The 72,089-nt window shown below is 34.8% G+C and overlaps 3 protein-coding genes across 3 annotated transcripts; 2 read left to right on the top strand and 1 right to left on the bottom strand.

The window, feature by feature from the left end:
* Nucleotides 1-5,300: 5,300 nt before the first annotated feature.
* On the top strand, nt 5,301-9,013 carry LOC111890092 (G-type lectin S-receptor-like serine/threonine-protein kinase At4g03230). The gene is made up of 7 exons (XM_023886245.3): nt 5,301-6,733; nt 6,832-6,909; nt 7,073-7,281; nt 7,372-7,582; nt 7,681-7,918; nt 8,261-8,411; nt 8,483-9,013. The coding sequence occupies exons 1-7, from the start codon at nt 5,380-5,382 to the stop codon at nt 8,780-8,782; spliced, it is 2,541 nt and encodes an 846-aa protein (XP_023742013.1). The 5' UTR covers nt 5,301-5,379; the 3' UTR covers nt 8,783-9,013.
* A 16,191-nt stretch (nt 9,014-25,204) lies between these two features.
* Nucleotides 25,205-26,861, bottom strand: LOC128132761 (uncharacterized). The gene is made up of 6 exons (XM_052769701.1): nt 26,844-26,861; nt 26,678-26,771; nt 25,819-26,500; nt 25,688-25,720; nt 25,469-25,568; nt 25,205-25,426 (listed from the first exon to the last, which is right to left on the bottom strand). The coding sequence occupies exons 1-6, from the start codon at nt 26,859-26,861 to the stop codon at nt 25,205-25,207; spliced, it is 1,149 nt and encodes a 382-aa protein (XP_052625661.1).
* Nucleotides 26,862-47,237: 20,376 nt separating this feature from the next.
* Nucleotides 47,238-48,517, top strand: LOC111890098 (zinc finger protein CONSTANS-LIKE 4). The gene is made up of 2 exons (XM_023886252.3): nt 47,238-47,822; nt 48,021-48,517. Exons 1-2 carry the CDS (start codon nt 47,337-47,339, stop codon nt 48,258-48,260), a joined length of 726 nt encoding a protein of 241 aa, XP_023742020.1. The 5' UTR covers nt 47,238-47,336; the 3' UTR covers nt 48,261-48,517.
* The last annotated feature ends 23,572 nt before the right edge of the window (nt 48,518-72,089 follow it).

Here is a 72,089-nt window from a genome sequence, read left to right as displayed (position 1 = left end):
CATAATTAGGGTTACGAGTGAGGAAAAATGTAGCCGCCACGTGAGGTTTTCTTATGTAGTGTTAGATTCTTTAGTCTATACTGAAAGTGTAATTTATTGCTCTTGTTTGAATAAATCGAGTGATCATTCGACCTAATCTTCATATTTGTGTTTGTTCTTATTTTCCGCATCTTGTTCATCAAATCACAATTAGGGTTTTAATCCCAACAGTAATCTGACCCTCTTTCTCTCCATTTCCATTGTTTCCTGTCATTTCTTCATGGGATTGATACTTGGGCATACACCAGGGCTGCTCTGATACCACTTGATGGTTTTGACAGGATCTTCACGATGCCAATCTGCAAGCAAAACAATGGAGGAACGGAGTATGAAAAATTGAGAGAGAGAGAGAGAGAGAGAGAGAGAGAGAGTTAGGCAAATGTTACGTGTATTATTGGAAGGGTAACAGATAGCTTTACAATGATTACAATGTCGGGGATTTAAACCCAAAAGAAATGCGAAATACTAGGAAACAAACTACTTGCTTGAGACTCGGTATTACATATGACGAGTTCTTTATTCCTAAATAAAATATAAACGTGCATAATAAAACGGTAACTTTCTGAATTAAACCAACAGGGGTTTTGTACTATCGACACTTGTTACATTTTTTAATAAAGTCGGCGACATCTTATTTACACCTTGCCAAAAGAATGATGCATTGATCCTTCCTGTGGTAGCATGTATGCCAGAATGGCCACCAATGATGGAACTATGGAACTCCGAAAGTAGTGCTTCACGAATCATTGGAACTTGTGGAATAAATAGCCTGTCGTGAATGAATAAAGGACAGTCACGAAAAACCAGACCTGGTATAGCATATAGTCCGGTCGATCTTTGTGAAAGTTGTTTCCCTTCATGGCTGTTTTGGTAATACTCGTGAAGTGTCTTGAGCCAAGTAGCTTGAACTAAGGAGATTTCAAAGAGGATAGGCTCGTATTGACGACTCAATGCATCTGTGACTCGGTTCTCTTTTTCAAGTTTGTAATACACCTCGAAATCATAGTCCAACAGTTTAGTCACCCACTAGTATTGATCAGGGGTTTGAATGACTTGAGTCGATAGGTGTTTGAGGTTCCTTTGATCTGTATAAATACGAAAAGGGCGGCCGAACAAGTATTGACGCCACTTTTTTACCGCTCCTGTGATCGCATACAATTCACGGATATATGTTGAACTCCCTTGCATTTTAGACGACATTTTTTTGCTAAAAAAAGCCATGGGTAGTTCATCTTAAGATAGTACCACTCTAATGCCCATTCCCGATGCATCCTTTATTTGTGACATCAAATGGTTGAGAGAAGTTTGGGAGTGTTAACGATGGTAACCGAGCCATGGTTGTTTTGAGTAAGTTAAAGGTAGAGGCGGCTTGCTGGTTCCACTCAAACTGTGGAAGTTTAAGGATGTTAGTGAGCGGTGTTGCAATATTTTCATAATGATAAACAAATCTGCGGTAATACCCATTCAAGCCAAGAAATCCTCGTAAAGAGGTGAAAGAGTGGGGCATCGGCCAACGTTGCATTGACTCAATTTTTTTTGGGTTTGCTTGAACTCCATGTGCAGAAATAATGTGACCCACATAGTTCATTGTGGTAACACGAAAAACACATTTTGATAACTTTGCATGGTATTTGTTTTGTTGGAGTGCCTTGAAAACGTATTGCAAGTGCTCATAGTGATGATCCAAAGAACGACTATATACAAGTATGTCATCAAAGAATATACAAGAACGAAACTACAAGGACGAAACGACATAGAGCATCATGAAATAAATCATTCATGGCTGCTTAGAAGGTTAATGGTGCGTTTGACAAGCCGAACGACACAGCTAAAAATTCATAATGGCCATTAGTGCTACGGAATGTCGTTTTGTGGATGTCATTTGTTGCAACCTGGATTTGATGATATCCGCATGAAGATCGATCTTGGAAAAAATGGTAGCTCCATGTAACACATCCAAAAGTTCATCGACTGTCAGAATCGGAAAGCGATCTTTGATGGTGATGGCGTTTAGAGCCCGGTAGTCTACATAAAACCGTCAAGTGACATCTTTCTTTCAAACCAAAAGAACAGGCGATGAGTATGGGTTTTGGATCGGTTGGATGATCCCATCATGAAGCATTTCTTTGATGAGTTCTGTGATGAATTGTTTTTGAAAGTGCGGATATTGATATGGCCTTACATTGACTGGGCTTGAGTTTGTGTGCATGAGGCATAAGGGCAATGAAAGCACCAGATGATAAGACCTCTTTGAGTCGGTCCTGAACTTCCATGAATTCAAAAGAAGAAAGAAAATATTTTTGGAGCAATATTCTGTATATCCCTAAAAAAAATTTACAAAACTTTCAGGAAAAAAAAAAAAAAAAAAAAACTAACCCTGTATTTCTACTTTTTAGAAATTCAATTTGGTAAACAAAGGAAACAACTAATTGTGCAGTAAAATAAAAGGAAAACATGGGCCTGTTTGTTTGACTCTGTTCCCAAGTGATTGTAGGCCAGAACAAATGGTTAATCCAATAAACGTGCAGGTGGGCGTCTTTCTCGTTTGGGCCTTTCTGTGAATTGGGCGGGGTGCAGGAAGGTGGACTGTAAAACTTATTTTTAAAATTTTAATAGAAATCGCAAATACATGTTAATTGTTTTAATTTTTAGCTTACTTAATAAATTAACATATACATATATGATGATGTTAGTGTGAGTATTGTTTTTTTTTTCAATATATAGAAAAATCGAAACTGGACTTGAAAATTTGTTTCATCTAGAATATAAAAATCAAACTGCTTGTTTTTTCAAATTTGTTTAGTTTTTATTTTAATTTTTCTAATTTTTGGTTTAGTTTCGATTTTTCTTTCACACAGTGGATGGCACAACAATAAATAGCGTCATAATGCCATACAAATGTTAAGCGAAGGGTAGGAGGTTTACGGAGGTTTTTTACCAGCGATGGTTGTCACGGAGAATATATGAGATAAACAAAATAAAATGGAGATGGCTAAAGTTAGGGTTGGCAATTCTCGACACGACACAAAATAAATGGGTTTGGGTTGAGTTTTTCAACCCGCTAACCCGCCAACCCGTTTATTAAACGGGTCATATATGGGTTTCTCAAAAAATAAACGGGCTGACCCGCCAACCCGTTTATATTCTTAATTAAAAAAAATTATTTTTAAATGTATTTATGTATCAAGTATTAATATTTAATAAGTATTATATAATATATACTATTGATTCATAGACCATTTGACTGTTTTGACATTTTGACTCGTGGTGGATGGTCTAAAGTCGTAAGTCGTGACCTATAAGGCTAAGTCTGTAACATGTTTCTATGAATGTTTTTAATTTTCATTTGGATGTTTAAAACTTAAATGTCTAAAATTCAGACCCACGAACTCAAATCTGACCGCCAACCTGTAAACCCGTATAAATAAATGGGTTGGCGGGTCATATATGGGTTTATATTCCAAACCTGTGACCTGTATATTTAAATGGGTCGTGTTTGAGTTGATATATTTTGACCAACCAACCCGTCAACCCGCGACACGCCAACTCGAACACGACAAGATTGTCAGGCCTAGCTAAGGTGGTGGCCCACTATATTACTATAATAATCATTTTTTATTATTTAGATAATAAAAACAAAAATAATACATCAAGGTAAGATATAGCTATTTTACATGGACTAGGGATCCAAACCGTAAGCTAGCTTTGGAAACACATGTATGCGGCCGATCAAACTTTTTGAAAGCTGTCCAAATTAAACTAAAACATAGGACAATTTCTGTAATTTACTCAGAGACAAATAAATGTATAGAACCAGGGTGTAAAATAAGTTGTAAAAAAAGTTCTAAAAGGAGTAAATATAATAAAGATAACTTTAAAAAATGCATAAAAACTAGGATAAAAAACTGTAATAAAAATAATTTTATGTAAATGATGTCGGAAGTATATAAATTATAAAAGAATTAGGTTTAATTATACATAACAATGCTTTTTTTGTTCCTTAAAATGTTTGTGTAAACAAGAATCTACTCTAATAAATGAAGGTTTTTTGCCACATGTCTTCTTCTCCTTCATTTGGACACATGGTATTTTCTAAAAATTTTCAATTTTTAATTTTCCACTTGTCATTTTATTGTATTTTTCATTTTATTAAATTAAAATTCCACATTTAATATATAAGGTAATATATATGTAAGCTATTTATTAGAAAATTATTTATATATATAATGTATCCAATACATTAAAGTCTTATTAAATTTAATAATTCAAAAAATTTCTCATTTTTCTTATAAATTCAAACTTTTCAAATTGTTAAAATTTTATATTTAATTTTTTAAAAATAAACTCATGTAATACATGGGCCTCACACCTAGTTATCTACTATAATAAATAAAAATCATTTATGTCACTTGTCACTTTCTCATGTATTATGTCATATGTTATTTTGTGGTTTTTATTTTATTTTATTAAATTGTATCTTATATTTCAATGTAATAAATATAATAATAAATGCATATCAAATTTATTAATGCAACTTTCTTATAATTTCTATATTTTTAAATTGAATCTAATTATTTTAATTGTTTATTTATTTAAATTATGTGTTTAAATTCAAAAGAAAAATAAACACTTCAATTTTAATAGTTAAATATTTGTCTCTTTCTTTATATATTCAAACTTTCTAAATTATTAGATCTTCATGATTGTTTTTATTTTTATTTTTGAATAACCGCATATACTACATAGATCTCACAACTAGTTATATGTATATACAACCTTACATGTACGAAAAGGAATATGTAATAAATTTGGAAACAGATTTTATAACAAAAAAAATAATTTCTAAATATGAAAATATATATATATATATATATATATATATATATATATATATATATATATATATATTAAAAGTTGAATGCGCATAAAAAATAAAGATATAAAAACATAAAAACTATAAAAACAACCATTTATAATAACACATGTAAAAAAAATAATAATAATAATAATCTAAAAAACAAATACAATTCTAAACAAAATTAATATTTTACATTCGGATTCGTCATTATGTTAAAATGATTTTGTAAAAAAAAAATTGTAAAACAATTGTGTAATGGTTAAATATCATGTGAAATGAACGTTGAAAATGTAATGATTTAATAATGCATGATGTTGAAAAATGTAAATGTTATATGATGCTAATGTGTTGACGAAGAAGACTGGGTCAACGAAACACAATGGGGAGACCGAAAATAACAGTTATATGGTTGAACTTTGGGTACTTACCTTGTTATGCTTATGTTTGTCCAAGTATGCTGTTCATAATTTGTAGTAATCAGCATGATTGTAAAAGCTTCTTTTTTCTTTTTCTTTTTGTATTTGTTTTCCATTCCTTCTCTGTCATCAGGAGCTAACAATATTTTAGCTGTGGATCAATCTCTCACTGGGAACCAGACCCTTATCTCTAATGCTGGAAATTACGAAATGGGTTTCTTTAAACCAGGTCAGTCTCCCAACTATTACATAGGAATTTGGTACAAGAACATCAGAACAACTTCTGAAACTGTAGTCTGGGTAGCAAATAGAGAGACACCCATCTCCGATGCATTCTCTTCTAAATTACAAATTGTCAATGCTAACTTAGTGCTCTTAAACGAGTCAAACACCCAAATTTGGTCTACAAATATAACCCCTACACCTACACCCACAACATCTGCATTATCAGTAGTTCTTCTTGATGATGGTAATTTAGTTTTGAGATATAATTCAAGTTCAAGTTCAACCACACCAATTTGGCAAAGTTTTGATCATCCAACCCATACTATCTTGCCTGGTGGTAAGTTGGGATACAACAAGCGTACAAACACAAACCAGATTCTTACTTCATGGAAAAGCACAGAAGATCCTGCAATGGGTCCTTTTTCTTTAGAGTTTGACCAAAATGAGAATCAATTAGTACTTAAGTGGAATAGGTCCCAACAGTATTGGGCTAGTGGATCTTGGAATGGTGAATTCTTTAGCTCCATACCTGAAATGAGATCATCAAAGAGTATCGATAACTTCAGCTACGTTGACAATGAAAACGAGAGTTATTTTACATATTCTTTATATAATCCATCAATTATTTCAAGATTCGTCATGGACGTCTCAGGACAGATTCAACAGCTGTCATACCTTGGAGTTACAGCACAGTGGAATTTGTTTTGGTCTCAACCTAGAATGCAGTGTGAGGTCTATGCTTTGTGTGGGGCTTTTGGTAGTTGCAGGCAGAACGAATTTCCATTCTGTAATTGCTTGAGTGGCTTCAAGCCAAGATCAGAGAGAGATTGGAATCAGAGTGATTTCTCTGGTGGGTGTGTGAGAAAAATAGAACTTAATTGTAGTGTTAAGGATGAAAAACCTGGCTTCATTGTAGGTTATCTCCCAGTTAAATCGGTTTCCAAATTTCTGGAAACAGGAACTCCAAAGGATGAAGCGGCATGCCAAAGATCTTGCTTGGATGACTGCAGTTGTGACGCATATGGGGTTATCGACAATAAATGTCTACTTTTGAACACTGAGAATTTGAATAATATATCAAGTTTCTTTCTTTCGGTAGATCCTAATAATCTGACATTTCCATTAAAAATCAAAGTTTCTGCCTCCGATCTTGCTAACAATACTGCAAAAATCAATACCAAATTCCTAGTAGCAGGTGATTTTTTTTTTTTTTTTTTTGACCCTTGCAGACCATAAAATATAAAACGGTCTTTAATCACTTTTGAAAAAACTTCATTTTTTTTTTTATCCCAGGAATCGTTTCAGGGTTTTGTGGTCTTGTGTTTCTTTGTAGCATTGGTATTATATTCTACAGAAGGGTGAAAAGAAAAGGTAAATGCAGAATGCTACGCTTCTTTCTCTTTAACTCTGTTTATTTCTTTTAAAATATTATAATCATTTTATCTTGACGTTCAAGTATGGTAATAATAGCTAAGGGTTTAAAACAAATGTAGCATGTTTTGTCTTGTTTACTTGATTTTAATTAATGTATCAGGAAGCAGAGATAATGGGGGGAATTTTGAACTTGAGTTTCAAAACAATGGAAGAAATGTTAGATATTTGGTAGATCCAGGGATATTGAGTGCAGAAGAAAGAAAAGGAATTGATGTGCCTTTCATTCAATTCAAAACCATTTTATCTGCCACCGACAATTTTTCACTTGCAAATAAACTTGGTCAAGGGGGATTTGGGCCTGTTTACAAGGTAACAACTCTTTATATTAGCTTGTTATCAAATTATACTTATATTGGTGAAAGATTGCTCTAATTTGAAAATGCGAATTAATTATATTAGGGAATGCTTCCTGGAGTTGGTGAAGTGGCAGTGAAAAGGTTGGCTAGCCAATCAGGACAAGGGCTTAAGGAATTTAAAAATGAAGTTGTCTTGATTGGCAAACTTCAACATCGTAATCTTGTTAAGCTCTTGGGATACAGCATGAAAGATCATGAAATGATACTACTTTATGAATACATGCCTAATAAAAGCTTGGATCGTTTCATATTTGGTTGGTTTCATGTGTATCTTCTCAATCTCTTATTATAATCTGTGAAGAACTTCAACTTTGAAATCTAAAATCCTGGGATTTGATGGGATTTTTGGCAGATAGGACGCTTTCTGTGTGTCTTGATTGGGATTTACGGTTTGATGTCATCATGGGGATTGCTCGAGGACTTTTGTATCTTCACCAAGATTCACGGTTGAGGATTATTCATAGAGATTTGAAAGCAAGCAATGTGTTATTAGATGAAGATATGAATCCCAAGATTTCAGACTTTGGCTTGGCAAAGATAGTTAAAGGCCGAGAAACCGAAGATAATACCACTAGAGTTGTTGGAACCTAGTAAGTACTAATCTAAATCCTATGTTCAAATCTAATAACAAATTTTATGTAATTCTAGGTAGTGTTTGTGGTACAATGGAATCGGAGAAGGAATTAAAATTTTCAGTTAGTTGGAATGAAAAGAAAAAAAAATGCTCGGTTTGTCTGACGGATTGGATTGGAAGAATAAAATATTGGTGTAGGAAACCCTTTTTGAATACATCTTTAATACAAGATTAAACAATTAAATTACAATATTATCTTTATAGATAACAAAATAATATTATTTTTATTATAATCTTATTTGGGTTTTGATTATTTTTATTATGTTTAATATTTTCTTGATGAGTTTTTATTACACAGCGGTTATATGTCTCCCGAATACGCATTAGATGGATTGTTTTCGGTAAAATCCGATGTTTTTAGCTTTGGAGTAGTTTTACTAGAGATTATTAGTGGGAAAAGAAACACAGGTTATTATCATAATCAACAAGCCTTTAGCCTTATATCCTATGTGAGTTTTTTTAAACCCGTATCTTCTGTTTGTCATATTTTTTTATAAAACTAATTTTGGATGCATTTCAGGCGTGGGGTTTGTGGAAAGCAAAAAGGCCACTTGAATTAGTAGATCTTGCATTAGTAGAATCATGCAACTCGATTGAAGTGTTGAGATGTATGATTGTTGGGCTATTGTGCATACAAGAAGACCCTGGAGATCGGCCAACAATGGTAAATGTGGTTTTAATGTTGGGGATGGATATTGAGAGCCTACCGGATCCTAAAGAACCAGCTTTTGTGTCAAAAAAAAGTATTAATAGGTTGCCATCATCTTCTAGTAAGTCGGAAATTAATCAGTTGACTATTACTCAAGAAGAAGGCCGGTAAGAAATGGAATCTTGTCCATTTTTTTGTTTTATAGAATAAAAAATCAAATGTAAATTGTAAAAAATTAGAACTTATAAATGATGTTAGAGTTGAGCACGGTTCGGTCCGGCTCAGTTTTAGATTAAGGGCGTGTTCCACAAAACTAGTTGGTAGCGGGTAGCATTTTGTTAAACGTTACGTGAGATAACTTTTGGATTTGAAGTGTTTTGTTTAAACTAAAAACTTCTAGTGTCAAACGATGTTTATTATTTAAAATGGAGCGTTTTATCAAACGCTAGAAGCTAGAAGTTCTCAAACGCTACAAACTAGAAGTTCTCAAATGCTTATTTCCAAACACACCCTAGCTAAAAGCAAAATAGAACCGAAGTTTGGGTTTTTTTTGTTTTGTTTTTATTTTTATGTTATGAGTTTTATTAACCATGTTAATAAAATTTAACAAATTTAACACACACACACACACACACACACACACACACACACATATATATATATATATATATATATAAATGGGGTTGATTTATTACGATAACTTAACAATTTGTGAAAACTTGAGAACTAAGCGTCCGCAGTCATATGGACTACGGATATAGATATAACTGAGGATTCATATATATGCATGCATGCATGTTTTATGAGAATATTTTTCAAAAAAATCGTCAAATCTTTTTTTGGCTCTAGATATAGCTTAGACGTTGCATTTCGTTATTATTTGTTGTTTTGATTTTGACAAATAATGAGCAGGTTAGGAGTGTTCAACTTCTCGCAAATTTTTTAGTTCTCAGAAGAACTTTCTTCAATTTCTCCCCTCTTTCTCTGTGTGTGTGTGTGTAACATTCAAATTTCTAAACCAAATTTTTCATTTTTAAGTTCATATAAAAACATTGTTCATAAAAAAACCATCTCAAGAAAATCACAAATGTCTAATACAGATCATCATTAAAATTTCAGATTGTTCCAAAATATCTAGAATCATAAACTACAGGGGGATGTGTACAATCATAAACCAAAGTCTCAGCACACACATTAACACATATCACAGTTGAATGTGTACAGTCATAGCACATAGACCCAGCTGGTCATCACACACACACACATTATATATATATATATATATATATATATATATATATATATATATATATATATATATATATATATATATATATATACATTCTACCATACATGTAAGAATAGTGAGGAGACTCACCTTGCACAGATGACTAATAGAACTCACACCCGAACTACCGGAACTAAACTCCGCCTAACAATTACATCAATTAACCCTAATTAATAATTAAGGTAAGTTCCCATACTCGACTAGTCCCAAGCCAAGTCCAATCCACGTTTAGGGCAAAGGACCATTTTGCCCCTTCCAAACCCCACAAACCATCATAAATCCACCTAAGGCACAATTGGTCAAAAAGTAAACGAAAGTCAAAGGTCGGCACTCTGACCATTACGTGCGGCGTACTCAGCTTTACGATGGGCGAAGAGTGCAAGGTAGGAAATGATCGAGTTCGCAACTAGCTACGTTGGGCGTAGCCAGAGTTACACACGGTGTACATGGCTTATCCTAAAAATCACTTTTTAATGTCTTAATCATTAAGACACTTTACCTAATCCTTGATCTGGCTCTAAAAGGTATCCTAATCCATAAATTCTCTGATTTTATGCCTTTTCATGGCTAAAGAGAGCTTAATCCCAAAACCCTAACATTTCACTTCACCAAAAACTCCATAACTCATGCATAGACAAAAGGAAAGGGCCAAGCTAGCATTTTTATGACTCTATGCACCCTAAAACGTCTGAAAGGACAACTCATATGCTATGGAGTATTCCATATTATCAAAGATCAAGGTTTTGGAACAAAATGAACATAAATCTAAGCTTAAACAATATCTAACAAAACAAGCTCTAAGGTATGAACTTTATACCTTCAAAAGATGAACAAGGAGATAAAGATTCTGGATCCAAAAGCTTGAATGCAACACCGCTTCTATAGTGATCTTCCTTCACTACCAAAAACACTCAAAAATCACTCACAAACTTGAAATCTCACTCACAAGGGCTAGGGTTTCGATTTTAGGGTTTAGAGGAATAGAGGTTGGTCATAAGAATGTCTAAAGAGGATTAAGATTCTTAAATAGGGGACACGACCTAAAAATTTAGGGTTAAAGAGTTATACGAGTACGCCCGACATACTCATGTGTACGTCCAACATACTCCTCCTCTACGACTCTAATATTAACTTACGCCCGACGTACAAACCTTGTACGCCCAGAATAAGATGCTTAATTGCAAATAAATTAAAATACTAAGGGTTAAAATGGAAATAACTAGCAACATGTGTTATAATTCTCTTCCACTAGAATCATATTTCGTCCTCGAACTCAGTCTCTGCAAACATATCAGGGTAATGCTCACGCATCTCATCCTCGGGCTCCCAATTCCGCTCCAAACATTTTCGTTGTTGCCATTGAACTTTAACCAAGTTCACTAACTTGTTCCTCAAGGCCTTCACTTTCCTATCCAGAATTATCATCGGTCTCTCCATGTAATTCAGACGACTATCGATCTAAATGTCCTCCAAAGGGACCACAGTTGTGTTACTGACCACACATTTCCTCAACTTGGAAACATGGAAGGTGTCATGAAACTGGTCCAACTCCTCAGGCAGCTCTAACCTCTAGACCACCTTGCTTACTTAGGTAATCACTATGAAAGGGCCAATAAACTCGGGGGGCCAACTTGCCCCGCTTCCTAAATTGGATAACACCATTCCAAGGTGATACCTTCAGAAGCACCAAATCTCCAACCTGAAACTCCAACTCAAAGTGGCGTCTGTCCGTGTAACTCTTCTGGCGGCTCTACGCCATCAGCAACCTCTGTTTGACCTGTTGGATAAGCTCCATCATCTTGAGCACTATCTCAATGCTCCCCATGACTTACTGCCTAACCTATCCCCAACAGATAGGATTCCGACACTTCCTCCCATATAAGAGCTCGAAAGGAGGCATGTCAATGCTAGCATGATGGTTGTTGTTGTAAGAAAACTCGGTCAAAGGAAGGTAAGAGTTCCAACTCCCACCAAAATCAATGATGCAGGCTAGCAACATATCCTCAAGCGTCTGAATAATCCTGTAACATCTCGAAAATTATAGGGTAAAAAAATCATTTTTTATATATATTCAAACGTTCATTTATCCATTATTCAAACATTTAAAAGTATTTCGGAATAAAACAATTATCAGGTACAATCCCAAAATCACTAATTGCGGAAAACACGGGTGTGTGCGTTGCGATATATCTGGGCCCTTACCTTTTTGAAATGGAAGTAGCTAAAACCATAAACCACAAACTATAAGCACGAAGCTTAGTGAGTTCCCCAAAATACCGCATACCATACAAAACATACGAACCACACAAATCATACATACAATAGGAGGTGCTATGTGCCAACCATAGTCTTGTCATTATGCCACGAGCCGTATGATGGTCTTTCTTGCCAGTTCGGGGTCTAAAACCCTGAGTGTTACAAGCAAGTGCCAGGAGCCACCTCCTGGTCTTCCATGCAAGCATCACAAAGACAGTTAGCATATAATCTACAACTACTTATCTAATTAACTTCTAAAGTTCAAACTCTGGTCTTACATACAGTTTGTCTAGAGCCACCTCTTGGTCTTTCATACAAATACCAAGGGCCACCCCCTGGTCTTCCTATTATACATAAACCAAATGGTCCGATATTGGTGCCTTCGACCCATAGTACAGTAAGGAGACTCACCTCGACAGTTGAACCCACGAATAAACCTCTGACTGTTGATCCGCTAGAATCCCCACGCTATCAAACAAATAACACCCAATTAACAATTGGGTTCCAAACCAAAGCCAATAATCCATATATGTGGTAAAAATACCATTTTACACCTCACCTAGTTTGGTCCAAGACTAAGACCTAAACTCCCAATCACAAACCAATAATCATCCAAAGCCCACTTATGGCCTAATTTTCCAAATTGGAAACCCTTACATGGGCCTTACCTTAAACCCTTAAAACTTTTCCTAATCCAAAACATATATTCTCAGCTGGTCCAACAAAGCCCCAAGCAATTAAGCACACACTGGAGCCCATACATACAAAGCCTATTTAAAACGAGTATGCGGGGTCTACAAGCACATATGCACAGCGTACTCACTTGGACGCTTATACGCTAAGCGTACCTGCTTATACGCCCAACGTACTCACCCTTAATCAGCCCAAACTCAATGTCACTTAATCCATTAAGACAAAGCTTTCAAAACACCGATCTGGCCTCCTTAAGCTGGATTATCACGTAAAGTTGCCAACTTTACGTCCATACATGACTAAATGAATGTAACGCCTGCAGATTCGGGCTAGTCAATTTAGAGACAATGAGCGTCAAAAATGACTTTTTGATGGAACTTTATTTAGAAGGAATAATCTTAACCAAGTTATAGTATATGTCACAATGGTTTTGTACATATAAAGAACGCCGAAATCCGAGTTATAACGAAAAAGTTATGACCCATCGAAGTTTTACGGCAAAACCGGCACGACAACGGAAATCATAAAAAGTGAATTTACGATAAAATACTTTATAGATTTAGCGATCTAAATGAAAGTCGTAGTATATGTTAAACCGAGAGTGTTCATATAAAGAACGTCCAAATCTGACTTCATATGAGGAAGTTATGATTTTTCTAAGATTTAGCATAGCAGTGCACAACCCGAAATTCAAATTTTAGATCGGTCGATTTTTAACCAAAAAAGTCTAAACAAGAAATGAAGATATCATTAATAGGAGTTCAACAATAAAAATACAGTCGAAAACGGAGCTCGTATGCGAAAGATATGGACGAAACTTAGTCCCTACTTTAGAGAACCGGGTTGTGTTTCAAATTTAGAGAACCCGGTTGTGTTTTAAAAACCGAGTCACAAAACCCTACAGCTAAAAGCCCCGATTGTTTTAAGAGAAACCGAGTTCTTTAAGTATACTATAAAACCCGATTTTTTGCTTGAAGTCAGCTGATATGGTACTCTCCTTTATCAAACTTGGTTTCTACATAATATAGCGCGGTTTTTTCAGAAACCGGGTCCTATTAAGCAAGTCTTATGTACTTTTTCGTAGTAGTGTCATCATTTCATTTATATTTATTTCAAAATTTTACTTTAAAAAATATTTAATGTTTACACCTTATATTTAATTTTTTTTTAATCAACTCGTATAGTAGACGGGTCTCACACATAGTACTTAATTCGGTTATTAACATATAAAATCTAATCTAATCTTATTAAATCAACAAACTATCTTGGAGTTAAAATTTAATCAATATTATTTATAATTTATCTCACAGTATATCCCACATAAAATGAATCAGTTTGAGATATTTGTTTGAATTTTAAAACTCATTAAATAAGCAAGTCAATTAATTTGAAATTTTGAATCAATATAACTGATATCTTAATTTTTTTCCAAATGAATAGTCGAAAATCTCTAAGATAATATCTTAGGATCCCACTTTTTTGGAAGATGATATTTTTTTTTACTTTTCAAAATTTTGTGTCAAATTTTACTTTATAATGTCATTTTATATTGTATATTTATTTATTTATTTGGTTTTTATAGAAGCAAACAAATAAATATAACACTCTGGGATGAGTATGCACAACAATCTGCATACTATTTAAAAAATAACAAACAAACTCCTATGGTAGTTGTTATTCAATACGGAAAAATATCTTATTATAGAGGTTTGTTCATTACTCAGATTCACAACTTATACCTTAAAAAGATTTCAAAATATTATTCTTCCTTTTACTATCCCTATTCTAATAAATGAATAGGTTGGTTCTCCTTTTGACATGTATCACACTATTAAGCTTTCTAATTAATTTCATGTCATATGACAAACTATTAATTCTTCATTTTAAATTTTAAAATTTAAATTTTTAACTTTAATTATATTAAATTAAATAACATTAGAATAAAAATAAAATAAAATGAATACATATTATAAAGTCACGTGTTTATTTAAATCTATGTTTATAATTTTATATAATTAAAAAATATCTCTTAATTAATAATTTATTTAAAATAATTGATTAATGATTTTAAGTTTTTATTATGAAAGTTTAATTAATTTTATAATCATGATTCCCACGGGTTATAAACTAGTAAATGAATATACATTTATACTAACTTCATTATGCATCGTTTTAGAACGGTTCTCCGTTACAATTGTTTCACTACGACTAGGATCTTTATCAATGATCCTATTTTAAAGCAACAAAAATAACATCTTCTTTATTGTTAAGATTTCTTGCCAAAGCCAGTACAGAAAGCACATATGCTAATTGTAGTAACGCTTTGTCCTCCATCATCTACCCTGCAAATGATGATTTCCTTCATAAATTTAATTTTCATGTTATTGTTGATCTCCAACAAGTAGATGAGGTTTATATACTTAACTTCCATTTATGAAATATACATTATGTTAAATAGTTTTTGGATTATTTTTACCCTCATATTTCATTTTACTTTTTTTATTATATAATTTAAACTTATATCAATAGTTATCATAAAAAAAATATTGATTTTTGTCGGTACAATTAAGCATGTGTGTACTTTATAGTTTTTTCATGTCACATCAATAGGGGACAAAGAGGTCTTAGCGACCATTAAAGATGAAAATGTAAGATATAATTTAAGAATATTATATAAAATGTAAACTGTAGATTTGTGAAATTTATTTCTATGAAAAATATGCTGTTTGATTAGTAGGTTATATATCTGAGGTTTTTTTTTTTTTTTGTAATTTGATTTTGACAAGTTTGATCTAAATTTGATAATTGAAGCATGTGTGAAAGATATGTGCTAACGATTTTGAATTTATATTGCCCTCCAGAAACCAACCATAGCCTCATAGACTGCTCCCTCATATCTCGGTAGCTCTTAGCATTTCCCCAAATTCAGCTACAAGAAGTCATTGATGCACTTCTTGAATCAATCCATTAAATTGAATTTCATTTGTTGAATCAATCCATTAAATTGAATTTCATTTGTTAGTTGGATGTGGTGACCAAAATGCAAGATTTGTAAAAGTTCATTATAATTTATTAGTGTTAACCTTTGACAAATTATGAAACTAATATTATTTTTTGTTCATAACACGTTTTTTTGTAATAATTTCTTTAAGCGAAAGATATGTATATGTGATTGGGCGTAGCCTGAGAAATCATATTTTAATTCTTATAAGGAAAAAATACTTTAGAAATTGACCAAATTACATGTTTGAATTTGATGTTTATGGCTATGGCAATGCACTTTAATTGTAATGTTTATCAAATTTCCTTGCAGAATGTAAGGTTGTTGGTACATATAACAACTTATTTTTGCTTTTGGTTTTATAGGGCCAATATGAAAAGAGCCATACGAGCCTCCATGGGGGTTGGTACACCGAACATAGTCAATTCATAAATCTACTACACACCATTTTTTAATCAAGGAGTCACATCATATCGTGATAAAACAAAGATCATGTGGATCATTTATGTTAAAAATTATTGTATTAGAAAACTAAATTTCTCTAATATAAATATTTAATATTTTTATTTAACAAGTTTGATTCAAAACTCTAAAAACGAATCTAACTAACATTTTTATTAAAATTTCAACTAAGACAATACCACCTATTAATGTGATATGTATTTAATTTATATTATTTGCGTTTAACGAGGGTCATAATCTAGTATTTATTAATAACAAGAACCCTTGCATAAATATATACAGTTATAAGTTATAATTTATTTGTGTTTTTTTTTTAAATTATAGTTGTGACTTATAAGCTACCTATATGCCACAAGATTTTCGAGGTGCATTAATTAGACAATAAAGAGAACGTCCTAAAAAAATTAAAGAATTGGAAGTTGATGTTTTAATAAACTCCCGGGAAAACTAGAACTCTTGAAGCATATCTTCTGACTATTATCCTTTTTCGATAACAGGTTATGTCAAAAATACTTGGTTGTTGAAAAACGGCTCCTATGACAATCATATAATGTGTTTCAAATTTAGAGAACCCGGTTGTGTTTTAAAAACCGAGTCACAAAACCCTACAGCTAAAATCCCCAATTGTTTTAAGAGAAACCGAGTTCTTTAAGTATACTACAAAACCCGATTTTTTGCTTGAAGTCGGCTGATATGGTACTCTCCTTTATCAAACTTGGTTTCTTCATAGTATAGCGCGGTTTTTTCAGAAACTGGGGCCTATTAAGCAAGTCTTAGGTACTTTTTCGTAGTAGTGTCATCATTTCATTTATATTTATTTCAAAATTTTACTTTAAAAAATATTTAATGTTTACACCTTATATTTAATTTTTTTTTAATCAACTCGTATGGTAGACGGGTCTCACACATACTAGTACTATTAGTTTTTTTTTTTTTTTGTTACATTTGTCATATAAATATATAATACTATCAATACATACTTAAATGAGTAGACAATAATATTGATTTGTTATTGTTGATAAAGTAAATCTTTTTTTTTATCTAGCATAGTTTGCATGATTTTGTTTTTAAACCTTAAAAAATAAAATTATAGATATTACACATTTACATAATTTCATCATGTAAAAAAAAAAATACGAACCAAAATAAATAGAATAATTGAATAAGAAAGCCCATGTCTGGACCAATATAACGTTAAACTTGTCGACCCATTTCAGCCCAATCATTAACATATAATATTATATACTCCGTATTATACTAGTAATATATTTTGACATTCTTTTTTATCATTCGTTTAATAAACTTTGACAATGTTAAATTACCGTTTGAAAAAAAAAAAAAAAGATGATTCATTTTACTATAAAAATTTGTGTTTATGGTTTACTTTAAATTGTCACTAGCCTTGTATTAGACTTTCAAGCAAAATTCAAACAGAAAATATATTTTTAAATTTCAAGAATCGTTTAAGTTTAGCAAAAAATATTGTAGATTCTGAACTGGATCATATTTCTTGAATTCCTACATTATTTTTGTTTTGGAACTGAAGTAACGATTTGTAGTGCATATAGACATATAGTTAATAAAAAATGTAACCATGAGTTAAATGTTTAAATAAAAGAAAGGAAAAACATCTTGTGAAGTGTCATTAAAGGTTATAAACATTTATGCCATTTGCCTAAGGGTAAATATTTTACTTTGATCTATCAAAGCATTATCAAGAAAAAAAAATATTGCATTTATCTTTTGATATCAAAATAAAAATATGCAATTGTATTTATTTAAAGCAAACACTTGACACCGAACTTTTCTTTTCGATATTGCCCGAATAATGGAAGCACCCATTGATGTGTCGGTTTTTCTTATATGGCAAATGACATGACATTAGGTGGTATCACGTCAGTATCTAAAAATATATGGTTAATTAAAAGAAAGACCCAATGTTTTGGCCATTTCGATAAGATAACAACTTCTTTCTACAATTTAAACCAGAAAAATGACAAAAGTTTTGATTTACGACGCTTTTTAGTAGGTTACATGTTACCATCCATTGAAGTCTCATGAAAGTTACCACATATTGTATCTTAATTACTCGACCATTAATCCTTAATTAGAACCGATCTTTGGTTAAAATTTTCCTATTTTATAGATATAATGTCAAAATCTTTGAATATAAAGTTTAATAATCATACACCCAACACCCATTATAAGGTTATTAAGAGTATCCGCTGCTAATCATAAATATGGTAAGTCTTCATCACTCTCATATCATCATCACACGCAACTATTAAAGGTTGGTATATCCATCACCCCAAGTCATTATGTTCATCTTATTTGTCAATAATTTAAATTGAAAATATATTTTTTTAATTATTTAAATTATAGAGAGAGATAGAGAGAAAGAACTAATTGGGCTTTGGGTTAGTCTTCTCTACCACAAATAACCACGACAACTACCGACCACTAACAGTCAGGATAGGGTGGTGTTCATAAATAGTGGTTGTTGCCAAATGGACCACGGAAGGTATCCTTGATATGCATTCCAGATGAACTAAGTGGAGTTATGTGTGAACGTTTGGCACACGTCAAATTGATACAACCATGTCAAAATAATATGAGCTTGCTTTATAAGTTATAATAATGATTATTTTAAGATAGAGTTACTCCATACTGTTATGTGCAAGTGCAACCATGTTAGAATATTGTGAGACAACCTTATAATGAGTTATTATTTTAGGATGGAGACTATGGTAGCATATCACGAGCAACCATGTCAACCACCCACAAAACCAAGACGTCATCACATGTAAAATATTAGAAAATTGGCCAAAATGAAAAGGTTCACCGATCTTTAGTTTTAAAATATAATAAATTGTTAGCTATTTTTCAAAAATATCAAAATTTTCATATAATTAACCTAACACATTGATGTGACACCACATAATAACTAACATGACACCGAAAAACTGACATGTCAAAAAAGCGTATATAACTTATAACCAACAAAAATTGGCTAAAACAAAAATGTTCACAACTATTTTAGTTTAAATTGTAAAAACTACATTACGTATTAATAGTAAAATGGCCAAAATATTTTTATCTACCATCCAAATAAAACCTTAATGGAAATATATGCGATAATGTCACCGTAGCACAATGAAATTATGGGTTTTGTCCGATTTAATCATTTATGTTTTTTTATTGTGCAATAGGTAATCTGAGTTTTACTGTACATGTCAATTAAGTCATTATTATTAATTTTTAACCATTTCTCCGTTAACCAGTTATTCTAAATTACACGAATGGCCCCTACAGTTAAAATTTTATTCGTAGTTGGTCCCTTACCAACTATGGTTTAAATTACACGATCAAAATTGTCATATTTCTAAAACTTGTGGGGACCAAAGTGTAAATTTCTTATCTTCTCCCCATTAAGTTAAATCGCCTTTTGATTGCCCCAATCAAATTCCCTTTTCTTGATCTGCGTTTGAAACCAAAACCCCCATGGGAATAACTTCGTTGGAACTAGGTTTTGTGTTAAGAGCTTCTCAATTTCTCTCCAAACGCCTTCAATATCGAAGTTCAAGACATCTCCTACCTTAGGAGGCCTACTGCTCCTTCTTTAAGACAAAATGGCCAACGGATCTATAAATCAATGTTATTAAAATTTCTTGGAATAGAATTTGAATTTGAAACCATAATGATGTTTACCAGACAAAGATCAAGGTAGTCAAGCTCAAGCTCTTGAAGTGTGTTCAACAATGCTAAACGAACCCTCTCTAGAGACAAATCATGACACATGTATGAGAATGTATGTATGTTAAAGGAAACTCTATATTGCTTTCAATCTATCATCAAATTTACTAAAAGTTCATTGTGTACCATAGCTTGGATGTGATGAAGATATCCTTCCTCTCGATTCCTTCCTCAATGGCTGCCTTAAGACCATGCCCTACCTGCAAATAGGGTTCAACATGATTTGTTATTATAATTAATAAGGAAAAAACGAATGTAACCTATAAGATTCAAATACCTCTTCGTAAACCCCATACTCCTAGCTGTATTGATGTATCGATAACCAACCTGTAATTAAATTTGGGAATGGCTAAATAAACACCCCTAAATACTAAAAAAACAACCTATACTAAAAAAACACCCTTTAATGATTAAAAAAACTTACTTTTTTATTATGATTAGTCAAATGTAATTATTAGTTGATAAATAAATAGTAATTACTTTTTAACTTTTAATTAATATATATTTTTTGTTTTTGTTTTTAATAAATATAATTTTATTAAAAAAACGTAATCTTTAAAACATACTTTTTAATTTTTAATGAATATCCATTAATTAATATATATTGTTTGTTTTTGTTTTTAATAAATATAATTTTATTAAAAAAACGTAATCTTCTAAAACATACTTTTTAACTTTTAATTAATATCTATTAATTAATATATATTTTTTTCTTTTGTTTTTAATAAATATAATTTTATTAAAAAAACATAATCTTCTAAAACATGACTAAGAAAAGAAATATATAATCTTTTAGCCCATTATAAAATCCAACCCTATCTCTTTTTTTAAAACTCAAAACCCTAAAGCCTTGTCATAATCTTTGCCAGGGCTGTGGCCTCTTTCCCAAAAAAAAACATTAATCTCAATCTCCATCTGTTTCTTTGACTGTCGCCACCGGAGCATTGTTGTCATTGAACTGTTCGGTCTCTATCTTCATTTGTTTCTTCCTATCAATATTTCTTCCTCACGATCACGAACTCTCTCTTTTCTCTTTCTATTTTTTCTACACTGTGGACGAACGTTAATGTAGATGTTGTCGGTAGGCTGCCGGCGTGTTCTAAGCGGTAGCCGGCCGTTGTTGTAGGCGGCAAAGGCAGTGGTTGGTCGTTGACTAAAACGTTATTTTTATATATAAAAAAACAATAAAAATATGTTTAAAGGTATAAATAAAATTTAAAGGTATAAGGTATTTATATATTGAAACTATATATTTGAAAGAGTAAGTATACTTTTAAATACGGATACAAATACCTTCAAATACGAGTTATATACATTTTTAAGTGAATTTATACGTTATAAAATACGTTTATATATATATATATATATATATATATATATATATATATATATATATATATATATATATATATATATATATATATATATATATATATATATATATCATATAATAATAATAATAATATATTTAAGAATAATATAATTAATAATAATAATAACTATATTATTAATAATAATAGATTTAGTATTATAGTACTTTATATATAATATTTCAGCTATTAAAATCGAAAAGTTGTTTAGCCTGTTGGAAATTTCGCAGCCATGTTCTATAGTAGGCTAGGGTTCAAATCTTGTAAATGACATATTTTTCGGATTTTTGGAATCTTTTGATTAAGGAATAACAATGCTCACAAAAGGTTTCAGTCTTTTTACACATTTCCCCAGATTTAGGGTGTGTTTTTAGTAGTAAATGGTTGACTTAAAAAATAGGGTGTTCATGGGTTGTGTATTTAGTAGCTACCTTAAATTTACAGTAAGAACAACAAAAACGACTGCATTGACTTTGGAAGGTCCAAAATGCAGTAAGATGGATCAATTTCATTTGCTTTGAAAATTTAAATTAACCTAAACTTGAGATCTGATTTCGGTCGTGTAAGAATCGAGTTAAGAGTTAATTGGAAATAACAACAAATGACGATCGATGTGACCTCGAGAATAGCGGTGGGCACGGAATCGAAAGCTTGGGAACCAAATTATCTTTATGTCCCTAATCCGACGGTGAGAATTTTGTGTCTAATACGAATGATTGTACATATTCATTTGCTCTTAATGCTGACTGTGACATAGATTCTTCAATACTAAAAACTTCTAATTAAATCTTTCACTTTCGATTTCTTGCTGTATTTATATAGGGACTGAAGAACGAGTGGATGATGAACTAGTTTATCTGGTTTCAAACGCAGATCAAGAAAAAGGATTTTGATTCAGAATTAGAAGGTAATTTAATGGGGGGAGATGTTAAGAAATTTACACTTTGGTTCCTAGAGTTTTAGAAATGTAACAGTTTTGGTCGTGTAATTTAAATCATAGCTGATAAGGGAACAACTACGAACTAAATTTTAACCATAGGGGTCATTCATGTAGTTTAGAATAATTGGTTACTAGGGGTGGATGTAGGGGGTTCAGGGTGGCACCGACAACCCCTGACTTTTCCGGCTGCAACGGAAAATTTTTCGAAACTTTTTATTTTTTCTACTATCGTGCAACCTCTGACTTTCCCGTGCAACCCCTACTGTGAAATCCTGCGTCCATCGCTATTGGTTACGGATGAATGGTTAAAAACTAACGATAATGATTTAATTGACATTTACAGTAAAACTTAGATGACTTATTATGGTGAAATCGGACAAAACTCATAATTTTATTGTGCACAGTGGCGGATGCAGAACGTTTTAGGAGTTACACTAAAAAAAAGTTTCCGAAAAAATCTAAATTAGTAGTGGCACTCGTATTTTAAGCCGGTACATCTAATAAAAAAACACAAAAAAAAAAACATTAAAAAAAAAATAGTTACACTACGTTCAGAATCGGAGCAGTGGCCCGGAACCCCCTGGGCACCACTAAGGTCCGTCACTGATTATGCAGTGACATTATATATATATATATATATATATATATATATATATATATATATATATATATATATATATATATATATATATATATATATATATATATATATATATTCTAATATTATAAACATGTTATAATTAGAAGGGATAATGTCACAGTAGCACATGGAACTTTTAACGTTTGGCTAATTTGGTCCTTAAAGTTTTTTTTTTGGTACATTATACCATTAAACTCGTAACTGACCTTTTAATTACACCATTTTAGAAGGTTTCCCGGTTACAATGCTTATGTGGCACGCTGATGTGTCCAATAAGCTTACGTGGTCCAGTTGTTGATACAGGCTTATTAATTGAAACCCTCATTCGGACCTCCTTTCAATCTTTACTTACCCTTCTCTGAAAAGTCAAAGACTTCTCCCTCCCCGACTATTTCCATCCTGAAGAAGAATGTCTTCGAGCTCATCGACGTCAAGGAATCAGCTACAAGTCACTCATGTTCAGTCGCAAGAAGGGGTAAAGGTTTGTGATTGTGACGTTCCAGCTAAAGAACGAACTTGTTGGAAGATAACAAACCCTGGGAGGCGATTCTGGAATTGTCAAAACAGTATGGTAGGTCCCGATTCTCTTGATTTTGATAAGTTAGTATTTTATGGTTTGATGTGTTGTTTCTTTTTGTAAAAACGACAATGGTGTATTTGTATTTTGTTTCATCTGTTAAAAACCCTAATTTTATTTCCTTCTTGACGATCACTGTGAATAAAACCCATTTCGCTGGTACATTAAAGGTAGTTGATTTGTGATTGTCAGTCAAACCCTAATTTTATTGTCTTTTTATAGACTAGGTTGAGGAAATGTAGCTTCTTTGAATGGAAAGATGAAGAACAGGCAGACGAGTACTACCAAAACCTACTATATTCTCTGAAGCAGAAACTGGATGCCAAAGATGAAATGTCTGAGATGAACAATTTGAGGAGAAGGATTGTTGAAGTGGAGTTTTTGTTGTCACAGGAGCAGTATAAGGTGGCAAAGAGTGAGAAAGAAGTTCATGATGCAATGAAGTCAATAGGCAGGTACAGGATGATAGTTGCCCTGTTGTTTGGTTGCTTGGTCCTATGTGTTTTGAAGTTAGAGGCTCAATGTAGTTAGTTTGGTTGGTTAGGGTAAGCTTTTGTTTTTTTGGGATCCCTTGTATTTTTTGTAAAGGCAGACTAAAAAGTCAGTTCCATAAGGGCATTTTGTATGTATTGAAGCTGGTTTTAGTTATAAGTTGGGGTTATCAACCTTAATGTGTTGATGTTGTAAAGTGGTAAGTCCCTAATGAAAGGGCATATGATAAGTAATGTAAAAAAAATATTCAAAGTCCCAATTGTAGGGCATTTTGTATAATCAGATGATGTTTATTAAACATATGCATGGTCTATATTCCCAACAAATATATTTAATTAGGAAGTGGTCCATGTGGAAGTACACTATGTGTATGGGGACCATTTTAATAATGAAAAAATGGGACCTGTGAAGCCATTAAAAAACCAAATCCGGGGCCATATAAAACATCCTCATGCATACACATTATTCCAATTTTTTCCATGCATAAATATTCAAAGCCAAATGTCATGATTTTACTTAAAATGGTAACATACTTTCATACTTCATGTCATACATAAATAAATGACCAACATACCCTTTTCTTGCATACATAAATAAATGACCAACATACCCTTTTCTATCATACATAATTAAATAACCAAATTACCCTTTTCTTACATACATAAATGAATGACCAAATTACCCTTTTCTGTCATACATACTTAAATGACCAAATTACCATTTTTCTTGCATACATAAATGAATTACCTACATACCCTTATCTGTCATCAATAAATAAATGACCAAATTACCCTTTTCTGTCATAAATACGGAATGACCAAATTACCCTTTTCTTGCATACATAAATAAATTACCTACGTACCCTTATTTGTCATCAATAAATAAATGACCAACATACCCTTTTATGTCATAAATACTTAAATGACCAGATTACCCTTTTTCTTTCATACATACTTAAATGACCAAAATACCCTTTAATGTCACACATACTTAAATATAAATTACCAACATCCTATTACATAAACTTTAAATATAAATTACCATCGTCCTATTACATAAACTTAAAATCCAATTTATCATCATCCCATTACATAAACTTTAAACACAAATTACAATAAACACTAATCAATTACAAGAGCTTTTCCCTTCGAATTTCTTGGATCATCAACACCACCAATTGTTTTGCCTAATTTCAGCTTTAGTATTCTCTCTGACTTTCTTCTCCTTATCCTCTTCAAAATATCTGAAATTGGCCTAACACAAACCTGCTGAACTTGGTTAACAGGAGCAACCTCCTGAACATTACCATTATCCACTTGGGCATTATGATTAACCTCATCAACCTCCTAAACATTTACATTATCAACTTAGATAACAGGATCAACCTCCTCAGCCTCCTCATCTTGAACAACTTGCTCAACTACAACAGCTTCCTCAACCACATCAGCTTCCTCACCCATAACACCCTCATCACCTTCATAACTTCTAGGTGGAGTGAATTGCACATATTAAATAAAATCCCCTGCACTACTAGATTCAACATCAGTAGGAGCAACTTGCATATCATTTTGAGTAGTATCCATCTCAATTGGAGTCATTTCAACCTCTTCATGTTGTTATGGTTCACTTGTACTACCCTACATGGCATGATATAATTATATTAGTAACAAATTATATGTAATTAATCTTATATTTTAAATTGTTTTACCTGTCCTGCATTTTGGTTCACACATACTTTTGTTTCTTCTGTTTCTTCACATTTAACTTTTGGGGCCTTCTCTGTGGACAAGTGGCCTTGTTGTGACCTATCTCCTTGCAAATACTACATCTGATTTTCTTTCCAGCCTTAGAAACCCTGTGTGTTCCTATATTCTCTGTAGTGGATTTCTTCCTCTTAGTAGTTGGCCTACCAGGCGTCCTTCTATTAATAGGAGGCAATGGTGGAGTATAGTTTGTCTCTGGCCACATGTCACTGCTATTCATGGGAGCAATTCTGTAATTATATGCCTTTCTAAATGTGGTTGTGCTAAACATGTTGTCTACATAGGCTTCTACATCTCTATTAAGAAAGGATATGCTAGCTACATAATGAGCACATCCATATCCATTTAATTGCCACAACCTACATGAGCATGTTTTTCTTTCTAAGTCCACCTCATATGCATCTATTGCTCCCCTTCCCTCAAACTGGTTTAATCCACTTGGTAGTACCTGATAATGCCTTTGAGCTTTTTTAAGCAAATTCACCTTATCCCTTATCTCTGGACAAATATGATTTCCCCATTGTTGTCCCTTTAATTTCATGTTGTAGACTATGTCCATCATGTATAATCTTATCTCCTCTAACATGGTTATTATGGGTTTCTTCCTAGCATCTACTATTACAGCATTAAAACTTTTTGAGAACTCATTTTCAACTGCATCACAACACCTTCCAGTTTGAAAGAAAGCTCTAGACCATGTTTTAGGATCTTTCTCCATGAGATATTGATGGGCTTCTGGGTTCAATGTCTCAATTTCTTTCATCACAACTTTAAAAGCATGCTCAGTTGTGGCTTTAGATGCTCTCCAAAACAAGGTATGATATATGGCACCAGTAAATCTCTTCTGCAAATTCTGGCAAATATGTCTAGCACACTGCATATGCTCTACATATGGCAGCAACTCTTTAACAGCCTCTATCAAACCCTGTATTAGTAAAAAGGTTAAATTCAGATAGTCTAAAATTAACATAAATGCATTACTATGTAAAATACTAACCTTATGTTGGTCTGACATTAAACTGAAACCATTGCCTAAATTCAAGTGTAGATCATCAATGAGAAGCTCTAGAAACCACTTCTAATTCTGCTTGTTCTCCACATTAACCACTGCCCAAGCAATAGGATATATCTTGTCATTTGCATCCCTCCCAATAGCACAAAGCAATTCTCCCTTAAAAACACCTTTAAGAAAACATCCATTAAGACCAATTACCCTTCTACACCCTTCAATCCAACCTTGTTTAACTCCTTGAAAACAACAATAGAACTTGCTAAAATATTTCTTTCCATCTGGCCCATCCTCCATATCTAGTTTCACAGTTGGCCCAGGATTTGTCCTTAAAATCTCATGACCATATGACCATAGCTTACCATAATGTTCAACAAGGTTTCCTTCAACAAGTTTCAGTGCATACTTCTTTGCTCTTCTACATTGCCCCATACTAACTTGGATACCAAACTTGGCCATTACCTTTAACCTAAGCTTCCTTACACTTATTTTCTGACTTTCTACAATCTCTTTGGTATAGTGACTCCCAATCCATGCATATGTCACCAATGATCCAAACTTGAAGTTCCTAGCACAATTATGATCAGCTTTTAGTGACTTGATTTGGAAACTCTCTTCATCACTCATCCAGGAAGCCCATAATCTAAATGTGCAAGCACCTTTGCTACACCTCACCAAAAGTCTTGTCCGATCATTTTTTTTTCAAAACACAATTGATATCCATTAGCTACAACATAGTTACACAACATTGATTTTACTTGCCCTGGACCCTTAAATCTCATCCCTAGAATTAGTTTTTGTTTTTTCCAGTGTAATAGCTCATTAAATATGGAATCAGCTTGTATGTTAACTTCAACTTCTCTCCCATTGTCATCATCTACAATGTTGTTTGCATCCTCATCATCAACACATAGCTTACTCAAGAAAGGATCATTTGATGTCCTATTCATATGCACTACATCCTCATTAAATTCAAAGGCAACATTTCTAAGTTCATCTATGTTATCTTCATTTTCACCATCAATACAAGACTCATGTTCATCATCATCATTATCTTCATTGATATGTGTATTTTTATATATATTTTTATGCACTTTATCTTAATATTTTGGCCTTATTTATTCTATTTTAGAACTAAAAAGTACTCATAATGCTTTGAATTATGTTTTGCAGCTATTCGTTGTCGATAAAGCATAAAAGAAAAGACTGAAGCGGAAACCGGACTTAGAAGCTAAAAGAAATCAAAAATGCTGAAGGAGAGATTACGCGCCGCGTAAATGGAAATTACACCCCGCGTAATGATCAAAGCGACTTACGCCCCGCGTAACTAAAGGGTACGCGCCGCGTACTGGTTGGCCTCGGATAAGCTCAATCGCGTAGTGATCCTTAGTACGCCCCGCGTAATCCGACTTACGCCCAGCGTACGTAAGTCGGCTACAAAGGCTATAAAAGTCGATTTTCAGCTAGCCAGGAGGGGGATTCGACTTCCAACTTAGTTTAGTCGATATTAAACTTCTGTTACGCCATTTTGAGGGTTTAGAAGGCGGCCGGAAGGCCGTTAAGCTAACAGAAGCGGAGATCAGAAGGATTGGATAGCGGATACATGTCGGTAATCATATGGATAACTAACGTGGCCATGTTTATCATTCCATTGTGGTACTTTTCTGTATTTAGTTTCTGATTTGGGTGTAAAAACCTTTTACTTTGTGTTTATGATTGAATGAAGCTTTGATTATTAGACTAATTGATATATTGAATCGTTTATTTGTGTTTAATTTATCTTGCCAAGCTTGTTAAAAGATCCTTATGTGTTAATGATGATTATTTTCTGTTAATTGTTAAGTGAATTGAGTTGCATGAACATCTGCTTGATTGCTTGTCTCTTATTATTTTTGATGACCATCGAGATTATAAGTCTAGGAATAACGAATGTGAAACTAGGATTAACTTGGGAATAAATAAGTTAATGTGTGAGCCTTGTTTGATGACCATCAACAAGAGGTTAAATTGAATTAGTAATTCGATTAACTATATTTACAAGTCTTGCTTGATACGAACTGAACACTAGGAAGCATGTTAGTTTAATCAACTGATCACTGTTTAAATTGACTTGTTTGCTAAAGGATTAGTTATAGTGAACGCGAATCTAATCATTTTAGGAATCGGTGAACATGAATAAATGAATTTGTGTATGCAATTGTCTATGTTTTCAAGGTGTAATTTATCTAAACCAAAGTACCTGAAGAGATGTGCTTTCCTGTTAGTTTATCGAGAGTTGTTAATTGTTAGTTTGAGATTTATTAAACCATTTTCTTTATTATTTGTGTGTGACCTGTAACCTATAATCAATTATATTAAATTAATCCACCGTTCCCTGTGATCGACACCCGACTTACTTAAGCTATATTGTAATCTGACTAGGTACACTGCCTATAAGTGCATAGATAGTCTAAGTTTGTTAGGTTATAAATATTAAAATTAGTGGGTACTTTCGTGCACATCAAGTTTTTTGGCGCCGTTGCCGGGGAACGAACACAGAATAAATGCTAATATTATCTAAATAAAACAAATAACAAAAAGGGGATTTTCTCTAGTTTTACAAGACTAGAAACTTAATTAGAATAACCAACACACAAATTAACTAACTAGCAACTAAAACAATTAATTACCAACTAAATTCAATAGTAAAGAGGACTTCTGTTTAGGTACGACTCATTTGTTCCCATGGATGATTTTAATGTATCAGATTAATTCTTCATTGGCTATCGATTAAGATAATTAGGTTCACGTTCGCTATTCCTAATTCTTAGAAAACAAATTAACTCAAGCAATGGCCAGTTGTCTAAATTAACGGGTTTCCTATATTATTGATTCGGGTTAAGTAAGACTTGTAGTGGTTAACTAAATTGGCCCTTCAATTAACCTCTTGTCGATGTTCATCCAACAAGCTTACACATTAACTTACCTATCTTCTAGTTAATTCTAGTTTCATGTTCGTTATTCCTAGACATACAACTATGTGGTCACAATAAATCATATGAAATTAATAACTAAGAGATGTTCATACAACTTAATTACTGATTTATTAACAGAAGAATAGTTATTGTCAACACATAAGGTTCTTTAACAAGCTTAACTAAACATAATTACCAATTAAAATTAATCCTACTCAAATAATCAATCCATGTTCACAAAATTGTCTACCCTAACAGAAGAATAAGTTTTTAGCTCATGATTGCAGTAAACATAAACTCAAAAACGAAATCAAAGTATGTAAACATGATTCAAATCAAAAAGTTACTAAGAATAAACCAAAATTGTCTTGATTCTCTTCACAATTGAATGTAGGGTTGATTCTTTAGTTCCTCACGACCTAGCAGCACTTCCAATCGTTTCTCAGCCTCCTAAGGTTTCTCTCCCTCCTAGGGTATCGATCTGAAAGTCCCTTTATATAGATTTTCACAAAACAGAGGCTACTCGGCGAGTCCAGTGACCTACTCTCCGTCACTTAAAACCCGTGTACGGCAAGTCAGCGCGTCTAGAATCGCGAAAGTTCGATACAACTCTTAGTTATTAATTTCATTAATTGATGTGGCATATCTCACGTGACATCGAATTAGACAAAAAATATATATTAATTGACAAAATGGCATCGTATAACCGGGAAACCTTCTAAAAGTTGCTAAAATGGTGTAATTAAAAGGTCAGTTACGAGTTTAATGGTCTAATGTACCAAAAAAAACTTTAAGGACCAAATTAGCCAAACGTTAAAAATTCTATGTGCTACAGTGACATTACCCCTAATTAGAATTGGTTATAACATGTTTATAAAATTTCCTAATATTTTCTAATGATTTTTAAATTTATTCATGAGTGCAGTTGTGACAATAGGTGAATAAATTTATATATATATATATATATATATATATATATATATATATATATATATATATATATATATATATATATATATATATATATATATATATTTCCATGAGTGCAGTTGTGACAATAGGTGAATAAATTTAAAAATCATTAGAAAATATTAGGAATTTTATAAACATGTTATAACGAATTCTAATTAATACGAAAAATAACAAATTATTTAGATCATAGTAAAGAAAATAACTTTTGTAGTTTTGTACAAATCAAATTTTGAAAAAGGAGAAAACATTATTAGCATTTATTTGGAAGGCGACTTAAAAGATTTGAAAAGCAATCGTACCAGTTTCTACCACAAGAGCGAGCCACGTAGGGTTAAACCCACATGGTCTACGGAATCAGAATTATTTCCAAATTCGTGGTTGTTGCCCACCCACGCCCCACCCCTATATGATTCCTTTCTCCTTTTTTCCTAGTAGTTTGTGCTCTATCCCTTCCCATTATTTAATTCATAAAAATAATTATAACTAAATATATCTACCACATTTGTTTATTAACAATTATATAATATACCAGTTGATGAATCACCGGATCGAGTTGAGGTACTGGATAGGTTCTTGGACAGGGAAGTAGTGATCTTCTATTTTGTATCACTCAACATAAAGATAGGTAGTGTTATCTTTCTAAAAATATTCAAAATCAACTTTGTTCATATCAAATCGAGCTTAAGCTGCTCGTATATCTTATCAAGTAGTGTTCCAGCATTAAAATAATCGGCTCGTAAAGCTTACTAAATTCAGTAGAGTTATGTCAAAAAATACATTTTTTAAATTTTATTTTATTTATAATTATATAATCTAGTTAAGCTTGAAAGTGACGATTATTTTAAGAAAGTCAAGCTCAAGCTTAAAAATTATGCATTGATCGTGCTCGAGTAAGGTTTGAGCTTTGAGTTAAGTTAGTGTTTCGTATTATATCAACTCAAAATTACTCCTTTAATCCTTAGTTGACCTTTATAAATGCCAATAACTTATTGTTTGATAACAACTTTTTGATTTTTGAGTGTTTTCTGTACATCTTAAATATATCGTTATCATTATTATTGTTGATCCTTTTTACGTTGGTGTTTTATTATGTTTAAGAGTATAAAGTATGAGGCATGTTGCATCTCGTTGTTGCTGATGTGGAGCATCCTCAACGCCGTTAAGATGCATCAGCACCCCCCCCCCCCCCCCCCCTCCTTCTTGTTGTATCTAGTTGTGTTGTTTTTTGTTGTGGTCATGACTAGATTAAACGTGATTTTCTATTGGTTGCACAAATTCTCTCTCTCTCTCTCTCTCTCTCTCTCTCTCTCTCTCCTCCTCCTCCTAATATGGTGTTATAACACCAAGAACACCACCCATTATTCTTGTTACTTCTTGTTATAACACTACTTCAAGTTGCCAATACCATATGCTTTAAATCCTCAATGCTTACATTATTTTAGATCAATAATGAGTTATCTATCTTCCACATACTTTGTCTTACTTTGGATATGTACTCAACATTCTGATGTAGTCTATGAAATAATTGGTGGTTGAGGTTGTCAATGCAACTACTTAATCGGAGGCGGGGGCAGATCAAAGTGTTTTCCGGGATGGGATGGTTTCATTACTATTGAAAGTTAATGTTTTTTTTTTTTTGAAAAAAAAAACAACTATAACAATAAATGCAACTACAATTTTAATGGTGTCATTACTATTGAAAGTGTTTTTTTTTTTTTTTTTTTTTTTTTTTTTTTTTTTTTTGAACGGCAAATAAAAATATATACTAAAACTACTTTTAAATTATTTCACATATGTTCATAGTGGGACTTGAACCCTCGACTTTAAAGAGGAAGGGCAATATCAGATGCTACTAGGCTAGAAGCTTTTTGGGTATTGAAAGTTTATGTGTCCGAAATAACTTTTGAAATATAGTACTAAAAAATCTAAATAATATTTGTTTATAGTTGTTAAAAAATGTAACCTTTTTTTTTTTTATAAAACCTTAAGACTTTTCTTGTCATTTCGTTATCTTTATTTAAATTTGAAATATAGTACTAAAAAATCTAAATAATATTTGTTTATAGTTGTTAAAAAATGTAACCTTTTTTTTTATAAAACCTTAAGACTTTCTTGTCATTTCGTTATCTTTATTTAAATTTGATAACTTTAACTTTCTAAAAATTAAAATATTTTGTCATCCTCAATTAATATTTGAAATACTTGATAAATAATTAAATATGTAATACTTGAAATCCAACACATAGAAACTAACACAATAACTTTTGCATCAACCTTAGTATCATGTTGACATTTTTTTTATTTTTTTATAAATAAAAATCAGGAGAGCAGTTATAAAGAATTGTTTATGATAATCAAAAAGTGTCTAAGAATATATAATTGTGTTTTCATCAGGGTTTATAAGCAAGTTTCTCTGTGACTCCTTCGGTATGTAGTGGTTTTTTCTTTTCTTCCTATCTTGGATTGGTTGTTTGGTTTTTGATGACTATCTCGGTTTTTTGCTACTACATTTCTCAATCATTCGACTTTTTTATTGTTATTGTTTCATTTAACACCTTCGTCTATGTAGCTTAGTTTCCTAAGTTAGGTTTTCAAGTGTTTTCATTTGTTTTAGTTTGTTATGTGTCCATTTTTTGTTAACTTTATGTTGTTTTTAAGTTGCATTTGCATAAAGAGTATAGTCTTCACTAGTGCATATTTTGGAGAGTGACCCCCACATAGATGGGAGAAGGAAATTATGACTTTATTCCAAGTCTTCTTTTCACATCTGAATTAATTATAGAGGGAACTTTTGGAAGAATTTATATAGCACTTGAATTGTGTATATAATGAATATGTTAATTACAATCGTATTTATCAAAAACTATGAAGTTCATATATAGCTAGCAATATGAAATTCATGCATAAATCCGTGCAAATTGCAACAAATGGTGCTAAGTTTTGGAAGGAATTACTTATATACTATAATAAATAACATGTCTAAGTATTGTAATTATAACAAATACATAGCCATTCGCCTTGAGTTCTATGAAGTTTTGGCAAAGCGTAGTGGTTCACTCATTCACATGCCTTCATGTTGTCGTTGTATGGTAGTCGTCTTGCATAATTTTACTTGTTTGTGTATGATACTCGGCAATTGAAATTAATAAAGAAAATAAAAATCGGGTGAATTAAGAAACAAAATGAATGAATTTCATTGTTAATCTCGTGTTCAATAGACTAGAACTCTCCCATGGCATCATCCTCTCCTCAAGGTAATTATCAGGCTATGTGCTATACTCATCTTTTATTTTTCACCACTTTGTGTCACTTCAATCTCATATCACTCCCTCCTCCATCCTTCAGACCTTGTTATACCCATTTTTATCTTTCAAGAGTAATGTATAAATCCTAACACACAATGTATGCAGGAAAGTGTGAACATGGCAATTAGAGAAGAAGGAAAGGAGCGGATCTTCATAACGACAGAGGCTCCTACCAATGGGGCATCCATGTGAACCTTACAGTCACAAGACTAGATTTAGGACAAACCAAATTCAGATTTAGTTTCCTTCATGGACCGAACTTCGTTATTTTTAATTTCTTGCCTTGTGGCGGCTCAAGGGCCTACCAATGCTTCCATGTTGTTAGTATCTCACCAATATTGACCAATATACTTTTACTGACTAACGTTCTTTACCTTTTGTAGTTAAATGAAGATCATAAAACTCATAAGCATTGTCAACTCAACTAGAAGTGCACATAAATTAGAGTATGTCAATTAAATACAACATGTTATAAACCTCAGGTTGTGTGCTAGTGATGACTAAAAGAATTATTATTGGTTGACTCTTGTATGTTCTCAAGATCAATATGACTCCAACTGAATTCTTGACCTATGAGCTTTCTCTCAAGGAACAATCCTTGCCAAGCTAAAAAAATATATTCAAAAGTTCATGTGGATTGCCGAAAAGAAAACACTTCAGAGAATTGATATGATCTCATTATCTTTTGTTTCTCGATTAATGAAAACATCAAAACTCCAATTCTAAATGTGCTAGAGTAAGAAAAGAATTCTTTACTCCACATATTTCGAGGTGTCTTCATCCTTCTTAGTTTGAAATGAGCTCAAGATACGATTTACAGTTACTAGATCATGGTTGTAAAGCTTAGTTAGAACAAAGTATGACTTATCGTATGATCGAACCATTTCCAACAATGTTTCATTCCTCTTCTTAGCCATACAATTGCACTAAGATATTCTTGGAGGATTAATTGTGATACAATCCCATAATTACTAAGATGATCATAAAATATGATACTAAAGCACTCTCCTTGCTTTTTAGATTGGAGAATATTTTATTTTTCTGCCTAATAGATTCTTCTATTCGTTTTGTTACTCTTTGAATCTTTTCAAATGTATCGGTATTATGCTATAATTTTATAAACATAATCATATTTGTTGAAGCATCAGTAAATCATGACGAAAAAAGTTATCGTACCTTGTGGTGGATCATAAAAGTCCATGTCAACATGTAGTTGATCCATTAGTCATTCACTTGTCTCACATAAATATGTGAACAATGAATCAATCATAATTTTCCAATAAACAAGATTCTTATGCATCATGCAATTCAAATCGTATGACTCCAAGTTTCTGTGCAATTGAAACTTGGTGATGAGATTCCTTTCACTTGGCCGATTATGATGGTACCACAAGCATGTTCTAGAAGAATCAATATCCACAATTAATATTGCTATTATTAGAAACATGATCAACATTTTTCATTAATGCCATTTCAAGGAAATGTATAAATAAGGCAACTTCATAAACCAAAACTTCATTTTATTGCTAAAAGGAAAACTAGAACTTATCCTTATAATGCATAACATGAAAAAAATATATTTCTAGGCAACTCAAACAGGAATAACAATCTATTAGATTATCCTAACTCCCTAGTAGTAGCTCCAAATTCTGACCATCGAACTATGTGATGAAAATCCATTTCTCACAATTAGATTTAGCTCAATTTACTCAAGCTTCCTTTCTTCTTTTAAATCGTACAATCCCATAAAAATGTTATCATCACATCATGTATTGAGATTCTAAGAATAGGAACTTATGGAATTAGATGATGGATGTACCTGAAGTAGAGTCACACCAATTGACCTCCCAATCTTTAAGATCCTCAAGGTATTTTGGTTAGCTTCGCAACCAATGTCTCTTTAATTGGTAGTAGAAACAAATGGACTCTTTGGGCTTAGCACATGGAATGATACCAGAATTGAACTTTCTCATTACCATACGATCAAACGGTTTGATATTGGATGGCTTTTTTCCATAGGGAAGAGAAATCTTTTCTGGATCACCAATGTTAACATTGTCAACGTCCATGGAACTCTTGGAATCAGACTCTTTAAGAAACTCTGCTTCATATGTGTTCTTAAGCATTTTTGCTTCATCAATTATCAACATCCCGGTCAAAAAATCAGGGTCACATCGAGATTCCTCATATAAAAGTTCTATATGAACTAACCATATGAAGTTGGAAGCAAGAGAAGAACCAAGTGTGACAACCGTCAAATTCTGGTCAAGTCAAAGTCAAATAAAGTCAACAAGTCAAACCGGTCACCTTAGTTAACCCTTGTATACTACGGATTACGTATGTAATTACTAAACAACTCATTATTCTAATGAGAGATCATAGATTGAAAAGTTCGTACATCTAGATTTCCTTAACCTAAAACTGTGTTAAGTAATGAACTAAACCGATAAAACAATGTTGCATACTCATCGGGAGTGGGTGAGATCCTTAATCATGGCTTAACGGGGCTTACGGACCTCGCGTTGCGGAGCCAAACACTCACAAATGTCACACACGAAACCTCTCTCAATCGTTTTCACTCTATCTCTCTTTATCTAGAATCTCTCCCAAATCTCTCTAAGTATGTGAAATCTCTCCCAAATCTCTCTTTGTATGAAAAATCTCTCCAAGTATGTGAAATCTCTCCCAAATCTCTCTTTGTATGAGAAATCTCCCCAAGAATGTGAAATCTCTCCCAAATCTCTCTTTGTATGAGAAATCTCTCCAAGAATGTCAAATCTCTCCCAAATCTCTCTTTGTATGAGAAATCTCTCCAAGAATGTCAAATCTCTCTCAAATATATCTCAAAAGTTCCTTAAACGTTTTGTAGTCTTTCGGGCCATCCCGACCCTTAACCGGGTCAAAAACCGCTTAAAACAGGGCAAAAACGGACAAAAAGGGCTTAAGGACCCGAAACCCCTCTTAAGGAACCGAACCCTCTTAAGGATCTGAAACCCATCTTAGGAACCGAACCTGTCAGAAGTGAAGGCATCAGAAGCGAACCCTCCCTTCGGACCGAACCTCGCATAAGGACCGAACCCTCCCCTTCGGACCGAACCTTCGGTCCATTTCGGTCTATTTCGCCCCATTTTGCCATCTTACCCTCTTTCGCCTCATTTCCCTTCGGCCCAGCACCAGAAGGGACCGAACCTCCGGCCATAACCGAGAGGTCTCGCTGGAAGCCCATTTATTTCCGGTTTCGACTACGACTTCATTTTAGCTTCGTTTTTAATTGTTTTAACGCGAGATTTTCACCCAAAACTTTATTTTAACATATAAGGCTCCATATTTACTAATTATCCACATTTTTGGGATAAACCTTATCCAAGAAGAGTGGGTAAAGTACAAGAGGTGGAGTGTTGACTTTCCTTTATTCTATGACACAAGCAACCACTCTCATATCCACTCCATGTCACTATTCACCATCAGCCCATACCTAGTCATTTCATGGTACTTTTCCCACCATTTTTCAGCCACACACTTGGTCAAGGGTTAGAAAACCCTTCTCACTCCTCACATTTCTTTCATATCCTCTCATTCCTCCATCAAGAACAAACTTCATTTTCTCTCATTTTCTCTCTCTAAAATTCGAGATTCAAGGCTATACTCCAAGCTTTTCTTCTACTTTTGGTAAGTATTAACATCCTCCATATGATTATTTCACTTCCTTCTACTCAAATCATATATATCTTACACAAACTCCATCCTACTGGTGTTAGATCTTCGAATCTTCATGCAATCTACCAAAGTGTTCTTGAGTTGAACACTTCTTTTCTCCATCATCCATCTACTGAAATCACATAAGGTGAGTTCATACCCCTACATTTTCATGTTTTCTCAAGTTTTTAGGGGGGGGGGGAATACAAGTTAAAACACCAAGAACATAACTAAACTTTTCTAACAGCTTTCATCAGAAAAGTTGGACTCCATTCACGGACTGTTTTGGACAACTTAAACATTTTATTTTTTAAAACTATTTTAGGTGCAAGTAGTTCCAGTTCTTATCTTTAAAATGACTACTTGCACATCTCCATAAGATTTTTCTACAATTTATGGTGATTTTTACAAAACTGTCTATCATTTCAAACATCAATCCGGACCAATCTGTGATTATGGACTTTTTCACACAAGTTGGAGGTCATTAAAATTCGTAATAAAAATTATGAACAAACTAGACTCATTTTCCAAAATCTCAGAATTTACGGATTCTAATTTGCACCTTTAATTATTTTTCTATGAATTTTCTAAAAACAGAATAGAAATGGTAATACTAGAAAAATGTTTTCAATTTCATTTACACCTTGTAACTTGTTGAGCAATAGGTGTACCTTCATGTGATGATATGTTATTACCATATATGTCATTTTGTCTTGTTATATAGACATACATAAGAAAACAAATGGATTCTTACCTTCATAAGTATGGTAAATATATAAATGGTATTACAAGGCTATATCCATTGAAATACAAACATTGGTAAACTATGACAAGTATAGTTTATGCTCACTGCCCCAACAAATATTTAACTATGATAGGTATAGTTTAGGATTCATTTACATAACAAACACATTACTAAAGGTATTACACATACAAAAGGGTTACTACCACTATGAATAATTATGATAAACTATAATAAGTATAGTTAAGTCCATTATACCGCCACAAACGAACACGCTAGTTATAATCGGTATAGTTATGGCATATATATATATATATATATATATATATATATATATATATATATATATATATATATATATATATTACAAACAAAGTGATAAACTATAATAGGTATAGTTTATGTTTCATCTACACTACGAACTTAATTACAAGAAGGGATTCACCACCACTTTTGATAAGCTATAATATGCATAGTTCATGTTCACTACCACTATCGATATTTGATGAACTATGATATGTACAGTTTATATTCACCATCACCACCACTTTTGATAAGTTATAATATGCATAGTTCATGTTCACTAGTCACTATCACTATCCGATGAACTATGATATGTATAGTTTATGTTCACAACCATTATTACTATTTCGTACACTACACTAGGGTTTGGTTTCGGTTTTTGGTTTTGAGACTACATTCAATCTAGAATTGTTAGTTTTTAGCTATAATTTCTAAGTGTATATGCTAGTGTTATATAGAACCTAGTCGTGATTGGCCCAGAATTACTGGGTCCGCCTTGTTTCCTGTTCCTTGTTTGGTTGTGGGCCTCGACGTTTTATCTAACTTTAATTTTATATAGCTTATATATATATATATATATATATATATATATATATATATATATATATATATACAAGGAAATTATAGAAGGAAACTATAGGGAATTCTAGGATGCACTATTTCATAACATAGAAACTTACATTTCACAATTTGAGGAAAATATCGGAGTTTCTGGAACAACTTAATTGCTTTTACAAGGAAAAACATTTTAATTCTCAATTAGAACTCTTATGAACTCACCAACCTTTGTGTTGACACTTTTTCAAACAACTTGTATTCTCAGGAAATTACTAAACAGGTAAATCAACTGCTTTCGAGGACGGGACGCTAAAGCGAGAAATTCAAAACTTATTTTGTCATCATAATGTAATTGATTTTGAAACATGTAAACATATACTTTGGTGTAACTTTTTCAATTATATTTATGATGGTTGTATTTACTTTGAGCACTATTATACACGATGTTGTGATACTGTACATGAAGTCCGCCACCCCCGGACGTTTCCGCCATCCTTGGTTTGGGGGTGTGACACCAAGTCAATGGCTTGCTCCTTCGGACGACACCCATTTTACCTAATTTGTCAATGTAAGATTTGATTTTCAGAACATGCGCACTTACAGAGTTTCCATCTTGATTTTTACATGCCAATAAGGCAGAAGTAGTCTCATATCTTTTAACTTGAGGAAAATGTGACGTTAGGAGAGTCACAAGATGAGGAGGTGGAAGAATTGACGAGATGATGTCCAGTTCCACCATTAACCAAAGAAAGGAAAATGTTTTCACCTTAAATCGAATGTGGACGACCATCTCTTGAAGAACGAGGAAAAACATTTCTAGAAGAGCAAGGAAAAACATTTCTAGAAGAACGAGGAAGACCATTTATATCTTCATAAGACATTTAAAGTGGGAGAATAGAGAATTCAAGTTAGTTTATTTTAATCATTAATTATTAACCCATAAACTAAATTAAGTCTAGGATCCATATTTTCGATTCGAACTTTGAAGAGGGATGCAATAGTCAAATTGCAAATCTATTTTAGGTAGGTAAGTCTTTTACCAATTTCAATTTTATGAAACTCATAGATCTTTTGAGATTCATTAAATCTTATTAATGACATGTTTAATCTCGATTATGCTCTTAGCAGTTGCAACTGGGATGTCGAGGATCACAATTAAGATGTGAATAACCATGCAAACATGCTTGACAACCTCACGGTCATTTATCATCTCGAATTGATGTGCCGGTAAATCACACATGCTCCATCAATAATGATATTTTTTTTTATTTTTCCATCACCTCAACTTTATAGTCCCAAATTATTGTTCTGGTTCGCCATGCACACTCCACTAACAACATATAAATAGTGATATGTGTTTTCATGGATTAGCATACACTTCACATTTTTCCTAAAGTAACTAGAGTGGGATTTATAAAAGGTTTATTTACTTTATAATATCATACATTTAGAGGTTATGTCCAATCAAACCTGTTTGGCTAATGACCTTCCACCATACAAGGGAGCGGTGGGTGAGAGTAGACACCCATTCAACGGTCATTTTATAGGTTGTCATCCTTATCCCCCCCCCCCCCCCCCATTAGAGTATGGCTTCGTGAATGAGGCATACTATTGGTTTTACTGACTTATCTTATACATATAATATATTAAACATTTAATCATATATAGTATAAGGTGTATTTTAAAACCTTTCAAAATACAAGGTTTAAATATTAATTATCTAAATTAATCATATAAATAATTAATCAATTTAAACTTATCATGGATTTATAATTATCTTTTAATTAATCTTATAATTAAATTTATTATTAAGTCCATAAGGGATAATTCAATTTAAATTAATCAAATAAGGATATCTCCTAGGGATTTTATTTAATCATCTAAAGCATGAAATCGGATTCTAACTGGTTTCTAGGCAGATAATTACCAAATAACAATCACATAAATCAAATTAGGCAAGAAATCCCGAAATTTTGGATTTATATTGAGTTCACGTTGTGACATATACATGTCACGTTGTGAGCTCAGTCTGCCAGATTTTTTTTTTGTTCAATTCATCTCATGTATATTCAATATTTGATAAGCCAAAGCTCTGATACCACTGATGAATTTTATAGAATACAATATCATGTACAATGCGGAAAACACTTAACAATAAGAGAGTACATGCATCCTATAAAGATTCTATGTCATAACACTTTGAAGACAACATACTATGAACAACAAACTAGTATAAGCCCTAATATTATCATAATCATGGGGTTAGGGTTACATACATTTGATTTGTTGTAGTAAACAAATCACTTCAATCTCCTTGTAGTGTAGGTCTTGGAAAGCTTAGCACCAAAAGGATGATGCATTTAATGGCTTACACCTAAACCGTAGAATTAGAAGACAAGATGAGAGAGGAAGGAGAGTAAATTTTTGTTCATATGCTCCTTGGAAAGAGTGGTCATAAAAATTGATGACCAAGGGATCATATTTATAGTTTAGGTAACTTAGAGAAAAAGCAAAATTTGAATAATTAAATAATAGATTTAATTCCAATTTAAATCATTTTCTTATTAACATCCATGAGGCTTTTGGAAACTCTAGAAGGGCTTCTAAAACCGTCCACCCCTTGGATGGTTCTAGAATTGCCTATTTTGTTCAACTATTGAACAATTATTATTCACTCTTTCACCTTTAATTAATTTTAATTAATCCCAAGTTAATTCCAAATTAATTCTGATTAACAAATAACTAATATTAATTGATTTTTCGTTAATTTATTAATCATATAATTAATGAATCAATCATTTACAATTGATCTCACATTAACTTATTTATCACATAATAAATTAACAAATCAATTATCTATTTCTAATTAATATATTAATCATAATATATTAACAAATCATTTCTTACTATTTATTAAACACATAATAAACTAACAAACATATCCTCTCTCTCTCTCTCTCTCTCTCTCTCTCTCCTCTCTCTAAATGTCATTATTACAAAGTTCTAGTTATGAGGGCAACCCAAAAAGGATTTTGCTTCTAGTTAAAAGAATATACTGGTTTAGTTACTGACTTAGACATCTTAATCCAACATGGCCAACTCTCGGTCAAACAACACATTGAGATTTTCCAACCGCTCCACGAATATTTACATTCTTTGTACGTGAGCACAAACATATTCTCCCTCCTACAACTTGCATGCCATAAGAGACTTGACCACTTCATAACATTCTTTCCTAGCCGCCTTTGGAAAATTTTCAGCAAGGTCAAGGCACACTCATAGGGCTAGTAGTCATCATAGAACTTCTGGAGTTCTGGCGTCCTGGTGGCAACCATGATGCAATCAAATTTGGTAGCGTCATTAGAATACTTGTTGAAAGAAACGATTTCTTCAGGAGTAGCAATGGATTGATCGATTTCAACAAGAGTTTTTTCGAGAAGTTATTCCTTGTTCTCGTATTGAAGAGTCATCTTCAGATTCCTCATCTAGTCCATATAGTTTGGACTAGTGACCTATTCTTTTGACATAATCGATAAGAGAGTGATTTTGGAGCTTTAAGTTGAGTTTTGAGTAGCAGCAGCAGAGTCACTGTTTCCAAACATCTATAATAAGAAATAGATAGTTTTAGTTAGTTGATATAAATCCTTAATATTTTAACTCAAATTAATATTCAAGGCTAGGATCCACAATACAATTCACAATTATGAAGAGGGATGTCGTAATCTAATTACAAATTTATTAAGGTAGGTAAAACAATTCACCAATTTCAGTCTAATATGAAATTTCTAAAGCATTTGAGATTCATTGAGTCATATCAATGATATGTTTAATCTCAAATTATGCTCTTCATTTGTGATTGTGATACCGACGATCACAAATAAGATGTGAATAATCATGCAAACCAACTTGACAACATCATTCATCATCTCGAATTAATGTATTGATAAACCACACACGCTTCATAATAATGATAGTTTACGATTTGTACCACCATTCGACTTTATAGTCCCAAATTAATATGCCGCTTAACCCCGCACGCTCCACTAACGACTAATAAAGAATGATGTGCGTTTTCATGGATTAGCATACATTTCATATTTTTTCTAAAGTAACTAGAGTGTGATTTTTAAAAGATTGTATTACTTTATATCATTATACTTTTAATCAGAATATGTCATATCAAAGCCGTTCGAATAACGACCCTCCACCACACAAGAGATCAATCGGTGAAAAGGACATACATTCAATGATCATTTTATAGGTCGTTTCTCTATACCCTCTTTATAACATGGTTTCGTGAATGAGACCTACTATTGATTCGACTGACTTTTCTTATACATATAGTAATTAATCTTATAATACATATATAACGGTGTATTTTAAACATTTAAAAAATTCAAGGTCTAAAATTAATTATCTAGATTAATTGATTATTTAATTAAACATTTAAAATTAATTATTTAACCAATTAATTAATTAATCATTTAAATCATTTATGGATTTAATATTTATCTTTTAATTAATCATTTAATTAAATCAAGTATAAGATCCATAGGGATAATATTAATTAAACTCATAAAAAATCATTATCTAGTCAACGGTTATCTCATAATATTTAGGGATTTTATTTAATCATCCACAGCAGCAAAATCGAATTTTAGCAGATATCTAACCAGATAATTACCAAATAACAATCACATAAATCAACTTAGGCAAGAAATCACAGAATTTTGGATCTGGTCCATGTTTATGTCGTGACAGATACACTGTCACGTCGTGAACTCTATTTTGCGAAAAAAATTGTTCAATTCAACTAATGCGCGATCAATGCAAGACATACCAATTAGCTCTGATACTACTGATGGGTTTATTAGATTACACCAAAATGCTCAAGCGGAAAATTACTTAACAATTAAGATTGAGCACATGCAACCTAATAGGATCTATGTCTTCACATTAAGGCAACATACTTTAAATAACAAAACCTATGATGAACCATAGTAATTTCGAGAATCACAAAGTATATTTATATACCTTAAACTTGTTATAGCAAACAAGTTAGTTGATTCCATCCTTGTAGACTTGAGAAACGATCACAAAGTAGTGTCTCGAATGGTTTGTACCCAAACCCTAGCAACAAAAACATAAGAGGATAAAGGAGAGTGGTGCGAAAATTCGGCTCTTCTAATGGAGTATCTGGTGGACGAAATCAAGGCATCTAACGGGTCCTATTTATACCTGATAAGATAACCCTGTAAACCATAATCCTGAATAAAATAATATTATTTTAATTTCGGGTGGTTATCCAGTTTCCTTATCTTAGAAGGAATATTCCAAACGCCCTTTTAGCATCTCCAAAACTATCTACCCTAGTGGAAGGTTATGAAATTCCTTTTTGTTCAAATATTAAACAATTATAGTACACTCCTTATACATTTAATTGATTCTAATTAACCCAGAATTAAATCCTAATTAATTCTGATTAATTCTTAATTAATTATTACTATTTCAAATTAATATATTAATCATATAATATATTAATAAATCAATTTCTCTTTCCAAATATTATTCTATTCAGTTACTAGTTATAAGGACAACCCAAAAAAGATTTTAATTCTAATTGCAAGTTATACCACTTTAGTTATGAATTTAGACACATTAATCCAACAATATGTGGTATTTTGGAAACTTGTTAAGTTTTGTGTTTACGATTTAAGTTTAAATATTTCAGTTTATTCTGGTAGTAATGAGAATAGTACGACGTGCTTGCATGACATCCTTAAATATGTTTTGAGACTTCCATACTTTTTTTATATTATTTTGATACTCTGAATACTGTTTCGAACCAAATAGTGTTTATTTGATCTTTGAGAATGATATTTGAAAAAATGATTTTGATATTAAATGAAAATTTTATTGTGAAATTTAGGATGCCACAATTTGATATCGTTGGCTTGGTTTGAATGATTCAGGCTAGCATTAAGTGGGTTTAAACTTAAACCTAATACTTTGAGAATCAAAAACTCAAAATCCAATTTCTTTTTGTTATGAATCTGAAACTTAAATATATGCTTTTGTTATAAATATATTTTTGATTGTGACATAAATTTAATCCAAAATTAAATTAATATAATCCAAAGTTCTAAAATTTATAAATATGATCGAATATACAATTATTTAAAAGTTGGATAATTTCCTATGTTTTTCAATACTATATGATAATTATTATGATTACGTTATACAAACATAACATAACTATACTTTTGAAATCATATAATTCTTTTATAAGCTAAGTCTATTAAATAATAAGAAAAAAATATAATATCAAAAGAAAAAAATAAATCTTATAATCCACATAAGCCGGTCAGAATCTTTACAAGACCATTCCTCCTCCATATCAAATGACACATCAACAGTCCCGAGTCCCAAGTCCCAACCTATCTCCAAAATATCTTCGCAACTGGGCCCCACAATCTTCACCTTCCACCACACAAAATTTTGTTTTTCAAAACAACTCGATGAAATCATGAAACCCCCTCTTGTTTCTCCAGCCGCATGACACGTGGCATTGCCTCTCTCCCATTATTGTCCACAAGTTCCGGCGGTGCAGATTTCTTTTATTCATTGTGTTTTCTATGTCAAAAGACTATTCTACCCTTATACCTTGATGCAAGAAACTTCCTTTCTGTCCACCATCTTATTTTAATCCAATTTTTGAAAAGTTATTGTAGATCAAATACTTAAAATGAGAGCCGTTTAAACTAATTTAGAAATTAGCTTTGGTAGTTTGGTAGTTAATTGTTAACTGAAAACTGTAAATTTTAAATTATAGTTTTTATTTATATAAAAGTGATTTACAAAAATAGGTGTTAGTTTTAAATGTATAAAATTAGTTAAAAACTGAACTAAATATCTTTGAAAAGTTAAAATCTACGAAGATAAAAATATAACTCAAGTAATTAGTTATGAACTTCTTAAGATAAAACAACAATATACATAAATAACCATGAGAGACCATTTGTTTACATATCCTAGTTGATATGTAGTAGTCATACTTGAAAAAAAAAAAGTACTTGTCTCTTGTGCAACATTTATAGTTAACATGTTACGAAAACATTATTTCCGTTTATATGTTATTTTCTGTTGCTATAAAAAGATCCTTTAACATTTTTGTCAAATATATTCGATTTTATGGAAATGTCTTTTATGTACTGCCAAATATCACTACGAAATACCGATCAATTCAACATAATAGTGACTTTCAAAAAAGTAAAATAAAATATAGTTTTCTAATTTATGCATCACTCTTATAGTTTAAATATGATTTTATTTTTTATTTTTAAATTTTAATTTGATAAATATAATTCTGTTATAATTTATATCAATTTAATTTTGTTGGAGTTTTACTATACTTAATTGTTTAAACCAACGGATAACCTTAAAATCCAAATGTTTTAATTAATTCTCCATAATACTTTTTATTATCTAAACTTTTTCTGACTTATGTTTTGGATTTTAGTTATTTGAAATAACAATTCAAAAAGTTACATTCCATCTTGAATGTCATAAGTATTCTTTTTTTTTTTTATATAGATGTGGATTTAACAATAAATTTATTTTGAAACATGTTTTGTTTTATTTCTTTTATTTTCATTTATCATTCTTATTAATAATTTAATATTATGAAATGCGTCATTTACTTCGTTTTCCATTTTTATGGAATACAATTTAATATAGTGGCATTTTTGTTATTTTAAGTGGAAACGAGGGTATTTTCAACAGTAGAAAGCAAGTTGCCCTTTTTTGCTGTTGGTTTAACATCCCATCGTCTTGCCTTTTTTTCCTCCTTTTATTACGTTACCAGGGCCTTTGAGTGTTCTTTGGAAAGAGAGAGAGAAAGAGTTTTTAGAGAGAGAAAAATTAAGATCTGCGTTTGTGTTTGTTGAAGAAGATGAAGTCCTGCGAACTTTGCAAATCTATGGCTAGGATCTATTGCGAATCTGATCAAGCTAGCTTGTGCTGGAGCTGCGATTCTAAGGTCCATTCCGCGAACTTCCTTGTAGCAAGGCATTCACGGAGCCTTCTTTGCCGCGTGTGCCAGTCTCCGACACCGTGGACTGCTTCCGGCGAGAAGCTTGGGCCGTCGACTGCGTCGGTTTGTGAGAAGTGTGTCGTTGATGCTACTTCTGATGACGATGAAGACAGAGAAGAGAGTCAGGGAGGAAATAATGATGATGACGATGAGTACGACGGAGATGAAGACGACGAAAATGAGCTTGACATCGAAGATGAGGACGGAGATGATTTCCAGGTGGTGCCGTTGTCTTCTACACCGCCTCCGGCAGCGAGTTCCTCCAGCAGTGAAGAATTTTCTAATAGCGATAGAGGCATTTTAATGAAGCGAAAACGTGAGAATGTAGCAGATCTTTCCTCAGAGGTATTAGAATTTCTATCATTCCCTATTTTCTCCGCAATTTTTACATAAATATGATCTTACGCGTCATTTGACTTACAGTTCATATTATGAACCGATGGAGTATAATTAATTCAACAGACTCAACAAGTTGCAAATAATCGATATGATTGTGATTGTTGTATTAATTTGGATGCTAATATGTCATTTTTCTGAAATCAGGATGATGTGGATTGCTCATCGGTTCAGAAAAACCAGCGTACGGCGGAGGGTAACAGAGTGACATTGCATCAATTTTTCCCTTCGAGTTCGGAGGCGATCGTGGAGAGACTTAAGAATTTCCGGCACCGGAACAAGATCTCCGGCGAGAACAAGCCTGGACCGGCCGTTGACGTTAGTAAAGCAACGAGAGCCGTCGGATTAGACCTAAACGCATCCGCATCAGCTTCTGATTCGCCGTAGTTGTAGTGTAGGTAGAAACCTAATTAAGTAAATGCTATTATTGGCTAACAAGCAACAACAATACATCCCCACAAATTAGTTTCGATCAGATGGACATAACCATGGTTTTATTTAGGTTATCAGTAGTGATTGATTCAACAAATTTCTTGATTACGATTTGTATTTTTTTTTTTTTTTAAACTTTGGAAGTTGTTAACGAGGTTTCGGTTGTCAAATGTTGAATCTTTCATGCTCAACTTTGACCTGTTGGAATTTTTTTTTCTTTGTCTATTGCATCTACTCCTCTTGACGTGTTTGATTTCTGTGATATATTTGACCAAAATCATGGACTAATTTTTCTTTAAATCATATTTGTCTCTATTTTTTTTATGTATTAATGATTTAATGTGTTAAAGCCAAAATGTTGGGCTTAATAGGTTAAGGGCTGTTTGAAAGTTGATACTTGACTCAGATTGAGTCAATGTCGGACTTGATTTGTATCATAATTCATAAGTATTATACCTTAAAAACTATTGATTTGATTTGTAGCAGTTAGTTGGTTAAAAGTTGAGTAGTTTTAATAGTATTAAAAAAATGTTATTGTTTATGGCTAATGCAATAAACACCCTTAAGTTGACACGAAATTATCGGATTTACACAAAGTTCAAATTTATGTTCGTTTTTGCCTCAAACTTGCATTAAATTGTTCGTTTTTGCCTATTCACCGGTTTCCCATTAAAATACCAGTTATCACTTACTTAGCTGGAGGATATGTGACATTTATCTTTTAAAGACCGATTAAAACACATCTCCATCTCCATTTGATCCCTTCGACCCCCACAGTTAGTTGCAGAGTTGCTTCCCTCTCCAGCGATAAAATGACAACTTCGACTTCAAGATCAAGCTTTAATGGTGGTTTAAGAAGGAGGAACAAGAAGGTAATAAGATGTGATTGTGGTGATGTTTGTGGTGTATTAGTCACACGAACCCCTGATAACCCAAGACAAAATTTTTAGGGTTGTCCTAATTATAAGGTAAAAACCTCTACATTTTTGTTCTAATTTCTCCTAAAATTTTCGGGTTGCTCTAATTTTCCAAAGAGGAAAGTATGTAATAGAACCCTAATTTTTTTTGTTGTAGGTGAAAGGAGGCAATTGTGGTTTTTTCAAATGGTTGGATGAAGAACTAGGTCGAGAAATGAAGATGTCTCATACAGAGCAAATCAAGCCATTGTTAGAAGTGATAATAGGGTTGTTAGTGGTTATATTGTTGATGCTAGCAATAGTGGTTATTAAGATGTAGCTTTGTTAGTTTTTCCTGTATTAGCAATATATCAAGGGTAATCAAGAATTGTTACATCTTTGTAATGTTTTTTTCGAACGGTTGAATGTTACATCTTTGTAATCTATTAATGGTAGTTAATTGTTATTCCATGTATATGTTGCACTTGTTTTCTTGATTTACTTGTTAATGGTATGGTATTAAAGGTGAAGTACACTTGGTTACATTCACAATGAAAATAGACTTTACAAGAATTGAATGTAAGGATAACTTGCATAAAAGGAATTGCACTAATCAAAGTACATTGCCAATGCTTATAAAGTAATGCAATTTAAGGGTAAATTGATCTCAATAATGGTAATAAATTATAAAAACAACATACCTACCAAAAACCCTTAACATCCACAAGAAAATAAAATAAAAATACCATGGTTACCATAATTGGGGTCATCTATTATAAACCTTAATAAAATTCATCCATTACATAAGCTTTACTAGCATGTAGCAGCCATCCATTTTGTATATCAAAACATGTACCCAAAAGCCTGAAAAATATCCACAAAAGGCAAGATATAATGTAACATTAAACAAATAGATGTATGCTGCAAGTAGTGGGTGTATACCAAAACATGTACCAAAAAGGCCTACCTATACCATCCCCACTGTAACAGCCCGAAATCTCAGGTATTGTTTAAATTATGTTTTTGGATGATTTAAGAGGGGACTCGGCGAGTTGGGGCCAAGACTCGCCGAGTAGGATCGCAGACTTGGTCGCGGGTCCGCGACTGGACTCGACGAGTCCAGATATGGACTCGGCGAGTCGACGCTGTTCAGCAGAAACCCTAACCGTTCAGTTTGAATCGTATATAACGCCTCTTAGGCCGTCATTTTCCGTCTTTTGATCGATTGAAAGGAACCCTAATCGTTGTGGACGTCTAGGGCAGGAGAGAAAGCTATTGGGACTTGGAGGAACTTGCTAGGCAAGAAGAAGAAGAAATTGGCCAAAGGAATATCAAGGAGGATCGAGTCCTGAGGTTTGGGGAACACAGAGGGAACGTTCTCAGGTAATACTCGGATCAATTCTGTTAGTTAATGTGTTTATGGACCTAGGGTTTATGAAAAACCCATTTAGTGATTAGATGGGTTATTATGTTATTACCCAGATGTTATACCCTCTGTAATGAGATGTTTAGAAGTCCAGAGAGTCCCATAGTTGTATATCTTGGGACCATACGTAATTCAGGAAGCAGTCGCTCGTCTGCATGGCATGGACTCGCCGAGTTGTTCTTCAGACTCGGCGAGTAGCATGAAGATTTACTGGGACTCGCCGAGTTGTTCTTCAGACTCGGCGAGTGGAGTCGGGGTGGCCCCGCGATTCTTACAAGGGTAACTCGTCGGGTCGAGGAGGGTACTCGACGAGTAGATAAGGAATCTCAGAAAGTTGAAAGACGTCTAGACTCGCCGAGTCGCCATGGGACTCGCCGAGTCCGGTCGAGCTGACCGTTGACCGTTGACCATAGTTGACCTAAGTCTGACTTCTTAGGGATAGTCACCCTTAGAAGTTATAAGTGTTAATGAGATATGTGATGTTATAGGAAGGTTGTAGCTCGTCGGATTGTGCACGAGTGATTTCAGGAGTTGCTAGCTTTCAGCATTTACGAGGTGAGTCTTCTCACTATACTGTACCCGGAAGGGTTTTTGACTGTGTGACCAGAAGGTCGGATATATTATGTGATATGTATGCTATATGTGGTAAGTTAATTGATATATGTGCTATGTATGATATGTGGGCCGGAAGGCAATATGTTATGGGCCGGAAGGCGATTATGTTATGGGCCGGAAGGCGTTGTATTGAGGACCAGAAGGTCAGGGCCTGGAAAGGCGTATGTGCGTAAGTGTATATTGGGGAACTCACTAAGCATTTATGCTTACAGTTGTTGTGCATGTATTTCAGGTACTAGCGAGGACCGTGGGAAGGCGCCGGCATGATCGATACACACTGAAGATGGTTTTATGATCTTGGGATTTTGAATAATTGTATTGACTGAATAATTAACTATTTATGCCTTGTTTTTAATGAACACAATTATGTTTTAAAATGGAAAAAATTTGTTTGAAAAATTTGAGTCGTTACAATTAGTATCAGAGCCTTGGTTTGAGGGATTCGGGTGCACCTTAGGGGGTAACTGAACTCAAACCGAGGATTTGAGGAAGCTTTTCAAATAAAGGCATAAACTTTTGTAAATGGTTTTGTGGTAAGCAAGAAAGAAGCAGTGTGTACGATCAGTCAGCGCCCGAACGGTAAAGATCCCCAAAATACCTTACAATATTATATGATATGAATTGTTATGCATGCTAGAAGACTAGGTATTCATGATAGGACTAGAGTGGCCTGATTTGTGATGCCTTAGTCTAGGGAAGTTGCCTATATGAGATGCTTTGCTAGTATGCGGGTAGATAGAGCGTATCAGAAGTAGAGTACTCACTATCCGGAGTTTGGGGAGGAGGACTTGGGATGAACATTGATGCGGTGTGGTCGGTAGTATTGGGCCCGTACTACCGAGGACACCGGGTCAGTGGGAGGCCCAAGTAAGAATCCCTGGATATCTGGGACTGAGTAGGGTTGCGTATCGAGTACGATTATACTCAGAAGAATCTCTGATAGTTTTATGTTGTATTTCAGAGATATCATGGTTAGACCGCGTCACGGAGCAAGTACGAGCGGTGTGAGTGACGAGGATATTCGTCAGATGATCCACGAGGAGGTGGCGGCGGCGATCCGGGCTGAGATCCCGGAGATGTTTGGGTCTATCAAGACCACCCTGATGGAGACGTTCGACGAACGGTACGCCGCATTGACTGAGGCTGCAACCGCTGCAGCTACCGCAGCTGTGGCCGCTGCTAGGCCACAGGGGGGTGATTCGTTGCTGTTCCGAGAGTTCAGCAACACGAAGCCACCAGAGTTCGATGGGACGCAGGATCCGATTGCTGCGATGAGGTGGATCGCAGATATAGAGGGGTGCTTCTACACTTGTTCATGCCCGGAGCACCTGAGGGTACGGTTCGCTTTGAACCAGCTCCGTCTGGGAGCAAAGGACTGGTGGAAGTTCGTGACGGCGAACTTCACTTTGGCAGAGACTGCGGCAGTGACATGGGAGGGGTTCACTACCATGTTCAGGGAGGAGTACGTTCCCCCGGTGGAGCGGGAACGATTGGTTCAGGAGTTCTTAACCCTCAAGCAGGGTACTGATTCGGTGGCGGCGATCACGCGGAAGTTCCATGAGAGGGCGATGTTTTGCCCCGAGCTGGTGGCCACAGAGCAGGCTCGGATGAGCCGGTACTTGGGTGTTCTGAGGAGGGAGATCCGGGAGTTTGTGTCAAACTCCACTTATCATACTTTTACTGAGCTTCAGGCGAATGCCAGGAAGCGTGAGATCGAGTTAGAGACTCAGGCCAGGGAGGAGGCCGAGTCTCAGCAGGCAGACCGGCGGCCGGCTCAGTCTCAGCCGGCAGCCAAGCGGATCAAGTCTGCCGATTCGAGGACGGGAGGTTCGAAGAACCGCACTTGCGTAAAGTGCGACAAGGGTCACGATGGGGCGTGTCGAGCCGGTGCCTGCTACAAGTGCGGCAAGGAGGGGCACATTGCTAGGGAGTGCCCCAAGGGGTTTATGGTTTGCTTCCATTGCAACCAGACCGGCCATCGAAAGGCCGAGTGTCCGCAGCTTCGTCAGGGATCTGCACCTGTTGCCAGGACTACTGAGACTCGACCGGTGAAGGTCGAGGCCCCGAGGGCTCGTGGGAGAGCCTTTCAGCTGACTGCGGAGGAGGTCCGCGCTGCGCCCGATGTTGTGGCAGGTATGTTGTAATTCGTGTAATTATTTTAATGTCGATATGTTATGCTTATGTTATTATGCGCGTAGGTACTTTCCTTGTGAACTCTGTGCCTGCTTTAGTGTTATTTGACTCGGGTGCGAGTAGGTCCTTTGTGTCCTTAGCCTTCAGTCAGCAGATTGGCGTTAGTCGTGAGTCGTTGAGTCGACCTTTGAGAGTTTCTATAGCTGACGAGAAAGTGATTCGTGCTACGGAGGTTCTTCGGGGATGTGTACTAGAGATTTTCAGGGTTGAATTCCCGATTGACCTGATTCCTATTGCGATGGGGGATGTCTGTGTTATCGTGGGCATGGATTGGTTGAGCCGATTCGGCGCTGTCATCGACTGCGAGCGTCAGTTGGTGACCATACGAGACCATAGTGGGGGAGTTCTTTCGGTGTACGGTGAGGGTACTCGTTCAGGATCAGCTTTTTGTTCGGCCGCTAGGGCGAAGCAGTGTCTACAGCAGGGCTGTAAGGGTTTTGTGGCGTATGTGATGGATACGCGGGAGGTTTCCGAGAGACCGAAGTCAATTAAGGAGGTCCCTGTGGTGCGTGAGTTTTCAGATGTTTTTCCCGAGGAACTGCCAGGAGTACCTCCTGTGAGGCAAGTAGAGTTTGGTATCGATCTGGTTCCGGGGGTTGCGCCTATTGCTAAAGTGCCCTATCGTCTTGCACCTCCAGAGATGCAAGAGTTGTCCTCGCAACTCCAGGAGTTGCTGGGAAAGGGATTCATTCGGCCGAGCAGCTCGCCATGGGGAGCACCTATTCTGTTCGTCAAGAAGAAGGATGGTTCACACCGGATGTGCATTGATTACCGGGAGTTGAACAAGCTAACGGTCAAGAACCGTTACCCGTTGCCGAGGATCGATGATTTATTCGATCAGTTGCAGGGAGCATCTTGGTTTTCCAAGATCGATCTGAGATCAGGATACCATCAGGTGAGGGTACGGGAAGAGGACGTCCAGAAGACAGCGTTTAGGACGCGATATGGGCATTATGAGTTTGTGGTGATGCCTTTTGGACTCACCAATGCCCCGGCTGTGTTCATGGATCTCATGAACAGGGTATGCAGGCCGATGTTGGATCGGTCAGTGATTGTATTTATCGACGACATTCTGGTGTATTCGAGGTCTAGAGAGCAGCATGAGGAGCATTTGAGGGAGGTCCTTGAGGTATTGAGGTCGGAGAAGCTTTATGCAAAGTTCTCCAAATGTGACTTCTGGTTGCGGGAGGTCCAGTTTCTAGGACATGTGGTTAATCAGAAAGGGATATTAGTCGATCCGGCCAAGGTTGAGGCGGTGATGAGTTGGGAGGTGCCGAAGTCACCCTCTGAGATCAGGAGTTTCCTTGGGTTGGCAGGGTATTATCGGAGATTTATCAAGGATTTCTCCAAGATCGCAGTGCCACTCACCAGATTGACCCGGAAGGGTGTTGCATTCTCATGGGGGCCCGAGCAGCAGACCTCCTTTGAGACACTTCGCCAGAGATTGTGCGAAGCCCCGGTATTAGCTCTCCCAGAAGGGATGGAAGATTTCGTGGTATATTGCGACGCATCGATTTCGGGATTGGGTGCAGTGTTGATGCAGAGGGGTCATGTGATAGCTTATGCATCGAGGCAGCTGAAGCCTCATGAGGCGAGATATCCCACGCATGATTTGGAGTTGGGGGCAGTAGTGTTCGCTCTCAAAATTTGGCGTCACTACTTGTATGGGGTTCGATGTACGATATATACGGACCATAAGAGTTTGAAGTATTTGATGGATCAACCCAACCTAAATATGCGTCAGAGGAGATGGTTGGATGTGGTCAAGGATTATGATTGTGAGATCCTGTACCATCCAGGCAAGGCTAATGTGGTAGCCGATGCATTGAGCCGCAGGGCGGAGAGCACTCCATTGCGAGATGTATGCTTGAGACTGACTGTGATGACTCCAGTGTTGGACGCTATTCGTGGAGCCCAGGCAGAGGCTGTGCGACTAGAAATGCGGAAGAAAGAGCGGGTTGTGGGGTTAATCTCAGAGTTTGTCAAGGATAGTCGAGGCCTTATGACGTTTCAGGGTCGGATTTGGGTGCCGTTCGTGGGCGGTACGCGTATTACGTTGATGGAAGAGGCTCATAGATCTAAATTCTCGATCCATCCCGGTGCTACAAAGATGTATTTGGATTTAAGGAACGAATATTGGTGGCCCTGTATGAAGAGGGACGTAGCATGGTTCGTTGAGAGGTGCTTGACCTGCCGTAGGGTTAAGGCCGAACACCAGAGATCGCATGGCAAGTTGCAGCCATTGGAGATCCCCGAGTGGAAGTGGGAACAGATCACTATGGATTTTATCACCAAATTGCCAAGGACTGCTAGGGGAGTTGACGCAATTTGGGTGATTGTGGATAGGTTGACGAAGAGTGCTCACTTCCTTGCCATCAGTGAGAGTTCTTCAGCGGAAAAGTTGGCGGAGATATACATGAAAGAGGTGGTGTCTAGGCACGGGGTGCCGATCTCGATTGTGTCAGACCGCGATGTGCGCTTCACTTCCAGGTTCCGGAAGAAATTCCATGAGGAGCTGGGTACTAAATTGCATTTTAGTATCGCATACCATCCCCAGACAGACGGTCAGAGCGAGCGGACGATTCAGACGCTGGAGGACATGCTCCGAGCGTGTGTGTTAGACTTCGGGGGTAGTTGGGATGCGTATTTACCGTTGGCGGAGTTCTCCTACAACAACAGCCATCATTCGAGCATTGGTATGCCGCCTTTCGAGCTGTTGTATGGTAGGAGGTGTCGGACTCCCATTTGCTGGGGAGAGGTGGGACAGAGAGTGATGGGCAGCACGGAGATCATACTCCAGACGACAGAGCAGATTCAACAAGTGAGACAAAGATTATTGACTGCCCAGAGCCGACAGAAGAGTTATGCAGACAGGCGCCGATCCGAGCTTGAATTTCAGGTCGGCGACTTCGTTCTCCTGAAGGTCTCTCCTTGGAAAGGAGTGATTCGGTTCAGGAAGAGAGGCAAGTTGGGGCCCCGGTATATTGGGCCATTTCGTGTGATTGCAAGGATAGGTCGGGTAGCCTATCGGTTGGAGTTACCAGCGGAGTTGGGTCAGATCCATGACACTTTTCATGTGTCGCAGTTGAGAAAGTGCATAGCCGATGAGTCGGCAGTGGTTCCATTGGAGGATATTCAGGTGGATGCGAGCCTGAATTACGCGGAGAGACCAGTGGCGATCAGAGATCGGAAGATCAAGGTTCTGAGGAACAAGGAGGTACCCTTGGTGTTGGTTCAATGGCAACACCGTAAGGGATCGGAAATGACTTGGGAACCGGAACGCGAGATGCGGGGGCAGCATCCGGAACTATTTGCGGAGTGAGACTTCGAGGGCGAAGTCTAATCCAAGTGGGGGAGAGTTGTAACAGCCCGAAATCTCAGGTATTGTTTAAATTATGTTTTTGGATGATTTAAGAGGGGACTCGGCGAGTTGGGGCCAAGACTCGCCGAGTAGGATCGCAGACTTGGTCGCGGGTCCGCGACTGGACTCGACGAGTCCAGATATGGACTCGGCGAGTCGACGCTGTTTAGCAGAAACCCTAACCGTTCAGTTTGAATCGTATATAACGCCTCTTAGGCCGTCATTTTCCGTCTTTTGATCGATTGAAAGGAACCCTAATCGTTGTGGACGTCTAGGGCAGGAGAGAAAGCTATTGGGACTTGGAGGAACTTGCTAGGCAAGAAGAAGAAGAAATTGGCCAAAGGAATATCAAGGAGGATCGAGTCCTGAGGTTTGGGGAACACAGAGGGAACGTTCTCAGGTAATACTCGGATCAATTCTGTTAGTTAATGTGTTTATGGACCTAGGGTTTATGAAAAACCCATTTAGTGATTAGATGGGTTATTATGTTATTACCCAGATGTTATACCCTCTGTAATGAGATGTTTAGAAGTCCAGAGAGTCCCATAGTTGTATATCTTGGGACCATACGTAATTCAGGAAGCAGTCGCTCGTCTGCATGGCATGGACTCGCCGAGTTGTTCTTCAGACTCGGCGAGTAGCATGAAGATTTACTGGGACTCGCCGAGTTGTTCTTCAGACTCGGCGAGTGGAGTCGGGGTGGCCCCGCGATTCTTACAAGGGTAACTCGTCGGGTCGAGGAGGGTACTCGACGAGTAGATAAGGAATCTCAGAAAGTTGAAAGACGTCTAGACTCGCCGAGTCGCCATGGGACTCGCCGAGTCCGGTCGAGCTGACCGTTGACCGTTGACCAGAGTTGACCTAAGTCTGACTTCTTAGGGATAGTCACCCTTAGAAGTTATAAGTGTTAATGAGATATGTGATGTTATAGGAAGGTTGTAGCTCGTCGGATTGTGCACGAGTGATTTCAGGAGTTGCTAGCTTTCAGCATTTACGAGGTGAGTCTTCTCACTATACTGTACCCGGAAGGGTTTTTGACTGTGTGACCAGAAGGTCGGATATATTATGTGATATGTATGCTATATGTGGTAAGTTAATTGATATATGTGCTATGTATGATATGTGGGCCGGAAGGCAATATGTTATGGGCCGGAAGGCGATTATGTTATGGGCCGGAAGGCGTTGTATTGAGGACCGGAAGGTCAGGGCCTGGAAAGGCGTATGTGCGTAAGTGTATATTGGGGAACTCACTAAGCATTTATGCTTACAGTTGTTGTGCATGTATTTCAGGTACTAGCGAGGACCGTGGGAAGGCGCCGGCATGATCGATACACACTGAAGATGGTTTTATGATCTTGGGATTTTGAATAATTGTATTGACTGAATAATTAACTATTTATGCCTTGTTTTTAATGAACACAATTATGTTTTAAAATGGAAAAAATTTGTTTGAAAAATTTGAGTCGTTACACCCACTCCCCCTATACCTAGCTAACTACTCAAAATCTACTGAATAGTTAGATTTGGAACCCCTTCCATCTTTGTCAAAACAAGGCTTCTTCAGTTTTTGCAGGATGATCCTTTCTGGGGTTTTCTTGTCCTTGTGTGTTGTACATGTCGTTCATTATCAACATCATTTCCCTCTATATATACTTGATTATCCTCACCATCACCCTCACCTTCATCCTCAACATCACCATCACCCTATCTATCATCCTCACCGGCACCCTCACCATCACCGTCATTTGCCTCTACACCATCATTTATAATACCATCACCCTCATTTCCTTCCATCACACCATAAACATATGGAATATCCTTAACTTCATTACATCATGTTAATCAAAATTTGAAAAATACTTATTAATAAAGGATATAAACAGTTTTATACTAATGATTAGAACTTAGAAAATGATGAAGTCAAACTAACCATCTCAACTGGTGGCATATCATCCAATTCAAGTTGTACCCCTCTCATGCTCTCTATTTCAGCCATGCTAATCTTGCCCCAAGTAGGTCTGCTACACTTTCTAGATCCAACTTCACCATCTCTGGGAGAACATTACTTGTATTTCCTTCAGTGAATTCAGGTTCAGGATTACCCTCATTCTCATAATGACTTTTTTCATCAGTGCCTTTAAGAATACCATCCATTGCATCTCCAACCTCATCAAATGTTTTTGTCAGTTTAGGTTCAACATCCTCAACACCTTTGTCATTATTACCTTGAATAATACCTTGAAGAATAGCATCCACTACATCTTGGAATTCATCACCTTTCTCATTATTATCTTTTGGTTGGCTATTAGCAACTTCATAAGTGCACATCATATCAACCACAATATCATCATCAATATCTTATTTGTCAAACAAATCTTTCATTTGTTCCTCATATCCCATACCTTCAATATGACCATCTATACCGACATGCGCGCTCAAAGCCCCTATCTTCAATATGACCATCTAACGGACTTGGGGTTTTCTCCCAAACGGTGTTAAACTGGTAATTAGCTTTCCCGCTAAGCAAGTGGTAACCGGTTGTTTAAAGGGAAACCGGTGAATAGGCAAAAACGAACAATTTAAAGCAATTTTGAGGCAAAAACGGACATAAATTTGAACTTTAGGTAAATCCAACAATTTCGTGCAAATTTGAGGGTTTTTATTGCATTAGCCCTATTGTTTTCAGTAAGAAGTTGAAGAATTATGAGTTTCAAATGAATCTTATTCAAGGGAGATGACGTATATTTTTAACCATATATATATATATCCTACAAAAAATTTCCTTCTTATTTGATCTTGACTTTGTATAGGATATAGATCCGGTAAGAAAATTTTTTTTCATAGGAAGGTAAGAAATTTTTATTCGACTTATTTTTTGGCGAAAAAAAAAAACAAATGAATCACCAAATTAATCAATAATAACGTGATTCACCAAAAAAAAATCTCACAAAAACATTTCGATTATTCATTTTTATGATGATTTTGTTGATATTCACTAAAATTGTCATAAAAGTGATTTTTTTTCTTGATTTACCTAAAAATGAATCATGAAAGTGTTTTTTTCGGAATTTTTTCTTATGAATCATCTAATGATTCATTTCATTTTTTGCTAAGAAAATATGCATATAAAAAAATTTCTTACCTTCCTACCAAAAATTTCATTCTTATTTGATCTTGACTCTCTCTCTCTCTCTCTCTCTCTATATATATATATATATATATATATATATATATATAGAGAGAGAGAGAGAGAGAGAGAGAGAGAGAGTCAAGATCAAATAAGAAGGAAATTTTTGGTAGGAAGGTAAGAAATTTTTTTATATGCATATTTTCTTAGCAAAAAATGAAATGAATCATTAGATGATTCACAAGAAAAAATTCCGAAAAAAACACCTTCATGATTCATTTTTAGGTAAATCAAGAAAAAAAATTCACTTTTATGACAATTTTAGTGAATATCAACAAAATCATCATAAAAATGAATAATCGAAATGTTTTTGTTAGATTTTTTTTGGTGAATCACGTTATTATTTATTCATTTGGTGATTCATTTGTTTTTTTTTCGCCAGAAAAATAAGTCGAATAAAAATTTCTTACCGGATATATATATATATATATATATATATATATATATATATATATATATATATATATATATATATATATATTTGTTTTTTTTAAACGAAAAACGATTCAACAAAAGCCTCATCATAATATTTCAATGGTGACCCCGAGTTCCAGTTATTTTATAGGGCAAACTCACCCCTAAGAGGATTTCCATGGAAAACTTTCTATATAAGGAGTATAATTGAAAGAAACAAATTTAACAGATTCAAATATTTAAAATCTTGATCTCAAACCTATAAGAGTATCAAATCCGATACATCAAATCCAGTTAGACTAGACATCATTTGCACAAAAAAATGTTGTTAGTATAAATAGAATTTATTTCACTTATCTTGGAACGAGAGCCTCCATTTTAAGTGATAATTCCAGCATATGTCGAAGCACAACTGATGTCCAAAAATGCAATGATCCGAACAAAATCACTATTTCTCAAATCATGCCGTAATGTACAGTTTTCGCACCATACAATATTGGGTTTTAGAATAATAAAGTTATTAACTTTATAACTAAATTTTCTTCTATTTTATACTTTTCTAATCAATTTATTTTTATATTTTTTATTATATTTGAATTTACAAAAAGAATCACGAATTTTTTTTAAGGAGATATGAGAAATTATGTTAAAGTGGTGTTGCGGATAAGCATATAGTCATTTTTGTGAGTCATGGTAAAAATATAATGAAAAGTATCGGATTGGTTGAGCAAGTGATCAAGATTATTTATTTTTTCTTAATATGTTTATTAATTCTAATACATTAATATAGCTTGATCGTAAATAATAACCATCCTTCCATTTATTTTTAAGTATAGAGTTGTATTATAAAATTCATAATTGATATTAATCAGATAATTTTTAATTGATAAATATATTTGATAGATTGATTGTGTTAATTTAAAAATGTACATACGATCATATATCGTAATTATCATATTGTAAAAAAATACAAATTTAATTGCAATTTTGATTGTATTAAAGAACATTGATAGATTTGTTATTAGAAAAATGATTTTGAGCAATCAAGTAGCGAAAATAATGTAATTATCAACATAATTATATGTAACTATTTATTGTATCTTAATTATTATTTAAATATTGGTTTTATATATAAGATATGTTCACTCCCCCATTGGTTTTATATATATGATATGTTCACTCCCCCACCCCTAAAAAATATGGTCCATTCCCACTTACGACTAATTTTACACTAAATAAATTTAATTTATATAGACTATCAAATGATTAAAAGTTATTTTTAATAAAATATCGATATTTTAATTATCTAATTTAATTCATGCGCAACGTGCAAAGCTTCGGCTAGTATAGATATTTGTCCATTAGCCGATGACAGATAATCATAGTGGTTTCTCCGATTTTGATGTTATGGAGGAGTTGACTCGCTTTTAACGATGATATCAAGCAACTACTATGAAACTAAATCGTAGAGTATTTTCCTGATCACCCGTAGATAGGGTTTCGAATATACTAACAAACTAGTTGTGAGATCCGTATAATAAATGTTAAGTACGAACGATTAAATAGAAATTTTATTTGAATTTGAAATTGAAATAAATGAAAATCATGAGAAAAAACATGCAAAGATTAAATTAATTAAAATTATATGTTTAGTGTGTAGTAAACGGGTTAATTATAACAAAATATTAAACATAATGGTTTAAACTGTAAATTTATTTGGAATTGAATTTGAAATTTAAAATTTGATAGTCATTATGGTAGGTTTAATTTATGGAAAGTAATTAATGATATATTGAAAATGAAAATTAAAATAATGACAAGTGGAAAATAAATATATTTCAAATTATGACAAATTAACATGTGACTAATCTTATGAGAGAAGGACATGTGACAAAGTCATTTTCATTTATTAAAGTAGATGTTAGTAGGTTAGTGTCATATTTTCTACACATCTTACCAAACAAAACGTGTATATGATTAGATATATATTGATATTTGGATAGATCATAGATTAGACAATATTTGATGTTTTTAACAAACTTGATCTCTGAAATAATCAAAATAATATTTATCGAAATTTCAAACTAAGACCTTCGATTTTTAAATATTGAAATACTTATTGCCTCTTAACCCATCCTATGAGGTTGCGTATGTATGCAAATCGAGTAGTTTTTTTCTTTTATAATTATAGTATCCAACGTTAGTCGACGGAAACCATACATATATCACATGTTCAGAAATCAGAAGCATAGGAGGTCAGGAGGGTATGTGGGTGTGGTGTGGCGTTGGTAAACGTGAGCCGTCGGCAAAGCGTTGCGTGTCACCTTTGTTAGCCTTACGCTCTCACTCTCAAAACCATGAAAATGAAAATGAGACCCCACACACACAATACTCATTGTAACATCTTTTCAACTTTTCTACTTCTAATAAATTCCAAAGTTTATTATAGCAAAAACCATCCAAGTGTTTGTTCTTTGTTTGTAACATTGCATGTATGTAGACATAACATAATAATAAAATTATAGTGTGTACTGTATTGCGATTGAGATTGAGATTGAGATAGATGTTTATGTCCTTCAATTCCCAACCTTACAAAATGTAGTGGGTGAGATTAAATATAAATGTCAACACACAATTTGTTAAAGTGGATTGATGTATGGATGAGTGTTGATTAGGTTGATTCTTTCGCATATTATAATAATAATTCAAATGAAAATATCTGCTTCCTAGTATTATGATTCCTTCCAACTTCCAAACAATCAAGATATTTGTTTATTATAATATTTAAGACCAAGTCTATCGTGTCTATGTCTATGTGAGTCGCATATAATTACAGTAACAAAAAATCAAATTAATAACAAAAAAATCTGATTACTAAAAAAAATCAGATAAAAGATGATTACTTACAAGAATAATATATTTTTTGAATTATACATATTTTGTCTTTAAGTTTTTTTCGTTCATATTTACCTCTTCAATTTGTTAATCTGTACACATTAAGTTTTTATGACCAGTTACTCCAAATAAATCGGAAACAAAAATGATTTAACAGGGTAATATTTATTACTTTGTACACATTTAGTCCTTATTATTTTTGTGTACATTTAGTTCTTAATATCTTTTTGTTACAAAATAATATTTTGTTGTTTTTGTACACATTTAGTACTTATGACCAATTTTTTTTTTCATGGCATCATACGTGAGACAATAAGTAATAAGGTGGTTAGGGTTGATGATGTTTATGGCCACCGCAACTGAGGTTGCTTGGCTACTTAAGACTTATGGTTCGGCTTAGGTCTTGCACGTTGTAACTATTCATATCTTCTCAAATTTTAACGATTTTTATATTCGCACGTTCGTACTTGTGGCTACAACTTTCGTTTAGATTACTCCCATTAAAAAGTAACATATTTTTACTTACGATCTTTATATTCATGTGTTCTTTATAAATGTATGTATGAACATTGTAACACCCCAAATTTTTTTCAAACTTTTTAAAACTCTTTCAAATGCTATGGTAATAAAAATCATTTCGGGTTTTAACCAAAATTTAACAAAAATCGATCCTATAAAAAATTACAATTAAAATATCGGGTGTTACCATTAGGCATCTTTACATAACCATAACAAACAAATAAGAATTACATCAATACAATAATTAAGGAACTTAACAAGTTTAACTTCGTTCTCTATCTCATAATTTCTACTTCCATCTATCATCTTTCTTCTTGAATACAACCTAGGATACATGACCTTAAAAAGAGAGACATAAGACAATAATGTCTCATGAGCTACGTGAGTTTGTGATCCAAAAACATTAATCACATTTTACTAAAAAAACCCTTTAATTCATACCATAAAACATTTTCTATCTTTTTCATATCATAAAGCATTTTCAATCATTTTCATACCTTAAAGCATTTTCAATCATTTTCATACATAACATATCATTTCATATCGTATGTGTCATTTCTTATCATAGAACTTCTTTTTTCCATTTCCATTTCCAAGACCAATGTGGAAAGAACAAAAATCATTCCACCAAGGAATCATTTCCAAGACCAAGGTGGGAAGAACAAATCAACCCACCAAGGCATCATTTCCAAGACCAATGTAGAAAGAACAAAATCGATCCACCATGGTAGTATACTTATTCGCGACAGGGAGGTACCAATCCAACAGATTCATCTAGACCTCTTTATGAGGCATCATGGCCCGATCAATTTTCTTTTCATTACTTTCCAATTCTTTTCATTACTTGCCATTTATTGTCATTACTTTACAAGCTTTACACATTCATATGTTAGTATCAAAGTACTCATATCAAAAGTAAATCATCTATATTTCAAAATATTTCAAACACCTTTTCAAAACATTCGATCTTCCAAAATATTCTTTGCTTTCAAAAACATTCTTGCCTTCACGACACTCTTTCAAATTATCCTTTCTAAAAACATTTAAAACTTTCATTTCAAAACATTTCATATATCAAACATTAGTGTTTTATTATCATAAAATCATTTTTCCATGTAATCCAAAGTGGGAAAATGCCAACATGTACTCACCTCAATCATGAAGGTTAGATAGTCCTCTTCTAGTTCATTTCCTTAGAGCAACACTCTCAAATACCACTTATACGACAAGTAAAGATCAATCAAAATGACCAAAATACCCTTCAAAGGTTCCATTACTAAATTTTATTGGTTCATCTCATTCCTTATGCAAAAATATGAGCGTAGTTGAAAACCGCACGTAAATCCGAGTCCATATGCAAAAGTTACACAAAATTTATGTGCCATTGATCAAACGGCCCGTGTAATCAGATCTGTACAAACAAAAATCTCGAATTTTCTCAATATAACACTCTACTTTGCATAGTTCTTAAAGACCCTTTTTCTCATTCACTTTTTACCATTTGTTTAGGCTCTCACACATGACTAAGAGGCGTTTTATCATCCTAAGACACCTCACTTAATTTATTAAGTGCTCACTGAAACCATTTAAGAACATATAAATCCTCAAGTTCCACTAGAAGGTTTATTAGTTTATTGTTTACTTGAATATTCCAAATATCACAAAGCTTGTTGTAACGCCCAGTTCCTGGTACGTATTTGTTTTGATTAAAGGTTCTTTTTGGAAGAGCTACTCGGCGAGTTGTAGCCCTAACTCGCCGAGTAGATGTCGAGATGGGTGCGGGCTTTAAGTGATCTACTCGGCGAGTCCACGCCTGGACTCGGCGAGTAGGCCGATTAGGAGGAGACCCGAATCCTTAGGGTTTGCACCCTATTTAAATGTCCTTATAGCCCCATATCAGCCTTTATCATCCTCAGAGCGTTCCTTGTCGAAACCCTAGCCTCCATTTGTAAGTTTGAGTGATTTGTTGCCTTGTGAAGGATTTTTGGGGCACATTGGAGCTTAGAAGGAGAAAAGAAGAGTTTGAAGAATGCAAGAGAGGGAGTAGATCCGAAATCTACTTTGGGAGAAGCTTCCATTCAGGTAGTAAAGTCTCTACCTTGATCTTTAGTTCATTAGATCCCATTTTGTCCCAATTTGGTGGTTTACAAGCCCTAAAAACACCAAACTCCATGTGTTTGTGCTTAATAATCCGTAAGGACTTCAGATCTAGACTTTATGGACGTGTTAGAAGCATAAAGTTGCTATGGTTGAAGTGATTGAGGACCCCCATGGAGTGCATGACCTCTTAAAGAGTTTGGAATTGCATTTTTGAGCTTATAGGGCCATGCATGCACGTAAAGTTTGGAACTTTACGTGTTAAGCATGCCCTAGGATCATAGATCTGTGGTTTTGAAGAGTTGCATGTCTCAGATTTGGCTCATATGGGAAATGGGTCAAGGGACTCGACGAGTCCCAAGGTGGAACTCGGCGAGTTCTATGAATATGGCCTTAGACTCGACGAGTTGGATGAACAACTCGGCGAGTCCTATGAAGATTTCCTGGTACTCGACGAGTTGTTCTTCAAACTCGGCGAGTTGTATGAACTGTTATTGTGTACGAAGGGTTTAAGTGTCAGAAGTCCAACCCTTCGTGTTTGCACGTAGGATTAGCAATCTAACGTGTTCCGATAGTCCTAGAAACCCCAGATCCTCATGCAGGATGTTCAGATAAGGATCTAGAAGCGAGTGGGAAGTCTGCTCGCATGGACTCGGTGAGTTGTTCATGGACTCGGCGAGTTGTTCATAGACTCGGCGAGTTGTTCATGGACTCGGCGAGTCGGATCGCGAGCCGGTCCCATCGTCCTGAGTGGTGAGTTAAGGACGATTCAGTGAGTGGGAAGAAGGGGCTTGTAGAGTGGGACCGGATTAGTGGAGAAGGACTCGGCGAGTCGGTGCCATGACTCGGCGAGTCCAGTCAACTGGAAGTTGACCTTGACTAAGGAGTTGACCCGGGTCGATGGGAGGGCCAGTCATCTGACCTAAGGGTGTGAATGAGAGGCTAACCTATGTTTATGATTTATAGCCGGAGGATTTCTGATTCAGCAGTCAGGCGCTTAGCAAGTAGACTTCAGTTACTTTCGAGGTGAGTTACCTTCCAGTAGCGGTGGGTCTACGGCCACAATGCCGTCCCACCAGTAGGAGTTGTATGTAGATGATTGTCTCTGTGATATTCATCTAGGGATTACTACTACCTGTGTTATGTTTATGTGCTAGTGACAGTAGGGGGAGATAGTCCCCAAGATATCCGGTCAGTAGGGCCGAAGGGGTAGTCATACCCAGCCATGCTAGATAGATTCTGATATTGTGATACATGTTATGTGGTAGTAGTAGAGGGGAGAAATAGTTCCCCAGTATCCGGTCGAGAGGACCGAAGGGGAGGCCAGCACCCAGATATGCCAGGCAGTATCCGGTCGAGAGGACCGAAGGGGAGGCCAGCACCCAGGTATGCTAGGCAATGTCCGGTCGAGAGGACCGAAGGGGTAGGTCGGGCACCCAGATATGTCTGACAATATATGTATGGTATGTGATTATATGGTATGTGGTAAAGTGGGGGAACTCACTAAGCTTCGTGCTTACAGTTTTCAGTTTTGGTTTCAGGTACCTCTTCTTCGAAGGGGAAGGAGCTAGCGCGGTAGCGGTACATCACACACACGCTTTGCTTTCCGCATCATGAGATTCTCCTGGGAATTGGTACTCTGACACTTTAATGTTTTATAAAAATGTTTCTAGACACGCAGTATCTTTTGTGAAATGATATCATCGTCGTGCCTTTTATTTTTAATGTTTTGCCATGTACTTGTTTTAAAATGAAATTTTTGGCTCGTATTTTTGGGGCGTTACACTTGTTCCCAACTTATTGAACACTCTTATAAATGTGGTCAAGCATATAAAACAATAATAAATCCCATTGTGAGTGTTTAATTTAACCATGGAATATGCAATTCCATCACTACACTTCAATGCTTATAAACACTCCATTGAAATGGTTAAGATCTCAAATTGCCCAATAACATTATTCAACCTGTATGACTTATTCCCAAATCATTTATTGCATCATTGGGTGTTGTCTAATGCATAAAACTTGTTATAACACAATCTACTCCTATATTAAGCTCATAACAACAAAGGGTGTTCAATTCCGTAGTAAATTCCCAGAATACCCTTATGGTCAAATACTCCATAAATTCAACTGCATATATTATTCAAGTCTTCATGTTTTTGCATTCAAATCATGTTATTAGTATCAAATCATGTTTATGATTTTCATATACTCATCAAATTCTCACATACAAAGGATTCCATTGTTGTCATCACACTTTCTCCCAAAATCCATACAAATCCATGTTTATACTTGATTATACCATTATGGATGAATTTGAACATTTCAATTGGATTTGTTGCTACCAAATACCATCTAGGTCATAGAATCCAATCCCATTTCATCATCAATTACAATATCCCTAATTTTGGGTTTTCAAGGCTTCAAACTTTTTACCCAAATCAGCAAAACTATCAATGAAATGATTAGTTTAAGATTTAAATCATTGAAATCACTCAAGGGAGGTTAGAAACCAAAACCCTAATCATTAGTTCAACCCAAATTTAACATTGGGGTTTAACCCCAATCATGAACTTGGAAATAGAATTAGAGAATGAGAAGTTATACCTAAAAAGCCTTGATTCCTCTTTCTTTTGCTTGGACATTCAAATCTCTAGTTGCATCGATCCTAGAAGCTCTCGAGGCTCAAAATTTCCATTAGCTCTCTCCCTTTCTCTTAATTACGTTTTTCCCAAGCAAATGGGAGAGAAGACCCATTAACTAGCTTTGAACTTTCCTAAATTGTCACTTTTGGTCCCTCCTTGCAAAAAGGTCTTTCAAAGTAACTCCAATCAAAAAGGAAAAAAAAATAGTAATTTCAGATTATCTATGAAACAAATGAAACCACAAGAACCAACCACAAAAGAAATAAATATATGTGGATTAAACGTGTAGTAACTTTGATGGTTGTGTTAAATCAATATGTTTTGGCAAAACCACATAGCACAACTGCATAATTTTGTCTATAAACAAAGTTCTAACAATTTCATTTAGAATTATATAAGTATTTATCTTTAAAAGTTTCTAAAATTAATAATTTTTTAGCTTTAATTCTACACATTATTAGTTGTTTTAAAATTAAATGTTCCATTTTATTTGCTAATAAAGTAGTTTTAATTCTTTAGAAATATATCAACATTGATTTTTCACCTTAACATTGCTCATTAGCAGGTTATTTGTTTTGACCTTGTAGGTTATTTGTTTTGACCTTGTAGGTTGGAAGGTGAATGGTTGAGACTCCTTGATAGTTGATAGCTATGGTTTGGGTCTTTTGTATATGTTTTTTGGTGGTATTGAAATGAAGCTCTAATGGTTAACTATAGAGTTGTAGACTAAGATTATATTTGTATTCACAATTTCACATTAAAAAATTAAATACCCTTTTATTTTCTTTCTACTTATCTTTCTATTTATGTTAATGGTAACAAATGTTTTAAAATATTATTAATTTTATTAAACATGACATTTGTCATCATTCAACATGTAACACCCGAAATCAGAAAGGTCAAGAAAGGAAAGGAAAAACCCTAAGTTAAACAGGGTTGACTCGTCGAGTCCAGGGAGGAACTCGGCAAGTCGGAGCGGGATCCGGGTGTAAAGCAAGTGACCGACTCGGCGAGTCGGCAAGTGGACTCGGCGAGTCAGGTCTGGGTTGGGAAACCCTAATTTTGGGACTTGGTACCCTATTTAAGCATCTTAATCTCTTCCCTAGGTCTCATTTGCGGCCCTATAGTCCAGAACCAGAAACCCTAAGCCTCCATTGTTGCTCAATCAAGCTTTCTTGCCAATTTGGGTGATTTGAAGGAAGAAGGAGGAAGGCACACATTGGGGATTCAAGAATTGGAAGTAGATCCAGAGTTTGTGAGGTCTTCCAGAGCTTTTGAAGGTAATGAATCGCTACCTTCCCTCTTTTGCATATAGATCAACCTTTATCATGGGATTTGGGGCTTTTAGGACAAGTTTATGAACCATTTCGAGTTAGAAGCCCAGATCTGAAGTTGCTACTTCAGATCTATGTGTATCTTGGCCTAGAGAATCATAAAGCATCAGTCTATGGGTTGATTGTTGAGCCCCTTTGTCTCAAACCCTAGTTTATAGTGATTTGAGCCTAGATCTCGTTAGCTATACGTAAAGTTTGCCACTTTACGTAAGGAATAGACTTTAGAAGAGTGGATCTACAGTTTGGAGTTCATGCATGACTCAAAAGTCCTCTGCATGTATGGAGATTTGTATGGACTCGGCGAGTCCTTCGAGTGGACTCGGCGAGTAGCATGAAGATGAGGAGGAACTCGACGAGTGGGATGAACAACTCGTCGAGTCAGATGAAGTTAAGCATGAACTCGGCGAGTTGGAAGAACAACTCGACGAGTTGGTTGAAGATTGCCTTGGACTCGGCGAGTCAGGTCGCGAAACCCCAATCCCTTCGAGTTGAGATTCGAATCAGTGAGTCGGGTGGAGATTCAGCGAGTTGGACAGGTCAGGACTCAGAAATAGTTGGACTCGGCGAGTCATGGACTGACTCGGCGAGTCGAGTCGCGAATAGAAAGACCCTGAGCATATGAACTCGGCGAGTCATTAGGTGGACTCGGCGAGTAGGGTTGACCTGGAATGTTGACTTTGACCAGGACTTTGACTTTGACCAGAGTTGACCTTGTTGACTTTTAAAGGACTGTCAGACTAAGTGTCATATTGTTATTGGTAGCTCGGAGAGCTGGAGGAGCAGCGGCTCAGGGGATTGTCGATCAGCAGCCAGAGGATTATCGGCGGAGCTCAGCAGTTCAGGTGAGTTTCCTTCCAGTAGGAACGGGTCTAAGGCCACAATGCCGGCCCGTTTAGCTAGCAGTAGTTTCCAGATTTTGATCTGATGCAGTAGTTAGCATGTTTGATGCCTTCGTGGCTCAGACAAGATTTATGTGTTATGTGTTCCGGGCTACGGTCCGAAGCAGTATGCAGTATATGTGTGTTCATGCTAGTTGATATGTTTATGTTATGTGATGTTCAGTTAGTTCCGGACTTCGGTCCGATGCAGGGGGCAAGGCCCCAGTTAGTCCGGACTTCGGTCTGATGCAGGGGACAAGGTCCCAGTCAGTTAGTTCGGACTTCGGTCCGATGCAGGGGACAAGGTCCCAGTCAGTTTCCGGACTTCGGTCCGATGCAGGGGGCAAGGCCCCAGTTAGTCCGGACCTCGGTCCGATGCAGTGGGCAAGGCCCAGTATGTGCTTTATATGTTATTGCATGGTATGTGGTAGATTGGGGGAGCTCAGTAAGCTTCGTGCTTACGGTTTTCAGTTTTGGTTTCAGGTACTCATTTTTCAAAAGAGGAGCTCGGGAAGATTGCAGTGCACACACCATAGTCAGTTAGTCTGGGAATGTTTGACTCTGATAATGAGATTTTGTTTTGAGTTAATACTCTAAAATTATGTTATGACTTATGATACAGTTTTGTAAATATGGTTTTAGTAATGTTTTAAAAGAAATTTTTAGTCGTGATTTTTGGGTCGTTACAAGTTGGTATCAGAGCCTTGGTTTGAGGGATTCGGACATACCCTCGGGCGTGTCTGAACTCAAACTAAGGGATTGGTATAAAGGTTTTCAAAAGAAAAAGACAGTTTTGAAAAAGGAGTTTGAGAAAAGAAAAGAGTTTTAGAAAAAGCAAAAAGAATATTTAGAAAGTAAATAACTTGAAAAGAGAAAAAGGGTGTGGTGCATGCAATCAGCCGAGCTCAAGTAAGTACTCCCAAATTACCCATACAAGTTTATGATCATTAGTTTCAGTTTCAGTTTTATTTCCAGTTTCAGTAGAACAGCATGTTAGTATAGGACTAAGGATCTAGGAGGATGCATTATGTGCCTGCTTTATATGTTTCAGCTTGATAAGAATTTCATGCTAGTATTGAGTAGACAGTAGTAGTATAGCCTGTGTAGGTTATGCCTGATAGTATGAGCTTAGCATTGTATGCTAGTACAGTTTCTTGTTATGAGAATAGTTTTGCCTGAGTATGTTTCCTTTATCCGAATGTTGCTTGCTTTGTGCTTTGTGGGACTCTGAGTGATGGGAGTTAGCCATTAGGTGAATATGTCACATCACATGTGATCAGGGTTGAATAATCTCATAGTGCTAGATTTGGCCCTACTGCGC

The sequence above is a fragment of the Lactuca sativa genome, chromosome 3, assembly GCF_002870075.4.
Source record: "Lactuca sativa cultivar Salinas chromosome 3, Lsat_Salinas_v11, whole genome shotgun sequence".
NCBI lineage: Eukaryota > Viridiplantae > Streptophyta > Magnoliopsida > Asterales > Asteraceae > Lactuca > Lactuca sativa.
This window is presented reverse-complemented; position numbering and strand designations above follow the sequence as displayed.

What these genes read in the sequence shown, in the direction of transcription:
- LOC111890092 (XM_023886245.3), top strand. Translation starts at nt 5,380, where the DNA reads ATGATTGTAAAAGCTTCTTTTTTCTTTTTCTTTTTGTATTTGTTTTCC. An exon ending in TACCAAATTCCTAGTAGCAG is followed by an intron (nt 6,734 to 6,831) that starts GTGATTTTTTTT and finishes TTTTTATCCCAG; the next exon opens with GAATCGTTTCAGGGTTTTGT. An exon ending in ACTAGAGTTGTTGGAACCTA is followed by an intron (nt 7,919 to 8,260) that starts GTAAGTACTAAT and finishes TTTATTACACAG; the next exon opens with CGGTTATATGTCTCCCGAAT.
- LOC128132761 (XM_052769701.1), bottom strand. An exon ending in AAGAAACAGAAGAAACAAAA is followed by an intron (nt 25,721 to 25,818) that starts GTATGTGTGAAC and finishes CATGCCATGTAG; the next exon opens with GGTAGTACAAGTGAACCATA. An exon ending in AAGATGAGGAGGCTGAGGAG is followed by an intron (nt 25,427 to 25,468) that starts GTTGATCCTGTT and finishes AATGTTTAGGAG; the next exon opens with GTTGATGAGGTTAATCATAA.
- LOC111890098 (XM_023886252.3), top strand. Translation starts at nt 47,337, where the DNA reads ATGAAGTCCTGCGAACTTTGCAAATCTATGGCTAGGATCTATTGCGAA. An exon ending in TAGCAGATCTTTCCTCAGAG is followed by an intron (nt 47,823 to 48,020) that starts GTATTAGAATTT and finishes TTCTGAAATCAG; the next exon opens with GATGATGTGGATTGCTCATC.